The following is a 72,089-nucleotide window of genomic DNA, read 5'->3' as shown; positions in this document are numbered from 1 at the left end:
CGACATCTCAATTCATTCCATCTTCGCTGCCTCCGGAGAATACTTGTCATCAGATGGCAGGACTATATCTCCAACACAGAAGTCCTTGAAGCGGCCAACACCCCCAACTTATACACACTACTGAGTCAGCGGCGCTTGAGATGGCTTGGCCATGTGATCCGCATGGAAGATGGCAGGATCCCCAAAGACACATTGTACAGCGAGCTCGCCACTGGTATCAGACCTACCGGCCGTCCATGTCTCCGCTATCAAGACGTCTGCAAACGCGACATGAAATCGTGTGACATTGATCACAAGTCGTGGGAGTCAGTTGCCAGCATTCGCCAGAGCTGGCGGGCAGCCATAAAGACAGGGCTAAATTGTGGCGAGTCGAAGAGACTTAGTAGTTGGCAGGAAAAAAGACAGAGGCGCAAGGGGAGAGCCAACTGTGCAACAGCCCCGACAAACAAATTTCTCTGCAGCACCTGTGGAAGAGCCTGTCACTCCAGAATTGGCCTTTATAGCCACTCCAGGCGCTGCTTCACAAACCACTGACCACCTCCAGGCGCGTATCCATTGTCTCTCGAGATAAGGAGGCCCAAAAGAAAGAAAAGAAAGATAGTTTATCTCCCAGAGTGTTGACGGAAGTAGCAATGGAGATTGTTCATGCATTGGTGATCATCCTGAAAAATTCTATCAATTCTGGAACGCTTCCTGCATATTGGAAGGTAGCAGATGTCATCCCACTATTTACGAAGTGAGGGAAAGAGAAAATTGGGAACTACAGACCTGTTAGCCTTACCTCAGTACAAGGGAAAATGCTAGAATCTATTTTAAACTATGCGATAAATGGATCTGATTGGGTATAGGCTATATGGATTTATGAATGGGAAATCATGCTTGATGAACCTGTTGGAGTTTTTTTAGGATGTTACTATCAGTATAGGAAAGGGGAGCCGGTGGATTTTCCGATGGCTTTTGATAAAGTGCCCTACAGGAGGTTGGGAAGCAAAATTAAAGAACATGGGATAGAAGGTAATGTACTGACATGCAATAAGGATTGGTTAACAGGCAGGAGACAAAGAATAGGAATAAACGGGATATTCTTGCATTGGCAGGCTGTGAAAACTGGAGTACCGCAGGGAGGAGTGCTTGGGCCCCAGCTCTTCACAATATATATCAATGATTTGGGTATGGGGACCAACGTAATATTGTCAACTTTGCAGATGATACAAAACTAGGTGGGAATGTGTGTTGTGAGGAATATGCAAAGCGGCTTCAAGGGATTTGGACAGACTTAGTGGGCAAGAATGTGGCAGATGGAATATAATGTGGAAACATGTGAGGTTAGCCACTTTGATAGAATGAATAGATGTGCAGAGTATTTTTTTTAAATGGTCAGAGATTAGAAAGTGTAGATGCACAAAGGGACCTGGGTGTCCTCATCAATAGGTTGCTGAAAGCGAACATGAAGGTGCAGCACGCATTTAGGAAGGCTAATGGTATGTTAGCATTTATCACAAGACCATTTGTGTACAGGAGTAGTGAAGTCTTGCTGCAATTGTATAACATTGGTTAGACTGCACTTGGAGTACTGTGTGCAGTCAGGTCCCCTTACCTGAGGAAGGATATTATGACCACAGTGGGAGTGCAAAGAAGGGTCACCAGACTTGTTCCCGGGATGGTGGGACTGTCCTATGAAGAGAGATTGTGGAAACTAGGCATGTATTCTCTCGGGTTTCGAAGAATGAGAGGTGATCTCATTGAATCCGACAAAATACTTAAAGGGATAGACAGGGTAGATGCAGCTAACATGTATCCCCTGGTTGGAGAGTACAGAACAAGCAGACACAATTTTAAAATAAGAGATGCCCTCTGAAATGGCCTAGCAAGCCATTCCGTTGTCCCTAACCGCTACAAAGTCTATGCAAAGGAATGAAACCAGACAGAACACCCGGCATCAACCTAGGCACCGGAAACGACACCGGAAAAGCCCTGTCGATCCTGCAAAGTCCTCCTTACTAACATCTGGGGGCTTGTGCCAAAGTTGGGGGAGCTGTCTTATAGACTAGTCAAGCAACAGCCTGACAGAGTCATTCTCATGGAATCATACCTTACAGACAATGTCCCAGACACTGCCATCACCATCCCCGGGTACGTCCTGTCCCACCTGCAGGACAGACCCAGCAGAGGTGGTAGCACAGTGGTATACAGTAGGGACGGAGTTGCCCTGGAAGTCCGAAAATTCGACTCCAGACTCCATGAAGTTTCATGGCATCAGGTCAAACATGGGCAAGGTAACCTCCTACTGATCATCACCTACCGCCCTCCCTCAGCTGATGAGTCAGTATTTCTGCCTGTTGAACACCACTTGGAGGAAACTCTGAGGGTGGCAAGGGCACAAAATTTACTCTGGGTGGGGGACTTCAATGTCCATCACCAAGAGTGGCTCGGCAGCACCACTATGTACCGAGCTCTCCGAGTCCTAAAGGTCATAGCTTCTCGACTGGGTCTGCGGCAGGTGGTGGGGGAACCAACATAAGGGAAGAAGATAGTTGACCTCGTCCTCACCAATCTGCCTGCGGCAGATGCATCTGTCCATGACAGTATTGGTAGGAGTGACCACCGCACAGTCCTTGTGGAGACAAAGTCCCGCCTTCACATTGAGGATACCGTCAATCGTGTTGTGTGGCACTATCACCATGCTGAATGGGATAGATTTCCAACAGATCTAGCAATGCAAAACTGGGCATACATGAGGCACTGTGGGCCATCAGCAGCAGCAGAATTGTACTCAACCACAATCTGTAACCTCATGGCCCGGCATATCCCCCACTCTACCATTACCGTCAAGCCAGGAGACCAACCTTGGTTCAGTGAAGAGGGCAGGAGGGCATGCCAGGAGCAGCACCAGACATACATCAAAATGAGGTGTCAACCTGGTGAAGCTACAACACAGGACTACTTGCATGCCAAAATGCATAAGCAGCATGAGATAGACAGAGCAAAGCGATCTCATAATCAATGAATCTGATCTAAGCTCTGCAGTCCTGCCACCTCCAGTCCAGAATGGTGGTGGACAATTAAACACCTAACTGGAGGAGGTGGCTCCACAAATATCCCCATCCTCAATGATGGGGGAGCCCAGCACGTCAGTGTGAGAAGAAGAGACTGAAGGCACTGGATACTGCAAAGTACTGAAGACCTGTGCTCCAGAACTTGCTGCGCCCCTTGCCAAGCTGTTCCAGTACAGCTACAACACTGGATCTACCCTGCAATGTGGAAAATTGCCCAGGTATGTCCTGTACACAAAAGGCATGACAAATCCAACCCGGCCAATTACCGCCCCATCAGCCTCCTCTCAATCATCAGTAAAGTGATGGAAGGTGTCATCAACAGTGCCATCAAGCAGCACTTGCTTAGCAACAACTTACTCAGTGACGCTCAGTTTGGGTTGCACCAGGGCCACTCAGCTCCTGACCTCATTACAGCTTTGGTTCAAACATGGACAAAAGAGTAGAACTCAAGAGGTGAGGTGAGAGTGACTGCCCTTGACACCAGGGCAGCATTTGCCCGAGTATGGCATCAAGGATTCCTCACAAAACTGAGGTCAATGGGAATCAGGGGAAAACCCTCCGCTGGCTGGAGTCATACCTAGCGCAAAGGAAGATGGTTGTGGTTGTTGGAGGTCAATCATCTGAGCACCAGGACATCACTGCAGGAGTTCTTCAGTGTAGTGTCCTCGGCCCAACCATCTTCAGCTGCTTCATCAATGACCTTCCTTCAATCATACGGTCAGAAGTGGGGATGTTCGCTGATGATTGTATAATGTACAGCACCAATCGTGACTCCTCAGATACTGAAGCAGTCTGTGTAGATATGCAGCAAGACCTGGACAATATCCAGGCTTGGGCTGATAAGGGCAAGTCACATTCGCGCCACACAAGTGCCAGGCAATGACTATCTCCAACAAAAGAGAATCTAACCATCTCCCCTTGACATTCAACGGCATTACCATCGCTGAATCCACCACTATCATCATCCTAGGGACTACCATTGACCAGAAATTGAACTGGAGTAGCCATATAAATACCGTGGCTACAAGAGCAGGTCAAAGGCTCGAAATCCCGAGGCGAGTAACTCACCTCCTGACTCCCCAATGCCAGTCCACCAGCTACAAGGCACAGGTCAGGAGTGTGATGGAATACTCTCCACTTGCCTGGATGGGTGCAACTCCAACAATACGCAAGAAGCTCGACACCATCCAGAACAAAGTAGCCCGCTTGTCTGGCACGTCATCCACAAACATTCACTCCATTTACCACCAACGCAAAGTGGCAGCAGTGTGTACCATCTACAAGATGCAATGCAGCAATGCACCAAGGCTCCTTAGACAGCACCTTCCAAACCCGCGACCTCTACCAACTAGAAGGACAAGGGCAGCAAATACATGGGAACACCACCACCTGCAAGTTCCTCTCCAAGTCACACACCATCCTGACTTGGAACTATATTGCCGTTCCTTCACTGTCGCTGGGTCAAAATCCTGGAAGATCCTTCCTAACAGCACTCTGGGTGTACCTACGCCGCATGGGCTGGCGTGGTTCAAGAAGGCAGCTCACCACCACCTTCCCAAGAGCAATTAGGGATGGGCAATAAATGTTGGCCTGGTCAGCGACCCAACATCCCATGAATGAATTTAAAAAAATCACTACGGAAGAAGTACTGAACAAACTATTGGGATTGAAGGCAGACAAATCCCCAGAGCCTGATGGCCTACATCCTAGGATCTTAAAGGATATGGCAGCGGAGATAGTGGATCCTTTGGTTACAATATTCCAAAATTCCCTGGATGCAGGAAAGGTTCCAGTAGATTGGAAAAAAAAAACAGTATAACACCCTTATTCAAAAAGGGAGTGAGGCAGAAAGTAGGAAATACTAGTCCAATTCGTTTAACATCTATTGTTGGGACATTGTTCGAATCCACTGTTAAGGAAGTAATAACAGGACTTTAAGAAAGTCAAAACGCAACCCATCAGAGTCAGCATGGTTTTATGAAGGGTAAATCCTGTTTGACGAATTTGCTAGAGTGCTTCGAAGCTGTGACAAGAAATGTGAAAAATGGCGATACTCTGGATGTAGTATATCTGGACTTCCAGAAGGCATTTGATAAGGTGCCACACGGAAGGTTAATACACAAGGTAAGGTCACATGGGTTTAGGGGCAATGTATTAGCTTGGATAGAGGATTGGCTAAGCAACAGAAAACCGAGAGTCGGGATGAATGGATCTTTTTCTGGTTGGCAAGATGTATTACTGGGGTGCCAGAAGGTTCGTCCTTATGCCCCAACTATTTACAATCTATATTAATGACTTGGATGAAGGGATAGAAGGTACTATAACCACATTTGAAGATGACACTAAAATAGATTGGATAGTAAGTTGCAATAAATACATAAGAAATTTACAAATTGAAATGGATAGATTAGATGAATGGGCCAAAATTCGGCAGATGGAGTTTAACTTGGTTAAGTGTTAGGTTATCAATTTTGGTCAGAAAAATAGAAAGGTAAATTATTATCTAAATGGAGAGAAACTTCAGAGTACTTCGGTGCAGAGGGATCTGGGTGTCCTCATGCATGAATCACAGAAAGCTTGTTTGCAGGTACAGCAGGTGAAAAGGAAGGCAAATGGAATTTTGGCATTTATTGCTAAAAGAATAGAATATAAAAGGAGGGAAGTGTTGCTGCAACTGTACAAGGCATTAATGAGACCGCACCTGGAGTACTGCGTATAGTTTTAGTCTCCTTACTTGAGGATAGATGTAGTTGTATTGGAGGCAGTTCATAGGAGGGTCACGAGATTGATTCCAGGGATGAGGGGTTTTTCTTACGGAGAGAGATTGAGCAGTTTATGCATTTACTCTCCAGAGTTTGGAACAATAAGAGGAAATCTAATAGAGGTATATACGATGATTAAGGGATTGATAAAGTAGACGTAGAGAAGATGTTTCCTCTTGTGGAGCAATCTAGAACGAGAGGTCATAGTTTTAAGATAAGGCGTACCAGATTTAAAACAGATATGAAGAGAAGTTTCTTCTCTCAATCAGTCGTAAGTCTGTGGAATTCACTACTCCAGAGTGTGGTGGATGCCGGGACATTAAGTAACCTTAAGGAGGAGATAGACAGATTTTTTAATTAGAAATGGGTTGAAGGGTGATGGAGAATTGGCAGAAAAGTGGTGTTGAGGCCGAGATGAGATCAGCAATGATCGTATTGAATGGTGGGGCAGGCTGGAGGGGTGGAATTGCCTACTCCTGCTCCTAGTTTCTATGTTCTTATGTGGATCTGTCCAGGAAAGAGCGGGTGACATATCTATTATCTCTCTCTATGTTGTCTGTTGATAAATCTGCTGTGTGACGGAGGCCATCTATGTCGGGTGAGTTGAATTATACTGTCTGCTACCTCAGCAGGGAGATGCAGGATGAGAGGTTCCGTGGCTTTGTCAGGATAGCGGGATTCCTGATGGTGTAGCTGTCTCTGCGGGGTCCCCATGTCAACGGGGAGAGGGACAAGAACTGAAATAACTCTCACTCTATTAATGTACAGTTGGTGTGTGAGCATGCCCAGTACATCATGTTGGTGAATGTCCACTATCCTGGCAGCAGCCACCATACCTTCATTCTGAAGCAGTCAGCCGGTCCCAACACTTCGGGCCTCCATGCAGAACCAGAATGTGGCTCATGACCTCCAAACTCTGGACACTCCCCTCCACCAAACAAAACCACCAGATGAAGCCATGCTTCTGATGTCTGAACCGCTCGGGGGGAGCCCTCCAGTACACACTGGAGCAGGTGTCCAAGTTCATGGTGTTCTGCTGCACCCTTCATATCATCACCATCATGAGGGCACAGGCATTGGCACCAGGAATATGGAGGCCAACTCAGGAGGAGGAAGAGGCAGGGAGGATATTTCCTGGATGCCTTCGACCCGGACAGGCTGTCAGGGAGTGTTTGCTATGATTCCAGCTCCCATAGGACAACTTCCCTTTCCCTCCATGGATCCCCTATTCTCCACCATTACACCCATCTGAGACGCCCCATCACAGTGACCCCTCGGTCACAATCCTGCAATAAAAAACACCAACAAGAACCTTTTCATTAACATCGTCATCCAACAACACATCCAATTATACATACAAAACTGAATGATTCACCCTTGTGTATTCCCTTAGTGCCTGTCTGATGGATTACCTCAACTTGCCTAGTTCTCCTACATAGTGTTTCCCCAGTGGCTGCAGCATGGCTGGTGGAAGGCTGTTGACTTTCACTGAGGGAGTCTGTAGATGGCCTTGCAGGACCTCCTCAAGCAGCTCTGGGTTTGAGGACTCGGATTCACACTGCACCACATCGACATGGGCAGCAGCTCCAGAATTGTTCACATCTGAGACCTGTGTCTTATAACTCGTTCGTGATCTCGCCCTCCGGTGCGCTGACACATAAACTATCCTTTACCCGTGGCCTGGCTGCAGCTCACTCGTGCTCGGTGACTCACCCCGTGCTGATTCCGACTCTATACCAGCCTCTAAGGTACACACAGTGGAAGTATTTGATCTGGTGACTCTGAGTATCAGACGGAGTGATGGGGAATCAGCATCAGTGCTGTGCTGCTGCTCTCTTTCTATCTCCTGGAGCTGCTGTGACTGGGAAGCTGGCAGTTTTGGGGTGTCATTGGAAAGTATAAAATCCGAAGGGGAGGATTGGGTGAGGCATTGGGGGTGGTGGAAGGAAGGACGTCCATGGTCTCACCATCTCAAGCTTATACATCATCATTTATGACGTTTACCAGTTCTGATGAAGGGTCACAGATCTGAAACATTAACAGTGTTTTTCTCTACACCGATGCTGCCAGACCAGCTGAGTATTTCCAGCACTTTCTGTTCTCTTCCCTTAGCTCTGGAATTCTCTTCCAAAACCCTAAATACAGTAAGTTGCACAGAGTCCAGTTTTAGGGACTACTACTTGTACAGAGTACTAAACACAATAAAGTTAATGAGTGACTGAATGTTAAGAGATCGAAGAGTTGATCTCTTTCCAAAAGTTAGTTAACTATTGCATTTAGCATTACACTTGAGTTTAAGCTGAACTTGTAGTTTCTTTCACAGTCTGTTTGTGACAGCTGGACAGTTCATTGATTCTCATGGAATAGGAGGGTCAGTGTCAGTTTGGATAAAAAACCAAACTGGCTTAATGAGAGAAAACAATGAGTTGTGGTAAACAGTTGCTTTTTCAGACTGGAGGAAGGGAGACAGTGGTGTTTCCCCAAGGGGCAGTGATTGGACCACTGATATTTTTCTGATTATATATAAATAATTTGGATACTGGAACAAAGAACACTCAGATCGAGGGAGCTTCTGCTCATATCCACCATTCCCAGTTCCTGCTTTGGAGCCCTGGCCTCAACAGCGGTAAGGAGCCTCTGTGTGGTTGTGGTGGCGACATCTCTCTCACTGTCAGTGACTGTGGTTAGTTGCTCACTGACCCCATCTATATCACTCTTGTTCTTAGACTGGCCTACAGTTTAGGCCCAGGTTACCACACACCCTGGTAATTTCCAGTTATCTTGTCATCCTTTTATGGAGGAGGTTGAGCAGAGACTGTGAGGCTCACAAATGTGTTGTCCTAAGAAGAACCGGGATATCTGGATTTGTGTTTGGAGACAGCAGCCACTATTGCCCACTGATGTCTGACTTTGTCTGAAGCTGTCAGATTTTATCTCAACACAGGGTATGGTCAGCTTCAGGGGAGGCAGAGCTTTAACACGGGTCTAATTCCCTCATAGCCCCTCTTCACATTTTCTAACTCCTCACCTAGTCTGGGAGTGTCTGCCTGTAACTCAGTGTTTTGGTCCAGTATTTGTTCTAATTTTCTCTGAGGATAATATACTCCATCATGTGGCTCCTGATCCCAGAGTAACTGATTGTACAGGATGCCAATGTTCTCCTACCAACCTGAATTTTCCTTCTGTAAATTGTCCATCGCTTCCTTCAATTTTTTGTGTCTTTTATTTAACCGTCAGGTGCAGAGATGTGCCCCATTGACCAACTTGTCTCCACCCTTTTTTATCTTAAATTTGTATTTCTGGACATCCTCAGATATTCTATTGAGAATTAAATCGTAATCCCCATCATTCTCTTTGGCCTCCTGATCTCGAGAGACAATGGATACGCGCCTGGAGGTGGTCAGTGGTTTGTGAAGCAGCGCATGGAGAGGCTATCAAGGCCAATTCTTGAGTGACAGGCTCTCCCACAGGTGCTGCAGAGAAATGTGTTTGTCGGGGCTGTTACACAGTTGGCTCTCCCCTTGCGCCTCTGTATTTTTTCCTGCCAACTACTAAGTCTCTTCGACTCGCCCCATTTTAGCCCCGTCTTTATGGCTGCCCGCCAGCTCTGTCGAGCGCTGGCAACTGACTCCCACGACTTGTGATCAATGTCACAGGATTTCATGTCACGTTTGCAGACGTCTTTAAAGCGGAGACATGGACGGCCGGTGGGTCTGATACCAGTGGCGAGCTCGCTGCACAATGTGTCTTTGGGGATCCTGCCATCTTCCATGCGGCTCACATAGCCAAGCCATCTCAGGCGCCGCTGACTCAGTAGTGTGTCTAAGCTGGGGATGTTGGCCGCATCGAGGACTTCTGTGTTTGGAGATACGGTCCTGCCACCTGATGCCAAGTATTCTCCGGAGGCAGCAAAGATGGAATGAATTGAAACGTTACTCTTGGCTGACATACGTTGTCCAGGCCTCGCTGCCATAGAGCAAGGTACTGAGGACACAGGCCTGATACACTCGGACTTTTGTGTTCTGTGTCAGTGTGCCATTTTCCCACAATCTCTTAGCCAGTTTGGACATAGCAGTGGAAGCCTTTCCCATGCACTTGTTGATTTCTGCATCTAGAGACAGGTTACTGGTGATAGTTGAGCCTAAGTAGGTGAACTCTTGAATCACTTCCAGAGCGTGGTCGCCAATATTGATGGATGGAACATTTCTGTCGTCCTGTCCCATGATGTACGTTTTCTTGTGGCTGATGGTTAGGCCAAATTCATTGCAGGCAGCCGCAAACCTGTCGATGAGACTCTGCAGGCACTCTTCAGTGTGAGATGTTAAAGCAGCATCGTCAGCAAAGAGCAGTTCCCTGATGAGGACTTTCCGGACTTTGGACTTCGCTCTTAGACGGGCATGGTTGAACAACCTGCCCCCTGATCTTGTGTGGAGGAAAGTTCCTTCTTCAGAGGACTTGAACGCATGTGAAAGCAGCAGGGAGAAGAAAATCCCCAAAAGAGTGGGTGCGAGAACACAGCCCTGTTTCACACCACTCAGGATAGGAAAGGGCTCTGATGAATTGTGCCTTTCATATTGTCATGGCACGAGGTGATGATACTTAGTAGCTTTGGTGGGCATCCATTCTTTTCTAGTAGTCTAAGTGCTGCGGATGTTAAATCGCTGGGGGCTTTCTTGTAGTTCAAAAGTGCAATGCGCTTAGCGGCTATGACAGGTTCCAGCTCTTCATTATGAGATTGAAACCAGTCTGCATTTCTCTTCGCACTTTTGCCGTAGGTGGTCAAAGCTGACTCATAGATGGCGTCTCTGATGTGGGCCCACTTGGTCTTAGCATCCCCTGTGGGAGTGTTTTGAAGGGCTGTTACAAGTGAATTTAGAAATTTTTGTAACAGCTGTGGGTGAGAAATTCTGCTCGTGTTGATGCGCGGGTGGCCCTTCTGCTTGGAATGATGCAACTTCTTTGGTCTGAGTCTAACCTTGCTGCACACCAGGGAATGGTCGGTGTCGCAGTCCGCACTGTGGAAGCTGCGTGTGATTTGAACACTGTTTAAGGCGGCTCGCCTTGTGACAATGAGGTCTAGCTGGTGCCAACGACGTGATCTTGGGTGCCTCCATGCAACCTGGTGACAGGGTTTAGTGTGAAAGAACGAGTTGGTGATGCAGAGGTTATGATAGGTACACAACTCAAGCAGTCTCTGCCCGTTCTCATTCATCCTTCCAACGCCATAGCGCCCAAGGCAGGAGGGCCATGAGTCATGGTCGGCCCCAACCCTGGCATTAAAGTCCCCCAGCAGGAATAGGTGTTCGGTGTTGGGGATGCTGCTAATGATGTTATGGAGTTGTTCATCGAACTGGTCTTTAGCTTCAGGTGCGGAGCAGAGTGTTGGAGCATAGATGCTGAGTAGGTGTACTGGACCAGAGGTGGTGAGCAGTCGGATGGACAGTATGCGTTCCGAGCCATTTGAGGGAGGCTCTATCATGCTGAGCAAGGAGTTTCTGATGGCGAAGCCCACTCCATGCTGTCTTGGCTCTTCAGGATCCCTGCCCTGCCAGAAGAAGGTGTAGTCTTGCTCTGCTAGAGAGCCACTCGCGGGGAGGCGAGTCTCCTGAAGTGCTGCAATGTCCACATTGAATCTACTGAGCTCGTTGTTAATGATGGCGGTCTTCCGAGAATCGTTGATTTGTGTAAGGTCTTCCGACAGGCCAGGACACATAGTTCTGACGTTCCAGCTTGCAAAGCGAAGGGCTGGTACCTTCTTTCCTTTTTTCATGTTGTTTGGTGCGGTGTATCAGTCCACCTTTCGGGCAATGACCCGAAGGTTCTGTCCCGCCACAGTCTATTAATTCTATAAACCGTTTTTAACTGCATTACTGCTCCTGTCATTTACTCTACCCTGCTTGCTGCTGTTATTATTCTTGGTGAATATCTCCAACTATTAGCTCTATAAACCATTGCAAATAGTCTTACAGTTTTTGTCATTTACTGTCTCATCTTTGCTTCTGCTGCTGTTTCTATTTCCAGCCAGGAGATCTCTGAAATACGGTTCTGTAATGTACCTTCGGGAAGCCGGAAGCCGGTGTCATTGGTTTCCATACAAACTCCATCCCCTATCTGTCAAACTCATCCCCCACCCTGGCTAATGTCTGAGGCTGAACCAGACTGTATACAACCTCTGTGTTCTATATAAACCTGAGATGAGTTCATCTCCATATTCTCTCCATCATTAACCGTCCCGACTCCCACCTCTGTAATATCACATGTCTCCAGCTCTGCCTCAGACCACCTGCTGCATAAACCCTCATCTGTACCTTTGTTAAATCCACATTTGACTATTCCATTTCTATCCTGGTCACCTCCCAGTTATAAAACTCCATAAACCACAGATCATCCAGAACTCTGCTGCCTGTATCCTAACCCACACCAAATCCCGATCACCCACCATCTCTGTGCTCACTGATCTACATTGACTCCCGGTCTGACAGCACCTTATTTGTAATATTCTCATTTTTGTGTTTGAATCTCTCCATGGCTCGCCCCTTCCAAATAATCCCATTCCCCTGTCCATATTCCATATTCTTGAAAATCTTTATGTCCAATTTCCTTCATAAAGTGAGTTGTTTTAAATCCCTATCTTCCCCTGCTGCGATTTTCAATCTATGGCCCCGCTGGTGCCAACGCTATGGTAACCTGGTTTCATAAAATGACGTGAATTGCACAGCCGGCTACTTCTAGCGTGGTCAGCACAGTGCCCCATGCTGGACAGGGCTCTCGTGTGGTCAGCACAGTGTCCCATGCTGGACAGGGCTCTAGTGAGGGCAGCGCAGTGCCCCATGCTGGACAGGGCGCTAGTGTGGTCAGTACAGTGCCCCATTCTGGCCACGCTCTAGTGTGGTCAGCACAGTGCCCCATGCTGGGCAAGGGTCTAGTCCTGTTGTAACATGCATGTGATGCTCATATGAGGAGGGTTTGAATGTGACGTCAGTGAGCGATTCTGACAGCTTTGATGTACGTCTTTGAAACTTGGTCTGTGCATGACCACTGACCACCTGTGTTAGTCACTCTCCGCTGAACATACATTCAGCAGCACGAGGAACCCCCTCTTGTGTTATTTAAAAGGACCAGGCATCCAGCTTACAGGTGAGGGGCTTTTGACTTACTTCTGCTATTGTTACGTTAGTGGAGGTGCTGTGGATGGTTATCTGGAGGTTGTGTTGTGAGCTGCTGCAGACATTCAGGGAGGACAAAGGATTTGGTGACTCAACTCTGGACGAGATATGTGGACTGTAGTTAAAGTGTCTCTTGGTCTGTAGCACGAACAACAAATGTGGCAGAGGCTGCAGATAGGGGAAGCTCTGTAAAGAGTAAGGAGGAAGGGGAATCTGCCCTACCCACTCCGGGTTTTCGAAGAGCACTTTTCCTACCTACTCCTAACCCAGGGGCAGTGTGTGAGGTGACTCTGATTCAGTAATGATGTGGTCACAGAGCTGTGTCACGTCCTGTAAGACGACCTGGAGCCTTAGACCAGGGTGAGGACGTAGCTGTCAGTGGCTGTTAAGATCACAGTTTCATTGAACTTCTATGCATCTGGATCTTTCCAGGCAGGAGCAGGAGACATATCTAACATAGAGTCACAGAGAGTGATAGAGACATCTACGACACAGGAGGAGGCCATTCGGCCCCTCCGTGCCATCTCTGTGTGGAACCATTCAGTCAGTCCCACTCTCCCACTCAACCCCCTATCCCTGCAAGTTCATTTCCTTCAGGTGCCCATCCAGTTTCCTTTTGAAATCATTGATTGTCTCGGCTTCCACCACCCTCATGGGCAGTGAGTTCCAGCTCATTAACATCCACTGTGCAAAAAAGCTCTTCCTCATATTCCCACTGCATCTCTTATCCAAAACCATCCATCTCTGTCCCGGAGTCCGTGTTTCATCAGTTAATGGGAACAGCTTTTCCTTGTCTATTTTATCTTCTTCTTCTTTGGCCTCCTTGTCTCGGCACACAATGGGTAAGCGCCTGGAGGTGGTCAGTGGCTTGTGAAGCAGTGCCTGGAGTGGCTTGTGAAGGCCAATTCGAGAGTGACAGACTCTTTCACAGGTGCTGCAGATAACATTGGTTGTTGGGTCTGTCCCACAGTTGGCTTATCTAATCTTACCTAAGCCTATCATAATCTTGTACACCTTTATCATACCTCTCTCATCCTCCTTTACTCCAGGAGAACAACTCCATCTTCTCCAAACTAACCTTGGAACTAACCATCCCGCTCCCCCGCCCCACCCCCCACCAACCCCCTCCCCCCAATCCCTGGAACCATTCTGGTAAATCTCCTCTGCACCCTCTCACGGACCTTCATACCCTTCCTAAAATGTGCTGACCAGAACTGGACACAGTTCTCTAGTTGGGGCTTAACCAATGCTTTATAAAATTTCAGCACAACTTCCCTGCTTTTGTATCTTTGCCTCTGATCATCAAGCCCAAGATCTTATAAGCTTTGCTTAACACTCTCCTGATATGTCATTCCACCTTTAATGATCAATGCATATAGAGCCCCAGGTCCCTCTGCTCCTGCACAATCTTTAGAACTGTCCCATTAAGTCTATATTGCTTTCCTATTCCATCTGATAAAATGCATCATCTCACACTCCTCTGTATTAAATTCCACCTGCCACTTCTCCGTCCATTCTGCTAGCCTATCTATATCCTGTTGTAGGCAGTTTGCATCATCCTCACTGTTTAGCACATCTCCAAGTATGGTATCATGGGAAAATTTTGAAATTCTAATCTGAATTCCAAGATCCATCTTGTATATATATAGCAAAAAAAAAGCAGTTGGTCCTCGCACTGACCCTTGGAAAACATCACTGTCTACCATCCTCCAGTGTGAAAAACGACCGTTCACCAGCACTCTGCCCGAACTATCTCTTCTTTGAAGGTAGCCCATTGTTCAGCTCCTGTTTTCCTGCCAAACGTTGACTCTAATTTATTCGCCACAGCTCCATTTTTACACCGGTTGACTTGTTGAAGTTGACTTTCTCATAGTTAATTATTCTTACTCTGGATTGCTCTTTGTCCTTTCCCATAGTCAACAAAAACCTTATGATACAATGATCACTGTCCCCTAAATGTTCTCCTACTGATACTTAATCCACTTGGGTCCAGCTCATTCGCGAGAACCAGGTCTAGCAGTGCCTCCTTTCTCGTTGGACTAGGAACATATTGTCGTTTAAAAGTTTCCTGCACACACTGTAGTAACTCCTGCCTCCCTCCGCCCTTTACATTACTACTATCCCAGTCCATATTAGGATAATGAATGTTCCCCCATTGTAACTACTCTATAATTCTTGCATCTTTCAGTAATTTTCTTGCAGATTTGTTCCTCCACATCCTTCCCATTAGCTGATGGCCTATAGACAACACCGAGCAATGTAAATGCACCTTTTTTTGTTCTTTTGCTCTATCCAAATAGATTCTGCCCTTCACCCACCTACGCACCCACCCAGCCCCACTCCTACCTCCCCATACACGTCCCCGGGACTTTCACTCTCTCCAGCACTATAATGTTCTCCTTAACCAATACCACCACTCTTACTCCTTTTCTCCCTTTCTTATTTTTCCTGAACACCTTGTATCCAGGAATATTTAACACCCAGTTCTGCCCTTCTTTGAGCCAGATCTCTGTTATAGCCACAACATCATATTTCCATATGGCAATCTGCACCTGTACCTCACCAGTCTTATTAACCACACTCCGTATTCACATACATGCACATCAACCCTGATGTAAACTTTATTACTTCCTCCCCTACTCAGACCCCAACTAATAACTTTCTAAACCCTACTATAGTGTTATCCATCTCTCCCAGTATTCTGTGCACTTTAGAATTCCTTTCTGATGTTTACTCCTGGTTTCCACACCCATGCCATTTAGTGTTAACCCTCTCCAATAGCACTAACATATCACCCTGCAAGGAAATTAGTCCAGCTCTGTTCAGGTGCAACCGTCCGGCCGGTACAGATCCCCATTCTCCAGAACTGGTCTCAGAGTCCAGAAATCTAAACCTCACCACTTCTGCAGCAACCTCCCAGCCACACATCCATCTGTACTATCCTTCTATTTCTATACTCATTCGCACGGTGTACTGGGAGTAATCCGGAGATTACTACTTTGAGAGGCTAACTTCTTTCCCAGCGCACGGAATTCTGACTGCAGGACCACCTCCCTCTTTCTGCCCAGTTCATTCGTACCGATGTGGACGATCACAGCTGGCTGTTCACCAACACCCCCTCCCCACTCCCCCCACCCCCGCCCCCTCCCCCACGCCACGTTCAGGATGCTCTGCAGCTGCTCAGTGATATCCTTGACCCTGACACCAGGGAGGAAACACATCATCCTGGATACATGTCTGCGGTCTCAGAAACGCTGGTCTGATCCCGTGACTATCGAATCTCCTGTCACTGTCAACATTGTACATTCTACTCTTCCCTGTACCTCCCCCCCCCCCCCCCCCCCCCCACCCCCCTTACAGCTGAGACAGCCCTGGTACCATGGCCTTGTCTCTGGCTGAAGTCCGCTGATAAAACATCACTTTCCTCAGTATTGAATACTGGTTGGAGTGTGAGATGCACTCTGGGGTCTCCTGTGCTCCCTCTCTGATTCGTCTTGACTGTCTGGTGATCACCCATTCCCTCTCTCCCTGCATGCCCTTATGCTGTGGAGTGACCACATCTAGAAACGTGCTCTCCACAAATCACTCAAACTCATGTATACACCACAGTGACATCCATGGTCCCACCATCTGCAGCTTGTACATCCCCACAGACAGCAGGATGAGGGAGAGGTGTGAGCTCAGCAGAGACATAAGGCAGGAACATAGCACCTTCCTGAATTCTCTCGGTGATGCCGGATGCTACGAGCTCTGTCACAATTGTTCCCATGAGGGGGAGAACCATCTCCTCCCTCAGGCTCAGGGGATGAAGGTAAGCCGGGTCCCCGCTGGTTCAATGCTGCTCCCTGTGATTATCGGCCATCTTGTCCTGTAAGAGAGAGGGCAGAAAGTCAGTGATTGTTTTGCAATGTGTTTGGGTGATGTGTCTGTCATAACTGGATAGCTGGTGGTATGCGAAGGCAGTGAGAGGTGGATGTGAGGCTGGTATCAGTGGAAGGTGTGTGAGGGTGAGGTGGAGTATGTGAATGTTAGGTGTGAGTCCTGAGTGTTCGGGACTGTTGATGGGTGAGTGATGGGGTTGTGATACATTGAGCAGTGTGAGAGGTTGGTGGTTTTGGGGGTAGGAGACGCCATGTGGAGATGAATTCACTGACGTTGACCACCCGTGTGAGCTCATTAAACTTCTCTGGCACCGCTGCCAGGTCCTCAGGGCCAGACATCTTGCATTGACCTCCCTGGCCACCTGCTCCCATTCCCTGCGGAGTGCGTTTCTTGAGGGTCTCCACCCCACCCCACAGAAACATGGCCTCTCTTCTCCTGTCACCCACCATGACTAAGGCCTCCAGCACCACATCCGTGAACCACAGAGCCCTTTCTCTGTCTTAGTATTCCATCTACCTTTTCTCCAATTGCAGCATTCACAGTCAGCAGCAGCAGCCCACTGTGATTTAGTGCAGCTACCCTTTAAGGGGGACAGACTGCCTTTAAGGGCTCAATCCTGTCTGAAACATGTGCTAGACTCAGACCCAGTTAGGTCTCCTGTTCAGTGTGCAGACAGACAGCAGTGCGGGTCACACTGGGCGGCCCGTAGAATTAATGGAAATGAGGAGGCCGCAGGAATTTTGCGTCACTTGCCTCAACAGGAATGGGCATGGGCAGCTCATGACCCTTCTGCCCAAAAACCGATGCAAACCCGGTTTTCTCTCTCTTTCTATTTTCCTTTCCCCCTTTCTCACTCTCTCTCCCTTTACTCTGTCTCCTGCTCACAGAATTAGAGACAGATGCAGCACAGAAGGAGGCTGTTCGGCCCTTTGTGTTAGTGCTGTCTCTTTGAAAGAGCTGTCTAATTATTACTACTCTCCTCCTTTTTCCCCAGACTAAATTCTCTTTTGAAAGATATTATTGAATCTGCTTCCATCATGTTTTCAGGCAGTGAATTCCAGATCCCAACAACTCGCTGTGAAGGAAAATTCTCCTCATTTCACCTCTGGTTCTTTGTCAATTACCTTCAACCTGTGTCTTCTTAATACTGAACTTTCTGACACAGGAAACAGATTCACATTAATTACCCTATCAAAACCCTTCATGATTTTGAATTCTAGATTATATCTCCCCTTACCCTTCACTGCTCTAAAGAGTACAATCCCAGCTTTTCCAATCTCTCCACGTAACTGAATTCCCAGATCCCTGGTACAATATGTTTCAAATTCTGCTATTCCATGTGTCATGTACTGGGATATGCTGTAGTGTTTTATATATATTTAACATAACTTCCCAGTTTTGTTTTCTATGCCTCTATTTATAACGCCCAGGATCTCATATGCTTTATTAACTGCTTTGTTAACCGCTCCTGTGACCTTCAAGGATTTACACATAAACTCCCCAGGTCTCTCTGTTCTTGCACTCCCTTTACAGTTGTAACATGTAACTTGTGTTGTCTCTCCACATACATCCTTCTAAAATGTATTACCTCACATCTCTGCTGTGACAATTCAAATTTGAGAAGATTGAAGACATTGTTTTCAGTCCTTGCTCCAAACATCATTCCCTAGCTACCGACTTCATCCCTCTCCCTGGCAATTGTGTGACACTAAACCAGACTGTTCACACCTTGGTGTCATATTTGACCCCGAGATGACCTTCTGACCACATCTACACACCTTCACTAAAACAGCCTATCTGCACCTAGAAAATCATGGAAAAGTCATTTAAAAAATCATAGAATGCTGACAACACAGAAAGAGGCCACTTAGCCCATTGTGTCTCTGCTGCCCAAAAAACGACCTCCCCAGCCGAATCCCACCTTGCAGCATTTGGTCCCTAGCTCTGCAGATTAAATCACTTGAGGTGTAGCAGGTACATTTAAAATCTACCCTTTCAGAAAGTGAGTTCCAGACCCCACCCCACCACACTCTGGGTGATTTTTTTCCTCATCTCCCCTCTACTTTTTCTACCAATCATTTAAATCAATGCCCTCTTGTCACTGATCTCTTTGCTAAGGTGAACAGACGCTTCAACCCCACTCTATCCAGAGCCCCTCAAAATTATGTACATTTCAATCAGATCTGCCCTCAGCCTTCTCTGTTGCAAGGAGAACAACCCCAGCCTATCCAATCTTTCCTCAAAGCTGCATTTTCCCAGTCCCAGCAACATGTTTGTAAATCTCCTCTGTACCCTCTCTCGTGCAGTTACATCCGTTCTGTATTGATGTGACCAGAACCAGTACTCAAGTTGTGGCCTAACCATTGATTTATGTAGTTCCAGCAGAACCTCCCTGCTCGTATATTCAATACCTCGGCTAATAAGGGAAAGGATTCCATATGACCTCTTAACCACCTTATCGAGCTGTCCTGCTACATTCAGCTATCTGTGGGCATTCACTCTAAGGTCTGTCACTTCCTCTACACTTCTCAGTATTCTCCCATTAATCGTGCATTCCTTTGTCTTATTTGACTTCCCCAAATGCATCATATCGCACTTATCGAACCTGAATTCAATTTGCCACTTCTCTGCCCATCTGACCAGTCCATCAATAACTTCCTGCAGTGTACAGCTATTCTCCTTGCGATCTACCACACGGTCAATCTTTGTATCGTCTGCAAACTTCTTGATTATGCCCCTACCTTTACTTCCAAATCGTTAATATATGCGACATAAAGCAGGGGTCCCAGTACTGAGCCGTGTGGAATTTGCTTTTTTTTATTCATTCGTGGGATTTGGGCGTCATTGCCTGGGCCTGTATTTACTGCCCATCCCTTATTGCCCTTGAACTGAGTGGCTTGTGAGGCCATTTAATAGTCCATCACATTGTTGTGGGTCTGGAGTCACATGTGGCCAGATCAGGTAAGGACAGCGGATCTCCTTCCCTGAAGGGCATTAGTGAAGCAGATGGGCTTTTCAAACAATCGACAATGGTTTCATGGTCACCATTAGAGTCACTGTTTAATTCCAGAACTATTAATTGATTTCAAATTTCATTATGTGTCATGGTGAAATTCGAATCCACGTCCCCGGAGTGTTAACCTGGGGTTGCTGGATTTACAAGTGCAGTGACATTGCCACTACACCACTGCCTCCACTAAATGCTGCTGGAAACATCCCTCCAGTCGCGAAAACGCCTGTCAACAATTACTCTTTCTTTCCTGTCACTGAGCTAATTTTGCATCCGCCTTGCTGCATTTCCCTGGATCCCCTAGAATTTTATTTTTAACAAGTCTGCTATGTGCGCCCTTGCCTAAAAGTCATGCTAAAATCCAAGTAGACCGCATCAACTACATTAACCTCATCTATCGTCCTTGTTACTTCATCAAAATAATCATGCAAGTTAGTCAGACACGATCTTCCCTTAACACATCTATGGTGATTATCCTTGATAAACCTGTGCCTTTCTAAGTGACAGTTTATGCTGTCTCTCAGAATAGATTACAATAATTGTCCCACTCTGAGGTTAGACTGGCTGTCCTGTATTTATTCGGTCTATCCTTCGCTCCCTTTTTTAACAGTGGTACAATGTTAGCAGTTCTCCAATCCTCCATCACCACACCTGTATCCAGTGAGTACTGGAAAATCATGGATATACCTTTGGCTATTTCTTCTGTTGCTTCTTTTAACAACCTGGGGTACATTTCATCACGCCATGGTGATGTATCAACTTTCAATGATGCTCTTTCCATTAATACTTCCTCTCTGCCGATGTTTATCACATCCAATAATTCACACACCTCCTCCTTAACTGCAATATCTGCACCGTTCCCCTCTTTTGTGAAGACAGGTACAAAGTATTCATTAAGAACCATATCAGTAACTACTGTCCCTACACATAGGTTACCTTTTCGGTCATTAATGGGCTCTACTCTCTCCTCAGTTGTCTCTTAGCCTTAATGTATTGAAAGAAAAAACATACATGGGTTCACCTTGATTTTGCTTGCCAATATTTTTTTAATGATCTGTCCTTTATGTCGTAAATTCCTTTTTGATATTAGCCTTCCACTTTCTCTCCTCCTCTTGTTTTTCTGTTCTATTGAGTTCTCGGTGTGGGACATAAGCTTGCCATTCTTGCTGTATCTTACCCTGTAGGCTCCTTGACATCCATGGAGCTGGGGAATGAGACTGACTTGATTCATCTGCAAAGCGCTGGCACGGACTCGATGAGTTGAAATGTCCCATTCTGTGCCAGAATTGATTATGCCTCTATGACTCTATGACATGGGTATTCTATTACAACAACTTTCCTATACTGGGAAAGTTTATAAAGGACTGGGCAGTATCACCCTATTAAACCCCGTGATGTAAGTGAAATGTTTGATGCCCCAGAAGATGGTTAACAAATGTCCTTCACAAACAGAGTAAATCAGTTCAGCCCCACTCACAATTCTGGAGTCATTCACAATGGGGAGTAGTTTCTCCTGGTTTTTACTACATAGGACAGCATCCAGGCTTTTCACTGTGTCCCCCACCTCCATGTGGAAAGTCTTGTCAGGGTTAGGTGAGATAAGACACGTTGCCTGGGCGACAGATTTCTTCAATTGTGTTACTGCTTCTGTGCTCACTTCAGTCCAACCGGGTTAAACCTGGTCATCACCATCATTAGTTAGTTGATAAAGAGGAGTCACAGTCTCTGCAAATCGAGGTATGAGGTTCCACTGATACCCCATCAGTCTGAGGATAGGACACAGGGCAGTCTTTGAGGTGGACAGGGGTAGACACTACATGAGGGTCCACTGATACTCCACAAGCCTGGGGATAGGACACAGGTCGTTCTTTGAGGTGGACAGGGGTAGACACTGGATGAGGGTCCGCTGATACCCCACCAGCCTGAGGATAGGACACAGGGCAGTCTTTGAGGTGGACAGGGGTAGACACTGGATGAGGGTCCACTGAAACCCCACCAGCCTGAGTTTAGGACACAGGGCAATCTTTGAGGTGGACAGGGCTAGACACTGGATGAGGGTCCACTGAAACACCACCAGCCTGAGGTTAGGACACAGAGCAGTCTTTGAGGTGGACAGGGCAGGACACTGGATGAGGGTCCACTGAAACCCCACCAGCCTGAGGATAGGACACAGAGCAGTCTTTGAGGTGGACAGGGGTAGACACTGGATGAGGGTCCACTGAAACACCACCAGCCTGAGGATAGGAAACAGAGCAGTCTTTGAGATGGACAGGGGTAGACACTGGATGAGGGTCCACTGATACCCCACCGGTCTGAAGATAGGACACAGAGCAGTCTTTGAGGTGGACAGGGGTAGACACTGGATGAGGGTCCACTGAAACCCCACCAGCCTGAGGAAAGGACACAGAGCAGTCTTTGAGGTGGACAGGGGTAGACACTGGATGAGGGTCCACTGATACCCACCAGCCTGAGGATAGGACACAGAGCTGTCTTTGAGGTGGACAGGGCTAGACACTGAATGAGGGTCCACTGAAACCCCACCAGCCTGAGGATAGGACACAGGGCAGTCGTTGTGGTGGACAGGGGTAGACACTGGATGAGGGTCCACTGATACCCCACCAGCCTGAGGATAGGACACAGAGCAGTCTTTGAGGTGGACAGGGGTAGAACCTGGATGAGGGTCCGCTGATACCCCACCAGCCTGAGGATAGGACACAGGGCTGTCTTTGAGGTGGACAGGGGTAGACACTGGATGAGGGTCCACTGAAACCCCACCAGCCCGAGGATAGGACACAGGGCAATCATTGAGGTGGACAGGGGTAGACACTGGATGAGGGTCCACTGAAACCCCACCAGCCTGAGGATAGGACACAGAGCAGTCTTTGAGGTGGACAGGGCTGGACACTGAATGAGGGTCCACTGAAACCCCACCAGCCTGAGGATAGGACACAGAGCAGTCTTTGAGGTGGACAGGGGTAGACACTGGATGAGGTTCCACTGAAACCCCACCAGCCTGAGGATAGGACACAGGGCAGTCTTTGTGGTGGACAGGGGTAGACACTGGATGAGGGTCCGCTGATACCCCACCAGCCTGAGGATAGGACACAGGGCTGTCTTTGAGGTGGACAGGGGTAGACACTGGATGAGGGTCCACTGAAACCCCACCAGCCTGAGGATAGGACACAGGGCAGTCTTTGTGGTGGACAGGGGTAGACACTGGATGAGGGTCCACTGATACCCCACCAGTCTGAAGATAGGACACAGGGAAGTCTTTGTGGTGTACTGGGGTAGACACTGGAATAGGGTCCACTGATACCCCACCCGCTTGAGGATAGGACACAGAGCAGTCTTTGAGGTGGACACGGGTAGACACTGGATGGACTCGACCTGGTGTTGGTCTGGGCTCATGCTGGATGATGCAATCCGGACAGCTGGAACGGTAACACGATGTTAAAATGTGTCTACTTCAACGCAAGGAGTATCCAGAATAAGGTGGGTGAGCTTGCAGCATGGGTTGGTGCCTGGGATCTCGATGTTGTGGCCATTTCGGAGACATGGGTAGAGCAGGGACAGGAATGGATGTTGCGGGTTCCGGGATTTAGATGTTTCACTAAGAACAGAGAAGATGGTAAAAGTGGGGGGGGGGGGGGGGCGTGTGACATTGTTAATCAAGGAAAGAATTACAGCGGCAGAAAGGACGTTTGAGGACTGAGGTAGTCTGGGCCGAGGTTGGAAACAGGAGAGGAGAGGTGACCCTGTTGGGAGTTTTCTATAGACCTCCAAATAGTTCCAGAGATGCAGAGGAAAGGATAGCAAAGATGATTCTTGACAGGAGCGAGAGCAACAGGGTAGTGGTTATGGGGGACTTGAACTTTCCAAATATTGACTGGAAATACTATAGTTCGAGTACTTTGGATGGGTCTGTTTTTGTCCAGTGTGTGCAGGAGGGTTTTATGACACAGTGTGTAGACAGGCCAACCAGGGGCGATGCCACATTGGATTTGGAACTGGGTAATGAACCCGGCCAGGTGTTAGATTTAGAAGTTGGTGAGCACTTCGGTGATCGTGATCACAATTCGGTTAGGTTTACCTTAGCGATGGGCAGGGACAGGGATATACCGCAGGGCAAGAATTATAGCTGGGGGAAAGGAAATTATGATGCGATTAGGCAAGATTTAGGATGCGGAGGATGGGGAAGGAAACTGCAGAGGATGGGTACATTCGAAATGTGGAGCTTATTCAAGGAGCAGCTACTGCGTGTCCTTGATAAGTATGTACCTGTGAGGCAGGGAGGAAGTTGTCGAGCGAGGGAGCCGTGGTTTACTAAAGAAGTTGAAGAGCTTGTCAAGAGGAAGAAGAAGGCTTATGTTTGGATGAGACGTGAAGGCTCAGTTAGGGCGCTTGAGAGTTACAAGCTAGCCAGGAAGGATCTAAAGGGAGAGATAAGAAGAGCAAGGAGAGGACACGAGAAGTCATTGGTGGATAGGATCAAAGAAAACCCTAAGGCTTTCTATAGGTATATCAGGAATAAAAGGATGACTCGAGATAGGTTAGGGCCAATCAAGGATAGTAGTGGGAAGTTGTGTGTGGAATCGGAGGAGATAGGGAAAGTGTTAAATGAATATTTTTCGTCAGTATTTACAGTGGAGAAAGAAAATGTTGTCGAGGAGAATACTGAGATAAGACTACTAGGCTAGATGGGATTGAGGTTCACAAGGAGGAGGTGTTAGCAATTTTGGAAAGTGTGAGAATAGATAAGTCCCCTGGGCCAGATGGGATTTATCCTAGGATTCTCTGGGAATCCAGGGAGGAGATTGTAGAACCTTTGTCCTTGATTTTTATGTCGTCATTGTCGACAGGAATAGTGCCGGAAGACTGGAGGATAGCAAATGTTGTCCCCTTGTTCAAGAAGGGGAGTAGAGACAGCCCTGGTAATTATAGACCTGTGAGCCTTACTTCGGTTGTGGGTAAAATGTTGGAAAAGGTTATAAGAGACAGGATTTATAATCATCTTGAAAAGATTAAGTTCATTAGAGATAGTCAGCACGGTTTTGTGAAGGGTAGGTTGTGCCTCACAAACCTTATTGAGTTTTTTGACAAGGTGACCAAACAGGTGGATGAGGGTAAAGCCGTGGATGTGGTCTATATGGATTTCAGTAAGGCGTTTGATAAAGTTCCCCACGGTAGGCTATTGCAGAAAATACAGAAGTATGGGATTGAAGGTGAATTAGTGCTTTGGATCAGAAATTGGCAAGCTGAAAGAAGACAGAGGGTGCTGGTTGATGGCAAATGTTCATCCTGGAGTATAGTTTCTAGTGGTGGACCGCAAGGTTCTGTTTTGGGGCCACTGCTGTTTGTCATTTTTATAAATGACCTGGATGAGGGTGTAGAAGGGTGGGTTAGTAAATTTGCGGATGACACGAAGGTCGGTGGAGTTGTGGATAGTGCCGAAGGATGTTGTCGGTTACAGAGGGACATAGATAGGCTGCAGAGCTGGGCTGAGATGTGGCAAATGGAGTTTAATGCGGAAAAGTGTGAGGTGATCCACTTCGGAAGGAGTAACAGGATTGCAGAATACTGGGCTCATGGGAAGATACTTGGTAGTGTAGATGAGCAGAGAGATCTTGGTGTCCAGGTACATAAATCCCTGAAAGTTGCCACCCAGGTTAATAGAGCTGTTAAGAAGGCATATGGTGTGTTAGCTTTTATTAGTTGGGGGATCCAGTTTAGGAGCCACGAGGTCATGCTGCAGCTGTGCAGAACTCTGGTGCGGCCGCACCTGGAGTATTGCGTGCAGTTCTGGTCACCGCATTATAGGAAGGATGTGGAAGCTTTGGAAAAGGTGCAGAGGATATTTCCTAGGATGTTGCCTGGTATGGAGGGAAGGTCTTCTGAGGAAAGGCTGAGGGACTTGAGGTTGTTTTCGTTAGAGAGAAGGAGGAGAAGAGGTGACTTAATGGAGACATATAAGATAATCAGAGGGTTGGACAGGGTGGATAGTGAGAGCCTTTTTCCTCGGATGGTGATGGCAAACACGAGGGGACATAGCTTTAAGTTGAGGGGTGATAGATATCGGACAGATGTCAGAGGTAGTTTCTTTACTCAGAGAGTAGTAGGGGCGTGGAACGCCCTGCCTGCAACAGTAGTAGACTCGCCAACTTTAAGAGCATTTAAGTGGTCATTGGATAGACATATGGATGAAAATGGAATAGTGTAGGTCAGATCGTTTCACAGGTCGGCGCAACATCGAGGGCCGAAGGGCCTGTACTGCGCTGTCATGTTCTATGTTCTATGTACACCAGCTGGGCCTTCGTGGATGGTCTTTTAGTCCAGCTAACAAAGTAACTGGAGTAGTTCCTTTAAAAGGGTTAAATGTATAGACATGGTCTGTGGTGATGAGGAGGAGATCAGCGACATATTGCAGCAAGCAGAAAGACTGTGAAAGGCTCATAAGGGCCCCGGCCATACGTTTGGGGAAAATAGTGGGGTTATTGTGGAACCCCTTGTGACAGACATGTCCAGGGGTATCTCTGGTCCTCAGAAGTGAATGTGAATTTAAATTGTTTCTCGAGTTTTACTGGGATACTCCAATAACCATGAGAGACATCCAGGGTGGAGAAGACAGCCCTGCCGCTGGGAATCTGGGAGAGTAGGGTTGGTGTCTCTCAGACAACCAGGTTCACACAGGGATGACTGAGTTGAGTTTGTGGTGGTCAATAGTCAGTCACCAGCTGCCATCCGGTTTTCTAACCGGCCAAATCGGGCAGTTAGTAGTATATATCTCTTTGTGAACTACACCCTGGTATAACAGTGACCTGATGGTGGCTGGAATATAAGATATAATCTTAACTCGGTAAGAATACTTTTTCATGGAGCATGCAATGGTCAGTTAATTTCTTCAACTCTGCTCATGTTTCCACAGTCATCTTTATGGGTTGTGGATACACTCGACACCGACTCGAGAATCGCCTGTACCACGGGGTGATCAGAGGTTTCTGGTTCCCAGTCCTCTGATATTTTATTTATGAATATTGAGGGTGCACCGAAAACCAGAGTAGGGTATGTTTTAAGGTTCTACAATATACAAATATAGCGATAATCAATTACTGCTGATAATCTTTGAGCACATTACTGCCCAGTAGTCCCTGTCCATTGTGCAGGATCATATAAAAGGGAGGCAGGGCTTTGATCTGAACTCTGTTCCCTCTCCTATACCACTGTAAGATCTGATCTCGGGTCACAGTTTAACCAAAAGTTGGTCGAACAGTCGCAAGCAGTTTATTGCAAGGAAACTATTGGAAAAACAAATCGGAGGGGCAGAATTAATGCCCACTTGGAGAGGCACGGATTAATTAGAGATCGTCAGCAGGGCTTTGTCAGGGGGTGATGCTGTCCAACTAACTTGATTAATTCTTTTCGAAGCAGTGACTTGATGTGTAGATGAGGGTAAAGCAGTTGATGTAGTCTACATTGACTTTTGTAAGGCTTTGATCTGGTCCTGCATGGGAGATTGGTTAAGAAGAATTGCCCATGAGATCCAGGGCAATTTGGCAAATTGCATCCAAAATTGGTTTAATGTTTTTGTGAGTGGAAGCCTGTGATCACTGGTGTACCACCGGGATCGGTGCTGGGACCCTTACTGTTTGTAGAGTGCATTAATGATTTAGACGTGAATATAGCAGGTATGATCAGTAAGTTCGCAGATGACACTAAAATTGGTTGGGTTGTAAATCGTGAGGAGTAAAGCCTTAGATTACAGAATGATATAGCTGGTCTAGTAAGATGGGCGGCGCAGTGGCAAATGGAGTTTAATCCTGAGAAGTCTGAGGTGATCTCCTTTGGGAGGACTAACAAGGCAAGGAAATATACAATGGCTGGTAGGACCCGAGGAAGTACAGAGGGACAGAGGGACCTTGGTGTACTTGTCCCGAGATCACTGAAGGCAGCAGCACAGGCAGATAAGGTGGTTAGGAAGGCATGTGGGATACTTTCCTGTACCAGCTGAGGCATAGACTTTAAGAGCAGGGAGGTTATGATGAAGCTAAGAAGCTGTATAAAACGCTATTTAGGCCACAGCTGGAGTACTGTGTACAGTTCTGTTTTCCGCACTATAGGAAGGATGCGATTGCACTGAGAGGGTGCAGAATAGATTCACCAGGATGTTGCCTGGGCTGGAGCATTTCAGCTATGAAGAGAGACTGAAAAGGCGAGGGTTATTTTCCTTAGAGCAGAGAAGGCTGAGGGGGACTTAATTGAGATATACAAAATTCTGAGGGGCTTCGATAGGTTATTTAGGAAGAAACCTTTTATTTCTTCTTAGCTGAGAGGTCAATAACCAGGGGACATTGATTTAAGGTTAGGGGCAGGAGGTTTAGAGTGGATTTGAGGAAACGAATTTTCACCCAGAGGGTGGTTCGCTTCTGGAACCCACTGCCTGAAGAGGTGGTGGAGGCAGGAAACCTTACTACATTTAAGAAGTATCTAGATGAGCACTTGGAACGCCACAGCATACAAGGCTACAGGCCCAGTGCTGGAACTGGGATTAGAATAGTTAGGTGTTTGATGGCCAGAACAGACATAGTAGGCCAAAGGGCCTGTTTCTCTGCTGCATTTCTCTACATCTGTATGACTCTATTGAGGAGTAACAGTTCAAATACAGCACAACATCAGAATAAACATAGTAGACATACGACCTGTGGCAGATGAGAAAGGCTTTCTGGCAATGGATCAGATGTTAGAAGCTATTATTAAAGACTCTATAGCAGGGCACGTAGAAAAATTCAAGGTAATCAGGCAGAGTCAACATGGTTTTGTGAAAGGGAAATGATGTTTAACCAATGTATTGGAGTTCTTTGAAGAAGTAACATGCAGTGTGGATAAAGTGGAACTGATGGATGCACTGGACATAGATTACCAGAAGGCATTTGATAAGGTACCACATCAAACGTCATTGTGGAAAATAAAAACCAATGGTGTAGGGGGTTAACATATTGACATCGATAGAAGATTGGCTAGCTAACAGGGAACAGAGAGCAGGCATACATGGGTCATTTTCTGATTGGCAAGATACAACGAGTGGTGTGTCACAGGGATTATTGCTGGGGCCTGAACTTTTTACAATTTATATAAATGATTTTGATGACTGGAACGAAGGTATGGTTGTAAAATTTGCAAATGACTCAAAGATAGGTATGATGGTAAGTTCTGAAGAGGACATAAGGCGGCGACAAAGGGATATAGATAGGTTAAGTGTGTGAGCAAAGATATAACAAATGGAGTAGAATGTGAGAAGAGGTGAAATTGTCCATTTTGGCTGGAAGACTTGTCTGTTAACTCGAGACTTGACTATTCTAATACACTCCTGGCTGCTCTCCCACATTCTACTCTCTGTAACCTTGTGGTCATCCAAAACTCTGGTGCCATCTTCTAATTTACACCAAATTCAATTCACCCAACATCCCTGTGCTCAGTAACCTACATTGGCTCTTGGTCCAGTAACACCTCAATTTTAATATTCTCACTCATGTGATCAAATCCCTCCATGTCCGCACCCCTCTGATTATCCCAATCCCTGACCATTTCCAATATTCGTGAATCTTGTTCATCTTAAAGTCTTTTTCGAATTCCCTTTTTAAAGTGAGTTTCTTTCTATCTGTCTCTCTGCCTGACCGCACATTTCATCTCTCCAGCTCCACTGGTGCTGTGGAGGTTTGGATCCATAAAAAGGTGTGAGCTGCACGGCCGGTCACATCCAACACATTGTACAGGACACCCAGGCTGACCGGGGTGCTGGAGTGGGTGTAACATGTGTGTGTCTGTCGCGTGAGGAGGGAATTGAATGTGAAGTCAATCAGCCATTCTGGCAGCTTTGATGTACGCCTTTGAAACTTGGTCCACTGACCACCTGTGTTAGTCATTCTCAGCTGAACACACATTCAGCAGCAGGAGGAACCCCTCTAGTGTTATTGAAAAGGACCAGGAATCCGACTTACAGGTGAGGGGCTTTTGACTTACTTCTGCTATTGTAAAGTTAGTGGAGGTGCTGTGGATGGTTTTCTGGAGGTTGTGTTGTGAGCTGCTGCAGGCATTCAGGGAGGACAGAGGATTTGGTGACCCAACACTGGACGAGGAATGTGGACTGTAGTTACAGTGTCTCTGGGTCTGTAACATGAATAACAAATGGAGCAGAGGCTGCAGAGAGGGGAAGCTCGGTAAAGAGGGAGGATGAGGGGGCTCTGCCCTACCCTCCCCGGGTTTTCCAAGAGGCACTTTTCCGACCTACACCTAACCCAGGAGCAGTGTGTCGGTGACTCTGATTCAATAAGGAGATGGTCACAGTGCTGTTTCACCTCCTGCAACACGACCTGGAGCCTCACACCAGGTGTGAGGACGAAGTTGTCAGTGGCTGTTCAGGTCACAGTTTTATTGAACTTCTATGTATCTGGATCTTTCCAGGCAGGATCAGGAGACATATCAAACATAGATTCATAGAGAGTGATGGAGTCATTCACAACACAGAAGGAGGCCATTCGCCCCCTCCATGCCAGATCTCTGTGGAACAATCCAGTCATTCCCACTCTTCCGCTCAATCCCCATATCCCTGCAAGTTCATTTCCTTCAGGTGTCCATCCAGTTTCCGTTTGAAATCATTGATTGTCTCGGCTTCCACCAGCCTCATGGGCAGTAAGTTCCAGCTCATTACCATCCACTGTGTAAAAAAGTTCTTCCTCATATTCCCCCTGTATCTCCTACCCAAAACCTTCCATCTGTGTCCCCTAGTCTGTGCTTCATCAGTTAATGGGAACAGTTTTTCTTTGTCTATCTTATCTAAACCTGTCAAAATCATGAGGGGTCTGGACAGAGTAGGTGGGGAGAAACTGTTCCCACTTGTCAAAGGATCAAAAATGGATGGGCACAGATTTAATGTACTTGTTTAAAGAAAAGAATGCGAACATGAGGAAAACGTTTTTGTACAGTGAGTCGTTAGGTTCTGGATTGCACTGTCTGAGAGTGCGATGGAGGCAGGTTCACTTCAGGCATTGGAAAGGGAATTATATAGTGACCTGAAAAGGAATAATGTACAGGGTTATGGGAAATAGGCACTAAGTGAATTGCTCACTCAGTGAGCCGGTGCAGATATGATGGGCCGAATGGCCTCCTTTTGTGCTGCAATAAATCTGTGCTTTTCTGTGATTCTGTCACAATCTTGCACACTTCTAGTAAATATTCCCGCAATCTCCTTTGCTCCAGGGAGAACAATCCCAGTTTTTCCAGATTAACCTTGTTGCTAAAATCCCCCATCCCTGGAGCCATTCAGGTAAATCTCCAGTGCACCCTCTCAATGGCCCTCACATCCTTCCGAAAGTGTGGTGAACAGAACTGGTCACAGTACCCCACTTGGGGCCTAACCAGAGCTGTATACATTTTAAGCATAACTTCCCTGCTTTTGTACCCTATGCCTCTATTTATGAATCCCGTGGTCTCATATGCTTTGTCATCACTCTGTCAATATGTCCTGCCACCTTCAAAGATTTATACACATCCACACACATGTCCGTCTGTTCCTGCACATACTGAAGAACTGTACCATTCTGTCTGCATCGCCTGACACTATCCCTTCTGCCAAAATTCATCACCTCACACTCCTGTGTATTAAATTCGATCTGCCACTTCTCTGCCCATTCTGCCTTTCTATCCGTGTCCTGTTGCAGGCAGTTTGTATCATCCTCACTGTTTGCCTGTCCTCCAAATTTGGTATAATCGGCAAATTGTGAGACTCCACTCTGAATTCCAAGATCGAAGTCATTTATGTATAGCAAAAAAAAAGCAGAGGTCCTAGCACTGATCCTCGGGGAACACCCATTATCTACCATTCTCCAGTCTGAAAAACAAACATTTCAAACAATTCTCTGTTTTCTGTCCTGAAGCCAATTTTTGATTCAATTGGACACCGACCCTTCAATTTCATGAAGCTCAGTTTTGTTCACCAGCCTTTTATGTGGCACCTTATCAAACGCTTTTAAAAAAACCTTTATAAACAGCATCCACCACATTCCCTTCATCATTGTTATCTGATAAATCATCAAACAATTCTATTAGATTCGTAAAGCATGATCTTCCTATTAAAAAAATCCATGCTGACAATCCTTAATTAACTCAAACCTCTATAAGTGTGTGTTGATAGTGTCTTCCCTTGATTATTGTTTCTAAAACCTTACTCACCACTGATGTTAAACTAACTGATCAGTAGTTACGAGGCCTGTGTGTTGTCCATTGATAATTCAGTGAGGTGAGGGTGACCGTCTATCTCATCATTTTCTCCCTCATCAGGGAGAAGCTGGATGAGAGATCCAGTGGCTTTGTCAGGATAGCGGGATTCCTGATGGTGTAGGTGGCTCTGCCGGGCCCCCATATCAACAGGGAGAGGTACAGGGACTGAAAGAACTCTCACTCCATTCATGTACAGTTGGTGTGTAAGCATGTCCACTAACCTCGCAGCAGCCACCATAACTCCATTCTGAAGCAGTCAGCCGGTCCCAACACTTCGGGGCTCCATGCAGAACCAGAATGTGGTTCACCGGAGATAAATAAACCCCCCTCTAGACACGGCTCATGTTTCTACATCCTCAAACCACCCCCACCGCCAACCAACCTCACACAATTAACATGTGTATAATGTGAGCAATGGAGTCACCAGGAACATGGTGGAACAGACCATCGGTGTGATGAAGCAATGTTTCTGATATCTGAACCGCTCGGGGCGAGCCCTCCAGTACACACTGGAGCAGGTGTCAAAGTTCATGGTGTTCTGCTGCACCATTCACATCATCATCATCAGGAGGACACAGGCATTGGCATCAGGAATCCGGAGGCTACCTCAGGAGGAGGAGGCAGGAAGGATATTTCCTGGATGCCTTCCAGCGGGACAGGCTGTCGGAGAGACCCTGCTAAGATTCGAGCTCCCATAGTACAACTTCCCTTTCCCTCCATGGATCCCCCATTCTCCACCATTACACCCATCTGACACGCCTCATCACAGCGTCCCCTTGGTCACCATCCTGCTATGAAACAATCAGAATTAATACATTACAGAAGGACCAATTCAGCTTTTCGTGTCTGCACTGGCTCTCTGAATGAACAATTCACCGAATGCCGTTCCCTGAATTCTCCATGTAACCTGCACACTCTTCCTTCTCAGATTAAAGTCTATTCAGCCTCAGTTGAACCTGCCTCCACCACACTCTCAGGCAGTGCATTCCAGACCCTGTTTCACTGTGTGAAAAAAGCTTTTCCTCATGTCGTCTTTGAACCTTTTACCCATTACTTTAAATCTGTGCCCTTTCGTTCTTGATCCTTTCACGAGTGGGAACAGTTTCTCTCTGTCTACTCTGTCCAGACACATCATGATTTTTGAAACCTCTAACAAATCAACTCTCAGCGTTCTCCAAGGAAAACAGTCCTAACTTCTCCAATCGATCTTCATAACTGAAATTCCTCATCCTGGGTATCATTCTCGTGAATCTTTTCTGCACTCTCTCCAATGCCCTCACGTCTTTCCTCAAGTGTGGTGCCCAGAACTGGATGCAATACTCCAGCTGAGGTCGAAGTAGCGTCTTATGCAAGTTCAATATAGCATCCTTGCTCTTGTACTCTATGTCCCTATTAATAAAGCCTAGGGGATTATATGATTTATTAAATGCTCACTCAACCTGTCCTGCCACCTTCAATGACTTATGCACATATACACCCAGGTCGATCTGCTCCTTCACCCCCTTTATTTTACATTGTCTCTCCATGTTCTTCCTACCAAAATGAATCACTTCACGTTTCTCTGCATTGAACTTCATCTGCCACCTGTCTGCCCATTCCAGCAACATTTCAATGTCCTTTTGAAGTTCTTCACTATCCTCCTCACAGTTCACAATGCTTCCAGTTTCATATCATCTGTAAAGTTTGAAATTGTTGCCTGTACACCAAGGTCTAGGTCATTAATATGTATCAGGAAAACAAAGGATCCGAACACTGATCCCTGGGGAACTCCACCACAAACCTTCCTCCAGCCTGAAACACATCTATTAACCACGACTCTTTGTTTCCTGTCACTCAGCTAATTTCGCATCCATGTTGCAACCCCCGTCCCTTTTATTCCATGAGCTGCAGGTTTTCTCACAGGTCTGTTGTGTGGCACTGTGTTAAAATGTTTTTGCACGCAGTGAGTGGTTAAATGTCTGGAATGCACTGCCTGAGTGTGGTGGAGGCAGGTTCCATTGAAACTGAATAGACTGTTATATGAAAATCCATGTTTACCACATCAACAGCATTACCCTTATCAACTCTCTCTGTTACCACTTCAAAAAACTCCATCAAGTTAGTTAAACATGATTTTCCCTTAAGAAATCCATGCTGGCTTGCTTAATTAACTCGCATATGTCCATGTGATTATTGATTTTGCCCAAAATTATTTTTTCTAGAAGTTTTCCCACCACTGTAGTTAAACTGACTGGCCTGCTGTTGCTGGGTTGATCATTGCACCCTTTTTTGATCAAGGGTGTTACGTTTACAATTCTCCAGTCCTCTGGCATCACCCCGAGTCCAAGGAAGACTGAAAAATTATGTCCAGTGCCTCTGTGATTTCCACCCTCACTTCCCTCAGTATCCTTGGATACATCCCATCTGGTCCTGGTGCCTTGTCCACTTTAAGTCCAGACAGCCTATCTAATACTTCCTCTTTATCAATTTTAAACCCCACTCGTGTCTGACTTACCTCCTCTTTCAATATTGCCTGGGTTGCATCTTAGAACCATAGAAAGTTTATGGCACAGAGAGAGACCACTTGGCCCATCGTGTCTATGCTGTCTGAAAAACGATCCATCCATTCCGATCCTAACTTCCAGCATATGATTGATTACAGCACTTGAGGTGCCTATCCAGACACCTTTTGAATGAGTTGTGCGTTTCTGCCTCAACTACCCTTTCGGACAGTGAGTTCCAGACTCCCACCACCCGCTGGGTGAAAAATAAAATCCGCAGCTCACTTATAATCTTCCTACCAATCACTTTAAATCTATTCCCCCTTGTCACTGACCTCTTTGCTAAGGGGAATAGACCCTTCACCTCCACTCTAACCAGGCCCCTCAACATTTTGTACATTTCAATCAGATTTCCCCTCAGCCTTCTCTGTTCCAAGGAGAACAAGCTCAGCTTACCCAATCTTTCCTCATAGCTGCACTTTTCCAGTCCTGGCAACATCCTCATAAATCTCCTCAGTACCCTCTCCAGTGCAATTACATCCTTTCTGTAATGAGGTTACCAGAACTGCGCACAGTACTCAAGTTGTGGCCTAAGCAATGAGTATTACTGTTCCAGCATAACCTCCCTACTCTTATATTCTATACCTCGACCAATAAAGGAAAGGATTCCATATCATCTTCCTTGTTAAAGACAGATGCAAAGTATTTATTTAGTACCTCAGCTATGCCCTCTGCCTCCATGTGTAAATCCCATTTCTGGTGCTGAGTCAGCCTCATTCCTCCTTTTACTACCCTTTTTACTATTTATATGTTTGCATAAAACATTGGAATTTTCTTTTATGCTAGCTGCCAGTCTCTTTTCATGCTCTCTCTTTGCTTCTGTTATTTGCTTTTTCACTTCTCCTCTGGACCCTCTATATTCAGCCTGGTTCTCAATAGAATTTTCTACCTGGCCTCTGTCATAAGTTTGAACATCGGTGAATAATATTCTCAACTTTTCGTGCGACCTTCAAAGATCTGTGTGAATACACTCCAAGTTGTTCTGTTCCTGTCTCCTCATTTAAACAATACCCATTTGTTTATATTGCCTTCCATACACTTCCTGCAAAAACATATCACTTAAATTACATCTGCCATGTTCCTTCCCATTTCACCAGTCAGTCTCCATCATCCTGAAGTCTGTTACTATCCTTCTCACTGTGTATTAACATTTCCAACTTTTCTATCATCTGGAAACTTTGACATTATCCCCTCTGTACACAAGCCCATTGCATTAACAGACAGCAACAGTAATCCCAACAGTGACCGTGTGGAACCCCACTGTGTACTTTCCTCCAGACTGAACAATAACCATTCTCCACTACTGCCTGCTTTCTGTCACTCAGCTAATTTCCTGCATGCTGCCATTGAAAATAAAATACTTTCATTGATATAGCGCCTTGAATGACGACTGCATGTCCCAAAGTGATTTACAACAAATGAGGACTTTCTAAAGTGTAGTCACACTTGTAATGTAGGAAACAGGGCAGACAATTTCTGCTCAGCAAGATCCCACAAGCAGCAATGTGATAATGATCAGATCAGTTTATGTGATGTTGATTGAAGGAGAAATATTGACCAGGACACCGGGAATTATTCCCTTGCTCTGCTTCTACATAGTGCGGTGGGATCTTGACTATCCACCTGAGAGGACAGACTGCAACTTGGTTTAAAGTTTCAATCGATAGACTGCACCTCTGACAGTGCAACACACCCTCAGTACTGCACTGCAATGTCAGCATTGATTCTTGTGATCAAGTCCTGCAGTGACACTTGATCCTAGAAGCTTGTGACTCAAAGGGGAGAGAGATACAAACTGAGTCACGGCTGATATTGGTCCTTTAATCTCATGTGTTTCTAATTTGGAAACATGGCTGTTATTAGAAATAGAATTAGAACATGACAGCGACGTACAGGCCCTTCAGCCCTCCATGTTACGCCGACCTGTGAAACCATCTGACCTACACTATTCCATTTTCATCCATATGTCTATCCAATGACCACTTAAATGCCCTTAAAGTTGGCGAGTCTACTACTGTTGCAGGCAGGGCGTTCCACGCCCCTACTACTCTCTGAGTAAAGAAACTACCTCTAACATCTGTCCTCTATCTATCACCCATCAACTTAAAGCTATGTCCCCTCCTGTTTGCCATCACCATCCGAGGAAAAAGACTCTCACTATCCACCCTATCTAACCCTCGGATTATGTTGTATGTCTCTATTAAGTCATCTCTCCTCCTCCTTCTCTCTAACGAAAACAACCTCAAGTACCTCAGCCTTTCCTCGTAAGACCTTCCCTCCAAACCAGGCAACATCCTAGTAAATCTCCTCTGCACCCTTGCCAAAGCTTCCACATCCTTCCTATAATGTGGTGACCAGAACTGCACGCAATACTCCAGGTGCGGCCTCACCAGAGTTTTGTAAAGCTGCAGCATGACCTCGTGGCTCCGAAACTCGATCCCCCTATTAATAAAAGCTAACACACCATATGCCTTCTTAACAGCCCTATTAACCTGGGTAGCAACTTTCAGGGATCTATGTCCCTGGACACCAAGATCTCTCTGTTCATCTGCATTACCAAGAATCTTCCCATTAGCCCAGTACTCTGCATTCCTGTTACTCCTTCCAAAGTGAATCACCTCACACGTTTCCGCATTAAACTCCATTTGCCATCTCTCAGCCCAGCTCTGCAGCCTATCTATGTCCCTCTGTACCCTACAACATCCTTCGGCACCATCCACAACTCCACCGACCTACGTGTCATCCGCAAATTTACTAACCCACCCTTCTACACCCTCATCCAGGTCATTTATAAAAGTGACAAACAGCAGTGCCCCGAAAACAGATCCTTGCGGTACACCACTAGGAACTAAACTCCAGAATGAACATTTGCCATCAACCACCACCCTCTGTCTTCTCTCAGCTAGCCAATTTCTGATCCAAAGCTCTAAATCACCTTCAACCCCATACTTCTGTATTTTCTGCAATAGCCTACCGTGGGGAACCTTATCAAACGCCTTACTGAAATCCATATACGCCACATCCACTGCTTTACCCTCATCTACCTGTTTGGTCACCTTTTCGAAAAACTCAATAAGGTTTGTGAGGCACGACCTACCCTTCACAAAACCATGCTGACTATCGCTAATGAACTTATTCTGTTCAAGATGATTATAAATTCTGTCTCTTATAACCTTTTCCAACATTTTATCCACAACCGAAGTAAGGCTCACAGGTCTATGATTACCAGGGCTGTCTCTACTCCCCGTCTTGAACAAGGGGACAACATTTGCTATCCTCCAGTCTTCCGGCACTAATCCTGTCGACAATGACGACATAAAGATCAAGGACAAAGGCTCTGCAATCTCCTCCCTGGCTTCCCAGAGAATTCTAGGATAAATCCCATCTGGCCCAGGGGACTTATCTAGTTTCACTCTTTCCAAAATTGCTAACACCTCCTCCTTGTGAACCTCAAACCCATCTAGCCTAGTAGTCTGAATCTCCGTATTCTCCTCGACAACATTTTCTTTCTCTACTGTAAATACTGCCGAAAGATATTCATTTAACGCTTCCCCTATCTCCTCTGATTCCACACACATCTATCCTTGATTGGCCCTAATCTAACTCTAGTCATTCTTTTACTCCTGATATACCTATAGAAAGCCTTAGGGTTTTCCTTGATCCTATCCGCCAATGACTTCTCGGGTCCTCTCCTTGCTCTTCTTAGCTCTCCCTTTAGATCCTTCCTGGCTCGCTTGTAACTCTCAAGCGCCCTAACTGAGCCTTCACGCCTCTTCCTAACATAAGCCTTCTTCTTCCTCTTGACAAGCGCTTCAACTGCTTTATTAAACCACGGCTCCCTCGCTCGACAACTTCCTCCCTGCCTGACAGGTACATACTTATCAAGGACACGCAGTACCTGCTCCTTGAATAAGCTCCACATTTTTATTGTGCCCATCCCCTGCAGTTTCCTTCCCCATCCTACACATGCTAAATCTTGCCTAATCGCATCATAATTTCCTTTCCCCCAGCTATAATTCTTGCCCTGCGGTATATACCTGTCCCTGCCCATCGCTAAGGTAAACCTAACCGAATTGTGATCACTATCACCAAAGTGCTCACCTACATCTAAATCGAACACCTGGCCGGGTTCATTACCCAGTACCAAATCCAATGTGGCATCGCCCCTGGTTGCCCTGACTACATGCTGTGTCAGAAATCCCTCCTGCACACACTGGACACTATTTGGAAAGTTAAAGTCCTGCATAACCACTACCCTGTTACTCTCGCCCCTGTCGAGAATCATCTTCGCTATCCTTTCCTCTACATCTCTTGAACTATTCGGAGGTCTCTAGAAGACTCCCAACAGGGTAACCTCTCCTCTCCTGTTTCTAACCTCGGCCCATACGACCTCAGTAGACGAGTCCTCAAACGTCCTTTCTGCCGCTGTAATACTCTCCTTGATTAGCAATGCCACCCCCCCCCCCTCTTTTACCATCTTCTCTGTTCTTCCTGAAACATCAAAATCCCGGAACCTGCAACATCCATTCCTGCCCCTGCTCTACCCATGTCTCCGAAATGGCCACTACATCGAGATCCCAGGTACCAACCCATGCTGCAAGCTCACCCACCTTATTCCGGATGCTCCTGGCATTGAAGTAGACACACTTTAAACCAGGTTCTTACTTGCCAGTGCCCTCTTGCGTCCTGGTCACCTTATCCCTGACCTCACTACTCTCAACATCCTGTACACTGGAACTACAATTTAGGTTCCCATTCCCCTACTGAATTAGTTTAAACACCCCACCCCCCCCCCCCCCGAAGAGCACTAGCAAATCTCCCCCCCAGGATATTGGTACCCCTCTGGTTCAGGTGAAGACCATCCTGTTTGTAGAGGTCCCACCTACTCCAGAAAAACCCCAATTATCCAGGAAACCAAAACCCTCCCTCCTACACCATCCCTGCAGCCACGTGTTCAACTCCTCTCTCTCCCTATTCCTCGCTTCGCTATCACGTGGCACGGGTAACAACCCAGAGATAACAACTCTGTTTGTTCTCGCTCTCAGCTTCCACCCTCGCTCCCTGAATTTCTTTCTTTAATCCCCATCTCTCTTCCTCCCTGTGTCATTGTTATGCGGTACTTTCTCAAATGCATGTTGAAAGGATCGGAATATTGTGAAAGTACAGGCAGGAGCAATCATAGAATCATAGAATAGATTAGACTGAATGAGGCCATTCGGCCCATCAAGTCTGTGCTGACCCTTTCAAAGAGCAATCCAGTTAGTCCCACTCCCTGGCTCATTCACTATATTCTTGAATTTCTTTCTGCTTCGGATATTTATCCAATTCCCTTTTGGGATCTATTATTGAATCTGTATCCATCAGCCTATCAGACAGTGCCTCCCAAATCCAAACCACTCAGAAACAAAAATCCTCATATCTGCTTCTTTTTTCAATCGCCTTAAATCTGTGTCTCTGGTTAACGGCCCCTTGGAAAGTGGAAACAGTTTCTCTTTATTTAATTTATCTGAACCCTTCCTAATGTTGAACACCTCAGTCAAATATCTTCTGAAAGTTCCCTGCTCTAAGCAGAACAACCCCAGCTGCACAACTGTAATCCCTCATGCCTGGACAAATTCTAGTAAAACAGTTCTGTGCCCTCTCTGAAGGCTTCATGTCCTTCCTAAAGTGTGGTTCCCAGTATTCGACACAAGACTCCAGGTGCAGCTGAACTAGTATTTTATATATGTTTCACATAATGTCCTTGCTTTTGTTCTTTTTGCCTCTATTTATAAACCCGAGGATCCCATATATTTATTAAATGTCTAGTTAAACTTTCCTGCCACCTTCAGAGATTTGTGTGTAAACACCCCGTGTGTCTCTGTTATTTCACCACCTTTATAGTAACACCATTTAACTTGTATTGTCTCTCTTCATTCATCCTTTCAAGATGTATTACCTCACACATCTGCAATTCCAATTAAATATTGAGAAGATTGAAGTCATTGTTTTCTGTCTCTGCTCCAAACATTTCCTAGTTACACATTCCATCCCTCTCCTTTGTAAATGTTTGAGACGAACTTAAACTGTTCACATACTTGGTTACATAGTTCACCTTGAGATGCCTTGAGATGACCTTCCTACCAAATGTTCACACCATCAGTAAAACGGCCTATCTCCACCCTTGGTGGAGTTGCATGCTGGTTAAAGAGGAAATGAAAGCAATAGTGAGGCAGGATATTAGATCTGACGATGTCGAATATGTATGGGTAGAGTTGACAAACACTAAGGGGCAAAAAACCATGGTGGGGGTTGCATATAGACCCCCAGAGTGCAGTGCTGAATTTGGGAATGGCATTGACCAGGAAATCAGAGACGCATGCGATAAAGGAACATCTGTAATTATTGGTTTCTTGAATCTGCATATAGATTGGGTAAATCAAATTGGTCACAATACATTGTGGAGGAATTCCTGGAGAATATACGGAATGGTTTTCAGGACCAATTCTTTGAGGCACCGACTGGAGAACAGGCCATCCTAGACTAGTTATTGTGTAATGAGAGAGGAATAATTGACAATCTAGTTGTGCCAGATCCCTTGGGGATGAGCGACCATAATATGATAGAATTCTTCATCATGATGGAGAGTGACCTAGTTGATTCTGAGATTAGGGTCGTGAATCTTAATAATGTAAGCTACGAAGGTATGAGGCATGAGCTGTCGATGATACATTGGGAAACGTCACTTAAAGGGATGACCCTGGATAGGCAATGGCAAACATTCAAAGAGCGCATGGATAAACTGCAACAATTGTTCACTCCTGTCTGGCGCAAAAGTAAAACGAAAAAGGGAGCCAAATCATGGCTTACAAGGAGAATTAGAGATAGCATTAGATCCAAGGAAGTGGCATATAAATTTTCCAGGAAAAAACAACAGACCTGAGGATTGGGAGCAGTTTAAAATTCAGCAAAGGAGCACCAAGGGATTGATTGAGAAGGGGAAAATGGAGTATGAGAGTAAGCTTACGGGGAACATAAAAACTGACTGTAAAGGTATGTGAAGCGGAAAATATTGGCGAAGACAAATGTTGGTCCGTTACAGTCAGAAACAGGGGAATGTATTCTGAGAAACAAAGAAATGGCTGACCAACTAAATGCAAACTTTAGTTCTGTCTTCACAAAGGAGGACACAAATATCATACCAGAAATGTTGGTGAATACAGGGTTTAGTGAGAGAGAGGAATTGAAAGAAATCAGTATTAGTGGAGAAATGGTGTTGGGAATGGAGATGGTATTGAAGGCCGATAAATCCCCAGGGCCTGGTAATCTACATCCCAGAGTACTTAAGGTTGTGGCCCGAGAAATAGCGGATGCATTGGTGGTCATCCTCCAAGATTCTATAGACTCTGGAACAGTTCCTACAGATTGGAAGGTAGCTAATGTTACCCCACTATTAAAAATGGGAGGTCGAGAGAAAGCAGGGAATTATAGACCATTCAGCCTGACATCGGTCGTGGGGAAAATCCTGGAGTCCATTATTAAATATTTTGCAGCAGAGCACTTAGAGAACAGGAGAATCGGGAAGAGTCAGCATGGATTTATGAAAGGGAAATCATGCTTGATAGATCTGCTCGAATTCTTCGAGGATGTAACCAGTAGAGTTGATGTGGGGGAGCCAGTGGGTGTGGTTTATTTGCACCTTCAGAAGGCGCTCGACAAAGTTCCACGTAAGGGATTAGCATGTAAAATTAAAGTGGACGAGACTGGGGGTAGTATATTGCGATGGATAGAAAATTGGTTGGCAGACAGGAAACAAAGCATTGGAACATACGGATATTTTTCTCAATGGCAGGCAGTGACTAGTGGGGTACCGCAGGGATCGGAGCTAGGACCCCAGCTATTCACAATATATATTAATGATTTAGATGAGGAAACTAAATGTAATATCTCCAAATTTGCAGATGATACAAAATTGAGTGCGAGGGTGAGTTGTGAGGAGGATGCAGAGAGGCTTCAGGGTGATTTGGGCAAGTTGTGTGAGTGGGCAAATGCACGGCAGATGCAGTATAATGTGGATAAATGTGAAGTTATCCACTTTACTAGCAAAAACAGGAAGGCAGATTATTATCTGAACGGCTATAAACTGAGAGAGGGGAATACGCAGCGAGACCTGGGTGTTCTTGTACACCAGTCACTGAAGGTGAGCATGCAGGTGCAACAGGCGGTAGAAAAAGGAGAATGCATGTTGGCCTTCATAGAGACAGGATTCGAGTACAGGAGTAGGGATGTTTTGCTGCAATTATACAGAGCCTTTGTGAGGCCACACTTGGAATATTGTGTGCAGTTTTGGTCTCCTTATCTGAGGAAGGATGTTCTTGCTATAGAGGGAGTGCAGTAGAGTTTTACCAGACTGATTCCTGGGGTGGTAGGACTGTTGTAGGAGGAGAGATTGAGTCGGTTAGGACTATATTCACTGGAATTCAGAAGAGTGAGGAGGGATCTCATCGAAACCTATAACATTCCAACATGACTTGACAGGGTAGATGCAGGAAGGATGTTCCCGATGGTGGGGGACTCCCGAACCACGGTTATAGTCTAAGGATATGGGGTAAAACCTTCAGGACTGAGATGAGGAGACGTTCCTTCACCCAAAGAGTGGTGAGCCTGTGGAAACCTCTCATCACGCCCATATCCAAGGGGGATTGGAAGATTCTGGCCAGTGCCTCGGCTATTTCAACCATTGCTTCCCTCAGCAACCCCCATACATCCCATCCAGACTGGATAAATATTCAACTTTATGGTGGTACTAAAGTGTTGGATTGAAAAGGGTTAACTGAATCTGTTTGTTCCGTGACTGTAATTAATGTCAGTCTCCATGGACCCTAATTGTGTCACTGGACGTTTTCCATCTCCTATTAATAAGGGGATTCTTTCAATGTGTTATTCCATAGTGTCAGTGGGAACATCAGCCCCGGCACTTACAGAGATCAGCTGCTCCAGAGAGATAGAGAGAGGATAGGTTAGAATCTGAGACCAAAAGACTGGAATGTTCCAACAATGGGTCAGAATCTGAGAACAATAGATGGGAATGTTACAACAATGGACAGGAGTTTATCCTCGCATCTTTACTATCTTTCTACATATTATGATCGGTACTCAATTAACACTCGCATCTATCTCGCACTGAAGATTATTCAATACATTTACTATCCCATCATGGCTATTATTGGTGTCCCTGGTAAGTCTCTCTATCTAGCTATTAATTCTTTAAACCATGTTTGACTGCATTACTGCTCCTGTAATTTACTCTGCCCTTCTTGTTGCCGTTGTATGCCTGGTGAATATCTCCAGCTATTAGCTCAACAAACCATTGTGAACTGTATTACAGTTCTTGTCATTTACTCTCTCATCTTTGCTGCTGTTGCAGTCTCTATTTCAGGCCAGGAGATCTGTAAACACTGTTTCACTGAAATACTGTTCTGTAATGTAAATTTTGGGAAGACTGAAGCCAGTGTCATTGGTCTCCATCACAAACTCCATCCCCTATCTGGGAAGCACATACTCCACCCTGCCCAATATCTGAGGCTCAACCAGACAGTTTACAACTTCTGTGTTATATTTAAACCTGAGCTGAGTTCATCTCCATATTCTTTCCATCACCAACCCTGCTGAAAACCATCTCTGTGATATCACCCATCTCCACCTCTGCCTCAGCCTCTCTACTGCGTAAACCCTCATCCACATCACAGTTAAATACACAGTTGACTATTCCAATTCCATCTTGGTCACCTTTCCCAGTTATAAACCTCCAGAAACCACAGCCCATCCAGAACTCTGCTGCCTGCATCCGATCTCACACCAAATCCCGATCACCCATCACCCCTGTGCTCACTGATCTCCATTGGCTCCCGGTCTGGCAGCACCTTAATTTTAATATTCTCATTCGTGTGTTTGAATCTCTCCATGGCCTCACCCCTCCATTTATTCACTTTCCCCTGTCCATTTCACATAACCTGCAAATCTTTCGACTTCACTCTTTTTTCTGTTCTCCTTTAAAGTGAATTTATTTCCCTCTGTATGTGTCCCGAGCCAGGATTATAGACTCTGCAGCAAAACTGGTGCTGTCGGTACAGAAGCTGGGATTCATAAAGAGATGTGAATCGCACAGCCGGCCACTTCCAGTGCGGTCTGCACAATATCCCATGCTGGGCGGGGCTCCAGCCCAGTCGTATCATCTGTGTGCTGTTAGCGTGGTCTTCACAGCTGGCCACTTCTATTGTGGCCTGCACACTGTCCCAAGCTGGGCAGGGCTCTAGCTCAATTGTACCTTGTATGTGTTGTTCCTTTGAGGGTGGATTTGAAAGTGATGTCAATGTACCATAGCAGCAGCTTTGATGTACTTCTTTGAAACTTGGTCAGTGCATGTCCAATGACCGCCTGTGTTAGTCACTCTCAGTTGAACATACATTCAAAGGATGAATTTGAAAGGACCAGGCATCCAACTGACAGGTGAGGGGCTTTTGACTTACTTCTGCTATTGTAAAGTTAGTGGAGGTGCTGTGGATGGTTTTCTGGAGGTTGTGTTGTGAGCTGCTGCAGACATGCAGGGAGGACAGTAGATTTGGTGACCCAACTCTGGACGAGGTATGGGGACTGTAGTTGCAGTGAAACTGGGTCTGTCACATGACCAACAAATGGAGCAGAGGCTGCAGAGAGGGGAAGCTCTGTAAAGAGGGAGGAGGAGGGGGCTGTGCACTACCCACCCCGGGTTTTCCAAGAGCACTTTTCCTACCTGCACCTATCCCAGGAGCAGTGTGTGAGATGACTCTGATTCAATAAGGAGGTGGTCACAGAGCTGTGTCTCTTCCTGTAACACAACCTGGAGCCTCACACCAGGGTTAGGACGGAGTTGTCAGTGGCCGTTAAGGTCGCAGTTTCATTGAACGTCTATGTATCTGGATCGTTCCAGGCAGGAGCAGGAGACATATCCAACAGAGAGTGGTAGAAATCGATAGTCATTTACAACACAGAAGGAGGCCATTCAGCCCCTGCATGCCGGCTCTTTTTGGAACAATCCAGTCAGTTCCACTTCCCCGCTCAATTCCCGTATCCCTGCAAGTTCATTCCTTTCAGATGTCCATCCAGTTTCCTTTTGAAATCATTGATTGTCTCATCTTCCACCACCCTCATGGGCAGTGAGTTCCAGCTCATTACCATCCACTGTGTAAAAAGGTTCTTCCTCATATTCCCCCTGTATCTCTTACCCGAAACCTTCCATCTGTGTCCCCTAGTCTGTGTTTCATCAGTTAATGGGAACAGTTTTTCCTTGTCTATCTTATCTGAGTCCATCATAATCATGTACACCTCTATCAAATCTCTCTCAATCTCCTTTACACCAGGAGAACAACTCCATCTTCTCCAAACTCACTTTGTAACTAAACTCCCATCCCTGGAATCATTCTGGTAAATCTCCTCTGCACCCTCTCAGGGACTTTCACATCCTTCCTGCAGTGTGGTGACCAGAACGGTACACAGTTCTCGAGTTGGTCTCTAACCAAAGCTTTATGAAGGGACCGCATAACTTCCCTTATTTTGTATCTTTGCCTCTAATGATGAATCCCAATATCTGATATGATTTGCTAAACACCCTCCTAATATGTCCTGGCACCTTCAAAGATCAATACATATGGAGTCCCAGGTCCCTCTGTTCCTGCACAATCTTTAGAACTGTGTCATTAAGTCTATATTGCCTTCCTTTTCCAACTGACAAAATAAATCACATAACACTCCTCTTTATTAAGTTCTGCCTGCCACTTCTCTGTCCATTCTGCTAGCCGATCTATATCATGTTGCAGGTGGTTTGTGACATCCTCCAAGATTGCAATCATCAGAAAAAATGCAAATTCTTCTCTGTATTCCAAGATCCATGTCATTTATATGTAGCAAAAAAAAAAGCACAGTGTTCCTCGCACTGACCATTGGGAAACATCACTGTCTACCATCCTCCAGTCTGAAAAACAACCATTTAACACATTTCTCTTTTTTCTGTCATTTGGACAATTTTTGATCCAAATGGATGCTATTCCTGAGCTTCAATTTTGTTAACCAAGCTTTTGTGTGGTTGTTCATCAAATAATTTCATAAAATCCATGCATACAACATCCACCACATTCCCTTCATCAACCTTCTCAGATCATCGAAATAAATTCAATTAGTTCAGTCAAGCATGATCTGCCTTTTTAGAAATCCGTGCTGACAATCCTTTAATAACTCAAACCTCTCCAAGTGTGTGTTGATTTTTCCCTGATTATTGCTTCTAAAACCTGACTCACCAATGATGTTAAACTAACTGAACAGTAGTTGCGAGGCCTGTGTGTTGTCCATTGATAATTCTGGGAGGTGAGGGTAACCATCTATGTCATCATTTTCTTCCTCAGCAGGGAGAAGCAGGATGAGTGATCCCGTGGCTTTGTCAGGATAGCGGGATTCCTAATGGTGTAGGTAGCTCTGCGGGGCCCCCATGTCAACGGGGAGAGGTACAGGAACTGGAAGCACTCACACTCCATTAATGTACAGTTGGTGTGTGAGCATGCCCAGTACATCATGTTGGTGAATGTCCACTATCCTGGCAGCAGCAAGGATACCTTCATTCTAAAGCAGTCAGCCGGTCCCAATACTCCGGGGCTCCTTGCAGAACCAGAATGCGGCTTCTCAGAGGCAAAGGAAACTCCTCTAGACACAGCTCATGTTTCTACACCCCCAAACCACATCCCACACCAACCAACCTCACAAAATTAACATGGGTGCAATGTGAGCAATGGAATCACCAGGAACATGGTGGAACAGACCATCGGTGTGATGAAGCAATGCTTCCGATGTCTGAACCGCTCGGGTGGAGTCCTCCAGTACACACTGAAGCAGGTGTCCAAGTTCATGGTGTTCTGCTGCATCCTTCATATCATTACCATCATGAGGACACAGGCATTGGCACCAGGAATCCGGAGGACACCTCAGGAGGAGGCAGGGAGGATATTTCCTGTATGCCTTCCAGCCGGACAGGTTGTCGGAGAGTCCCTGCTAAGATTCCGGTTCCCACAGGACAACTTCTCTTTCCCGCCATGGATCCCCCATTCTCCACCATTACACCCATCTGAGATGCCCCATTGCAGTGTTATTACAGCACAGAAGGAACTATTCAGCCAGTCGTGTCTGCACCGGCTCTCCGAATGCACAATTCACCTAATCCCATTCCCTGCCTTCTTCCCGGAACCCTGCACGTTCTTCCTTCTCATATACCAGTTTATTCAGCTTTAGCATGTTCATAGATGTGGTCACCACACTGCTGAAGAGCATGCAGGGAGAGAGGGAATGGGTGATCAGCAGGCAGTCAAAAATTATCAGGCAGGTAGTGGGGGAGACCCCTGAGTGCATCTCACTCTCCAACAGGTATTCAGTTCTGTATACTGAGGGAAGTGATGATTCTCCTGGGGAGTGCAGCCACAGCAAGTCCATGGCACCACGGGTGGCTCAGCCGCAGAGCGGCATACAGGGATGACTGGAAGAGCCATAGTGATAGGTGAGTCAATAGTCAGGGGAACAGACTGGCGTTTCTGTTGCCACAGACGTGAATCCAGGATGGTGTGTTGTCTCCCAGGTGCCAGGGTCAAGGATGTCACTCAGCGACTGCAGAGCATCTTGAATGAGGAGGGGAACAGCCAGAAGTCGTGGTCCACATGGGAACCAACGACATAGGTAGAAAGAGGGATGTGGTCTTGCAGTCACAATTTAGGGAGCGAGGGAAGAAATTAGCAAGCAGGACCTCAACCATAGTCAAAAAGTAGAATTCTCCAGATTACTCCCAGTGCCAGGTGCAACTTAGTATAGAAATAGAAAGATAAGGCAGACGGATGTGTGGCTGGAAAGATGATGCAGGAGGGAGGGATTCATATTCCTGGGATACTGGGACCGGCTCTGGGGGAGATGGGACCTTTACAGGCCGGGCGGGTTGCACGTGAACAGAGCCAGGACTGGGCTCCTTGCGGAACGTTTTGCTAGTGCTGTTGGGGAGGGTTTAAACTAGTTTAGCAGGGAGGTGGGGGACCTGAGGGTAGACTCAGCTGGGAAAAAATCAGAAATGAAAATGGAAGGTGGCAAATTAATGGATGAGTCTGGAAGACAGAGGAAATGAGGGTGAGAAAATGAAAAAAAGGTTTGGCATTGCTCAACGGTATCTATTTCAATGTATGGAGTTCTGCAAATAAAGCAGTTGAGCGGAGGGCAAAGATAGACATGTGGCAGTATGATATCATAGTTATTACAGAAACATGGCTTAAGGTGGGACAGGAATGGCAACTCAACGTTCCTGGTTACCGGGTTTTCAGACGCAATAGGGAGGGGGTTAAGAAAGGAGGGGATTGGCAATTCTGATCAAGGAATCTTTTGCAGCTGTGAGGAGGGATGATATGTTGGAAGGTTCATCAAGTGAGGCCATATGGATTCAGCTAAGGAACCACTGCTGGGAGTGTGATCTCGACAGCCAAATAGTCAGAGGTTAATCGAGGAGCAGATAAGTGGGCAAGTCTCTGAGCTGTGCAAGAACAATAGGGCAGTAATAGTAGGGTATATGAATCACCCCGATGTTAACGAGGATAGTTTTAGTATGAAAAGAATTGAGGGAGCAGAATTCTTGAGGTGCATTCAGGACAACATTTTTGTCCAGCATGCAGAAAGTCCAACAGGAAAGGGTGCAGTTTTAGACTTTGTTGCAGGAAATGACGATGGGCAGGTGGATGGAATGTCAGGGGAGAGCATTTTGGTGGGAGTGATCATAATTCAGTCAGTTATAACATAACTATGGGAACGTACAGACATAGAATAGGAGTTAGAGTTCTAATTGGGGCAAGGCCAATTTTACTAAACCGCGGAGCGAAAGTGGACTGGAAACAGCGACTTGAAGGTAAATCAGTCTCAGAGCACTGGGAGGCATTCAAAGTGGAGATTCAAGAGGTTCAGGGTAAACATGTTCCCACAAAGGAAAAGAGTGAGGCGGCCAAATCCAGAATCCCATGGATGTCAGGGATCCTATATGGTAAGATAAGACAGAAAAGGGAAGCATATATCCGACACTGATAACTCAATACTACAGAAAGTTGAGAGGAGTTTAGAAAGTTGAAACACGAAAGAGGTGAGTTTATTATACTTAACAATAAAAAACATCCACACGAGAATCACACAGAAATAGATTACAGTGTGAGAAGTAAATTTTTGGGTGGATTGGAGTCCAGAATAATTATAAAAATAAAATACCCGTTCTGTGAGGTTGGACGATTCGGAGGTCTTCTGGCTGAAGTTGTATTCTTGAAGTCTTTGGCTATTTGAAGTGTCCTTTGTGGCTGGCCCACATGGCTCAGGGATTTCTTGGAGGCAGACTTGTAGGTGTCTTCCTTTCCCTGATGTCTCTGTCTGTAGTAATATATAGACTTCGAGGGACCACAGTCGGATGTGGTTTTCAAACTTGTGATGTTATCTGAAGAGAGAGAAGGGACACGACCCTTCTGCTTCTGCACAATTTGAACCACTGGCTTGTCTGTCTTTGTCCAGCAGAAACTAACAGCTTTCACAGAGATGTGCAGAAGGTCTCATGACTGCCTCACTGTATTCTCTAGACCCTTATAATGAGATTCAAGGTTGGAAAATTCTATCTCCCCAGGGTTCAGGATACCAGTATTTACACTTGGAGGAGTTTGCTCTTTCAAAGTCAGTGTGTCAGGGTGGCCTTGTATGCCATGTCAATGATTGTAAGCTTAGGTCATTGAATCTACAGAACAAGCCAGTGATTTGGGTCCAGGCCCATCAGACGTGTCTCCTGTTGTAGGCCTTGGAATGTGAAAAAGTATTTCAGATGCCAATTGCGGTGGCCATCTTGGCTGCCAGTTTTTTCAAGTTTAACTGTCGGATTTTTCCATTAAATATTTAGTGTAAGTTTCCAATCTATGAATTAAAATTCATAATTTGGCATATTGTGTTATCTTGACACTGCAAACGTGATAATAGGAGCATTTCATTGCAGAATTGTGGGAAGAAATAGACGGAAACACACATTTATTCCCAATAATCACTTCTCAAATTCACACATTAATCTTAGAATTACTGCAGCTGACATTTTCTGTTGCAGTTGTGCTGATTTAATTGTGTTGGAGTTTTTTTCTGGGATGGTTATGAGTCGGGTTCAACCCTGGACAAAGCATCAACAGCTACTATATATTTTTTTCTCTCTCCTGCAATGAAGCTTTAACCATTCAGGTTCCTGCACCTTGATAATCTTTCTCCCTAAACCGACAGTAAGTAATAACTTGTTTCTTTAACCCCAGTGAGGTGGCTGAGATTTCCTCTGGGCCTTTGTTCTTACTGAGTTCTGCTTTGAAATTGTTGAGTTTGATTAGATTTGGGTTTGGGATCTGATCATTGGGTTCTTGAGTGGGTAGATCCACACTGAGCTCACTTTTAGCTTTCTGGTGAGGTACACAAGTGCTGGTTACTTGAGGGTATTTTTCCTTCACTTTTCCCTTTACTATGGGGAGGATCTTTTTTTCTAATCTGCCCGATATTCTCTGGGATATTAGTGTTTGCAGATGTCTGTCCAGCTTTCACTGCACTCTCCTGCGGCACTTCGACTAAGTAAGGCATCACCCTCACCATTGGCTTGCATGTTTGGGACCTTTCCTTGCCATTGCATGTTTATATAAATGCTGTTTGCCTATTTAGGGTGCCTCTTGGACCTGAATTTAAGGAGGAGAGTGTGGGGATTAATTTATCTAACATTTCAGGGTTGACTAATCGGAGAATCGGAAATTCCAGTTGGTATTCCTCCTGGCCCTCCTCTAATCTGTCCTCAGGATTCTTTTCAATCCTTCCCTCCTGACTGTCTGACAGATCTGTAGTTGTCTGTCCCCTCCACAGCCTTTACTTTTTTTCCCTTTGGTCTGGGGTGTCAATTAAATAATTTACCTGGCTATTCCTTTTGCCACTCGATATGGACCACTGAACCGGGATTTCAGGGATTCCCCCTGCATTGGGAGTAGTAACAATACATGGTCTCTGGGCTGAAATGTTCTAACCTTGACATTTCTTTATGTTCACATTTTCACAGCTGCCTGGGAGATCTTTAGGTGTTCCTGAGCCATTGCACAGGCTCCCCTGAGCCGCTCCCAGAGCATGGAAATGTAGTCTAACACGGAAGACTCGTTCCTCTGTCCCAAAAACTTCTCCTTGATTAGTTTAAGAGAATCTCTCACCTCGTTTCCAAAAACTAATTCAAAGAGACGAGAGCCAGTGGAATCATTGGTTAAGTCCCTGATAGGCAACAGGAGAAATCCCAGCCCTCTGTCCCAGTCATGGGGTTTCTCATAGCAGTATGGCCTGATCATTGTTTTTAGGGTCTGGTGGTACTGCTCCAAAGCCCCTTGTGACTGTGGTTGGTAAGCCTTGGACTTTATTTGGGTTATGTCCAGATTACCCATGACCGTTTCAAAAAGATTAGACATAAAATGTTTACCCTGGTCCATCTGGATCTCGGCAGGCAGCCCACTTCGGGTAAAGAATTGGGTTAGCCCCTCCACAACTACCTTGGCAGAGATAGTTGTTCCGGAGAATGGTCTCTGGGAATTGGGTCACCACATCCAAAATGGTGAGAAGATACTGGTAATCCCTCTATTGTTTTCAGCGGTTGTCCCGCACAATCCACCAACACTCTGCTGAAGGGTTCTCCAAAAGATGGTATGGGAATTAGGGGTGAAGGTTTAACTGCAGATTAAGGCTTCCCCACAACCTGGCACGTGTGACCAGTTTTACAGAACTCTACCACATCTTTGTGGAGTTGTGGCCAGTCAAAATGCTGTCTTATGTGGGCTTCGATTTTTCATACACCGACATGTCCACCCATTGGAAGTTCGTGGGCCATTCTTAATATTTCTTTAAGTGGACCTCAGCGGCACCACTATCTCGTGAACCACTGTCCTCTCTTCATATGCAGGTCTGTGAGGAGGTCTCCACTTCCTCATCAGTACCTCATTCTTTAAATAGTAGCACTCTGCAACTCCCTCTGCTTCAGTTTTTGTTTGGACAGTCTGTGATATATTTTTAACACTGGGTCCTGTTGCTGAGCCTCAACTAAGGAAGATCTGTTTAACACATCCTTTGGTTCCATTACCTTCCGAATGAAGGTTTCAGACAACCAGCCAGTAGGATAATCCATCTGCAGTGTCAGTTCAAAGGATTGTTTGGCCATGGACCGAGTCACCACACAATCAGGGAGAATGGCAGGGACCTTCCCCTGTAACTGCTCTTTCTCCCTGACCTCTTTTGATTTCTCGAGAACTACTGGGGAAGCTGCCACCTTTTCCCCTGTCAGATTATTACCTGGGAGTAGGTCGATCCATCCACCGGTAAACTAGGTACAATCCCCATGGTTAGCGGTCCTGAAACTAAGTCACATTCCAACTGCACCCGATATAAAAGTATGGACATATACCATCTTCCGATACCATTCACTAACACTCTAGCATTCACTGCACGCTCGGAGGAAGGTCATGACTTTTCCCAGCAGAAGGGATTGGGTGGCCCCTCTATCCCTCAGTCTGACTACGGGCTTGCTTGCCTCATTGGAGGAGTATGGGAACACTTTTTTCGTGGGATACAAATTCCAGGTAACTCTCGGTGATTTTGTTAAGTTTTCCCGCACTCTCTGTGGTAGGTTTACTGGGTCTGACTGCCGCAGTTAGAGGCACAGTCTGATCTGCCGTGCTTTCCATCGGGGCCCGTTTTCCTGCACTGATCTAGTGGACTCTGATTAATCCTACAGGTTTTCCCCGTCATTTCCATCATTCAGCTCGATGGTGATCTGCCTTATTACAGTGGAAACGTACAGATCGTCGGACATTACTCCTGCTCTCAATATCGTCCTATTTGGCTTGAGGATGGGCCCCCGTGTGTCCAGCTTTTCCTTCTAGCCCATGGCTAGCCGGGATCCAATCATCCTCCTTTAATTCTCTGGTCTTTGGGGAGACAAGGGAAGTGCTTCCCTTTGGCGTTAAGGCCTTGTGTACAAGAGGAAATTCATCAGCCTGCAAAGCAACCAGCCTGGCTCTTTGAACCTCTTGCCTCTCTTTGTGGGTTTTAATGGGAGGGAGAGCGAGTTTTTGAACTCCTCGAGAACGATCTGAGGTTTACATATGTGGGCTCTATCTTGAGTGTCAATATCTACTGGTCAAAAGAAAACATAAAAACAGACTGTAAAATCTTCTAGAGATACATAAAAAGGAAACGTTTGGTTAAGACAAATGTGGGTCCATTGCGGCAAAGTCAGGAGAATTTATAATGGGGAACAGAGAAATGGCAGAGAAGCTAAATGATTATCTTGTGTCTGTCCTAACTGAGGGAGATACAAGAAATCTCCCAGAATTAGAGATCCAAGGGACTCGGGAGAATGAGGACGTGAAGGAAATTAGTATTAGGAAGAACGTTGCATTGGAGAAAATAATGGGGCTGAAGGTTGACAAGGCCCCAGGATATGATATCCTGCATCTCAGAGTGTTGAAAGAGGTAACTATGGAGATAGTGGGTTCATTGATGATCATCTTTCAAAATTCTAGAGTCCAGAGCGGTTCCTGCAGATTGGAAGGTAGCAAATGTCACTCCACTATTTACGAAGGGAGGGAGAAAGAAAACCGGAAATTAAGGATCTGTTAGCCTTACATCAGTCGTTGGCAAAAAGCTGGAATCTATTCCAAAGGATGTGATAAATTGACACTTGGATAATAATGATCTGATTGGGCATAGTCAACATGGATTTATGAATGGGAAATCATTCTTGACGAACCTGTTGGAGTTTTTATTGAGGATGTTACTAACCGAATTGGTAAAGGGGAGTCCGTGGACGTGGTATGCTTGGATTTTCTGAAGGCTTTCGATAAAGTATCCCACAAGAGATCGGTTAACAAAATTAAAGCACATGGAATAGGAGATAATATATGTGTATGCATTAAGGATTGGTTAACAGGCAGAAAGCAGAGAGTAGGAATAAATGGTGCATTCTTGCGTTAGCCAGCTGCGACTAGTGGGGTGCTGCATGGATCAATGTTTGGGCCCAAGCTGTTCACAACATATATCAATGATTTGGATATGAGGACAAACGTCATATTTCCAAGTTCGCAGGTGATACCAAAATAAGTGCGATTGCATGCTTTGAGGAATATGCAAAGCGGTTTCAAGGGAATTTGGACAGACTTAGTGAGTGGGCAAGAACATGGCAGAGGCAATATAAAGTGGACAAATGTGAGGTTATCCACTTTGGTAGGAGGAACAGATGCGCAGAGCATTTCTTAAATGGTAAGAGATTAGAAAGTGTAGATGTACAAAGGGACCAGGGTGTCCTTGTCAATAAGTCACTGAAAGCTAACATGCAGGTGCAGCAAGCAATTAGGAAGGCTAATGGTCTGTTAGCCTTTATCACAAGAGGACTTGTGTACAAGAGTAGTGAAGCCTTGCTTCAATTGTATAGAACCTTGGTTTGACCACACCTGGAGTGCTGTGTGCAGTTTTGATCCCCTTACCTCAGGAAGGATATTATTGCCATAGAGGGAGTGCAATGAAGATTCACCAGACTTGTTCCTGGGATGGCGGGACTGTCCTGTGAAGAGAGAGTGGGGAAACTGGGCCTGTATTCTCTCATGTTTCAAAGACTGAGAGGTCATAGAACATAGAACAGTACAGCACAGTACAGGCCCTTCGACCCACGGTGTTGTGCCGAACCATTAACCTACTCAAGATCTAAGTAACTACCTATGCTTCATTCTACTATCGTCCATGTACCTAGCCAAGAGTCGCTTAAATGCCCCTAATGTATCTGCTTCTACTACCACTGCTAGCAGCGCATTCCACACACCCACCATGATCTCATTGAAACATACATTATACTGAAATGGCTAGACCGGGTAGATGCTGGTAAAATGTTTCCTCTGGTTGGGGAGTCTAGAACCAGCAGATACAATTTTAAAATAATAGAGAAGCCACTTAGGACAGTGATGAGGGGAAATTTCTTTACTCAGAAGGTTGTGATCTTTGGAATTCTCTACCCCAGAGGTCTGGGGAATCTCAGTCATTGTGTATGTTTAAAGTGGAGATTGACAGTTTTCTAAATACCAGTGACATAATAGGATATGGGGATATTGTGGGAAAAAGGCATTGAAGTGGATGATCAGCCATTATGATATTGATTGGCGGGCCAGGCTCGATGGGCTGAATGTCCTACTCCAGCTCTTATGTTCCGAAGCTGCTTACCTCTTTCAAACTCGAGGTAGGTTTAGTCAAGCCGATTTCGAAGGGTTCAGAATTTTTGCTGGTACACCTCTGGTACTATCTCGTATGTACCCAGGATAGCATTTTTAGTCATCACAAAATCTGATGAACTTTCATCTGGCAACAGTGAATAAACCTCATGGGCTTTTCCTGTTATTTTATTTTGCAAAAACAGTGTCCATCTCTCTGCGGGCTATTTCAGCTGCTTTGCAAGTTTTTCAAAAGTGACAAAATATTCCGCCATCCTCCTCATTGAAATTTCTCATGAACTGGGAGAACTTTAAGAGCTCGGCGCATGGTCCTGATCTCGGGGTAGCTCCCTCACTAGCTGTGCCTTCACTGGGCGTATTGGGTCTTCCTCTAGTTGTTTGAGCCACCTCAACTCCCTTTCTTCCTTCTCCTTCTGGAATACTCTTACTTTTTCCCTTTCACTTTGCTCTTTTCGCTCTCTCTGGAATTCTAATTCTCGTCTCTTCTGTTCTAGTTTTACCTTAGCTAACATTACTCTATCTGTTAGTAATTCTAACCCTGTGTGAGTCTTCAGCTTCAAGTGAAAAATGGTTCCACACGGGTCTCAGGATTTCGGGTTTCCGAGCTTTTGGACGGAGAGTAATCCCTAACTGTCCAGCTACATTACTCAACTTTTCAATTGATAGGATGTTAACCTGTACTGAGTTACTTTACTCTGTATGTAACTCCTTTATTGCAAATGGAACTCCTTTATTCAAAAAGACAGGGAGACAGAAAGCAGGAAGCTCCAGGCTAGTTAGCTTTATATCTGTCTTGCAGAAAATGTGAGACGTTATTATTAAAGACGTAATAGCAGACACTTAGAAAAATCAGATAATCAGGCAGAGTCAACATGGTTTTCTGAAAAGGAAATCATGTTTCACAAAAGTTATTCGATTTCTATGAAGAAGTAGCATGTGCTGTGGAGAAAGGGAACCAGGTGGATGTACTGTACTTAGAGTTCAAGAATGCATTTGATAAGGTGTCACATCAAACGTTATAGCTCATGGTATAGGGGGTAACATATTGGCATGAATAGAAGATTTGCTAGCTCACAGGAAACAGAAGGTAGGCATAAATGGGTCATTTTCTGGTTGGCAAGGTGTAATGAGTGGTGTGACACAGGAATCAATGCTGGGGCCTCAACATTTTACAATTTATAGAAATGACTTGGATGAATGGACCAAAGGTATGGTTACTAAAATTGCTGATGACACATAGTTAAGCAGTAAAGTAAGTTGTGAAGAGGACATCAGGAGGTTAAAAATGGAATATAGATAGGTGAAGTCAGTGGGCAAAGATCTGGCAAATGGAGTACAATGTGGAAAAATGTGAAATTGTCTATTTTGGCAGGAAGAATAAAAAAGAATCATATTATCTAAATGGTGAGAGATTGCAGAGCTCTGAGATGTAGAGGGATCTGGGTGTTCTACTGCATGAATCGCAAGAGGTTAGTATGCAGGTACAGCACGTTATTAGGAAAGCTAATAGAATGTTATTGATTATCATGAGGGGAATTGAATACAAATTAGGGAGATTATGCTTTAGCTGTACAGGGCATTGGTGAGACCACATCTGGAGTACTGTGTACAGTACTGGTCTCCTTATTTAAGGAATGATGTAACTGCATTGTAAGCAGTTCAGAAAAGGTTGACGAGACTAATACTTGGATTGGGTGGATTGTCTTAGGAGGAAGGATTGGAGAGGCTAGGATTGTATCCGCTGCAGTTTAGAAGAATAAGAGGCGACTTGACTGGAACATATACGATCATGAGTGGTCTTGACAGGGTGCATGTGGAAAAGGATGTTACCCATTGTGAGAGAATCTAGAGCTAGAGGTCACTATTTAAAAATAAGGGGTCGCCCATTTAAAACAGGAAACAGGAGAATTTCTTTCTGTCAGAGGGTTGTGAGTTTTTGGAACTCTCTTCCTCAAAAGGCAGTAGAAGCAGAGTCTTTAAATATTTTAAAGCAGAGGTAGATAGATTCTTGATAAACAAGGGGGTAACAGGTTATCGGAGGTAGGTGAGAAGTTAAAGTTCAGGTTAAAATCAGATTAGCGATGATCTTATTAAATGGCAAGGCAGGCTTGAGGGGCCGAGTGGCCTACTCCTGCTCTTAATTCGTATGTTCACGTGTTCGTTTGCGCTGGCTTCGGAGGGTACTGGCTTCGAATGTGGATATTTTAGTGCTCTAGCAGTGGAAAACACAATAAAACTGCTTTGAAATTTGTAATTGTTTTCTCAGGATCAGTTGTTTTTGCCACTTCTCTGGCCAAAGGAGGGGTACCAGAGGACTGGTGGACAGCGAATGTGGTACCATATTCAAGAAGGGTAGCAGGGATATACCAGGTAATTACTGGCCAGTGAGTCTAACATCAGTGGTTGGGAAACTATTGGAAAAAAATCTGAAGGACAGGATTAATCTCCACTTGGAGAGGCAGAGATTAATCAGGGATAGTCAGCATGGCTTTGTCAGGGGGAGATCGTGTCTAAAAAACTTGATTGAATTTTCGAGGAGGTGACTAGATGTGTCAATGAGGGTAAAGCAGTTCATGTAGTCTACATGAACCTCAGTAAGGCTTTTGATAACGTCCCGCATGGGAGATTGGTTAAGAAGGTAAGAGACCATGGGATCCAGGGTAATTTGGAAAATTGGATCCAAAATTGGCTTAGTGGCGAGAGGCAGAGGGTGATGGTTGAGGGCTGTTTTTGCGAGTGGAAGCCTGTGATCAGTGGTGTACCACCGGGATCGGTGCTAGGACCCTTGCTGTTTGTAGTATGCATCAATGATTTAGACGTAAATATAGGAGGCATGATCAGTAAGTTCGCAGATGACACGAAAATTGACGGTGTTGAAAATAGTGAGGAGGGAAACCTTAGCTAACAGGGCGATATAGATGGGCTATTAAGATGGGCAAACAGTGGCACATGGAATTTAATCCTGAGAAATGTGAGATGATGTATTTTGGGAGGAATAACAGGGCAAGGGAATATACAATGGAAGGGAGGACCCCTGGAAGTACAGAGGGTCAGAAGGACCATGGTGTACTTGTCTATAGATTACTGAAAGCAGCAGTACAAGCAGATAAGGTGGTTAGGAAGGCATATGGGACACGTGCCTTGATTGGCCAAGTTATAGAATGTAAGAGCAGGGAGGCTATGATGGAGCTGGATAAATCGCTAGTGAGGGCACAGCTGGAGTACTGTGTACACATCTGGTCAGTACACTATAGGAAGGATGTGATTGCACTGGGGAGGCTGCAGAGGAGATTCACCAGGATGTTGCCTGGGCTGGAGAATTTCAGCTATGAAGAGAGACTGGATAGACTAGAGTTGTTTTCCTTAGAGCAGAGATGGCTGACTGGGGACCTGACTGAGGTGCACAAAATTATAAGGACTGAGATAGGAAGAAACCTTTTCCCTTATCAGAAGTATCAATAACTAGGGGGGCAAAGACTGAAGTTAAGGGGCAGGAGGTTTAAAGAAAATTTGAGGAAAAATTATTTTCACCCAGAGGGTGGTTGGAATCTGGAACACACTGCCTGAAGGGGTGAAGGTCAGGAAGCCTCACAACAACATTTAAGATGTATTTAGATGAGCATTTAAAACGCCATACCGTACAGGATTACGGGCCAAGTGCTGGAAAATGGGATTAGAATAGATAGGCCTGATGGCGGGCGTGGACACGGTGGGCCAATGGGACAGTTTCTATGATGTGTAACCCTGTGACTCCAATTTCTCGTTTGTTGTTGGGTTATGGTCACTGGAACTTCCAGATGTCTGTCGAAAGCAGATGAGGATGGGTCCCAGTCTCCCCATTTGTCCTCGTGTTTCTTTGATCACAACAAGGTTTATTCATTTTTAACAGTGGACGTGCTTACCACCTCAGTGAGTGTTTGTTGTGATCGTGAAAGAACCAATCAGACAGGTTTTCTTGAGTTTAAACTAGAAGTAAGTTTATTACATTTCAAAATTCTAATTGAGTCTAAATAAAATAATTAAAATATACTGCATTCACGCAGACACCGACACGAGAACCACACACAAATAAGTTAGAATGAGAAATAAATTGTGGTTGGATATGAATCCGGAATAATTCTTTAAAAAACAAGGTCTGTGAGGTTGGATGATTCTGTGGTCTGTGCGTTTGGCACCCTTAGTTATGAGTTTCATGTCATCTGAAAGACATGAAATTATATTTTTCTTTACATAAAGGTCTATGTCATTCATATATCTATTTGTATGTCAGGAACAGCGCTAGTTCCAATACGGACCCCTGAGACACAATACTGTATACTCCCCCTCCCCCAGTCTGAACAATGTCTGTTCACCACCTCTCTCTGCTTTCTGTCCATGAGTCAGTGTCATATCCACACTATCACTGTCACATTAATCCATGTGTTCCATCTTTCATAACAATTCAACGAAATGTCATTTGATCACAGGCCTTTTGAAAGTCCATATACATAAGACAAAACACATTATCCTCATCAACACTCACAGTTATGTCATCAACTAACTTGATTAAGATTATCAGACATGATTTTCCATTAACCTATCAGTGCTGAATGTCAAAGAACAAACAAATAACAGTACAGCACAGGAACAGGCCATTCAGCCCTCCAAGCCTGCTCCGATCACGATGCCTGCCTAAACTAAAACCTTCTGCACTTCCGGGGTCCGGATCCCTCTATACCCATCTTATTCACGTATTTGTCTAGATGCCTCTTAAACGTCTCTACGGTAACTGCTTCCAACACCTCCCCCGGCAACAGGTTCCAGGCACTCACCACCATCTGCGTAAAGAACTTGCCTCGCATCTCCCCTCTGAACTTTGCCCCTCTCACCTTAAACCTATGTCCCCGAGAAACTGACTCTTCCACCCTGGGAAAAAGCTTGTAACTATCCACTCTGTCCATGCCGCTCATAACTTTGTCAACCTCTATCATGTCGCCCCTCCACCTCCGTCGTTCCAGTGAAAACATTCCGAGTTTATCCAACCTTCTCTCATAGCTCATACCCTCCAGACCAGGCAACATCCTGGTAAACCTCCTCTGTACCCTCTCCAAAGCCTCCACGTGCTTCTGGTAGTGTGGCGACCAGAATTGCACGCAATATTGTAAGTGTGGCCTAACTATATTTCTGTACAGCTGCAACATGACTTGCCTATTTTTATACTATATGCCGCGAAAGATGAAGGCAAGCATGCCGTAGCCTTCTTGACTACCTTATCCACCCGCGTTGCCACTTTCAGTCACCTGTGGATCTGTACGCCCAGATCTCTCTGCCTGTCAATACTCCTAAGCGTTCTGCCATTTACTGTAAACTTCCCAACTGCATTAGACCTTCCAAAATGCATTACCTCACATTTTTCCGGATTAAACTCCATCTGCCATTTCGCCACCCAAGTCGCCAACCGATCTATATTCTGTTGTATCCTCTGACAATCCTCATCACTGTCCGCAACTCCACAAACCTTTGTGTCGTACTTATCAGACTAGCTACATTTTCCTCCAAATCATTTATATATACTCCAAAGAGCAAAGGTCCCAGCACTGATCCCTGTGGAATACCACTAGTCACATCCCTCCATTCAGAAAAGCACACTTCCACTGCTACACTCTGTCTTCTATGACTGAGCCAGATCTGTATCCATCTTGCCAGCTCCCCTCTGATCCCATATGACTTCACATTTTGTATCAGTCTGCCATCTTGTCAAAGGCTTTACTGAAGTCCATATAGATAACATCCAATGCCCTTCCTTCATCTAATATCTTCGTCACTTCCTCAAAAACTCAATCAAATTAGTGAGATACGACCTCCCCTTCACAGAACCATGCTTCCTCTCGCTAATACGTCCATTTGTTTCCAAATGGGAGTAAATCCTGTCCCGAAGAACCCTCTCTAATAATTTCCCAACCACTGACGTAAGGCTCACCGGCCGATAATTTCCTGGATTTTCCTTGCCACCCTTCTTAAACAAAGGAACAACATTGGCTATTCCCCCGTTCTCTGGGGCCTGACCTGCCGCCAATGAGGATGCAAAGATTACTGTCAAGGCCCCAGCAATTTCTTCCCTTGCCTCCCTCAGTATTCTGGGTTAGATCCCATCAGGCCCTGGGGACTTATCTACCTTAATGCTTTGCAAGATACCCAACACCTCCTCCTTTTTGATAATGAGATGACTGAGGCTATCTGCACTCCCTTCCCTAGGCTCATCATGCACCAAGTCCTTCTCCTTGGTGAATACTGATGCAAAGTACTCATTTAGCACCTCGCCCATTTCCTCTGGCTCCATACGTAGAATTCCCTTCTCTGTCATTGAGTGGGCCAACCCTTTCCCTGGTTACCCTCTTGCTCTTTATATACGTATAAAAAGCCTTGGGATTTTCCTTAATCCTGTTTGCCAATGACTTCATATAAACCCTTTTCGCCCTCCTGAATCCTTGCTTAAGTTCTTTCCTACTGTCTTTATATTCCTCAAATGATTCGTCTGTTCCAAGCCTTCCAGCCCTTACAAATGCTTCCTTTTTCTTTTTGACTAGACTCACAATATCCCGCGTTATCCAAGGTTCCAGAAACTTGCCAAACTTATCGCTCTTCTTCACAGGGTCATCCTGGTCCTGGATTCAAATCAACTGACGCTTGAAAGACTCCCATATCTCAGATGCTGATTTACCCTCAAACAGCCGCCCCCATTCTAAATTCTTCAGTTCCTGCCTAATATTGTTACAATTAGCCTTCCCCCAATGTAGCACCTTCACCCGAGGACTACTCTTATCCTGATCCACAAGTACCTTAAAACTTATGGAATTATGGTCACTGTTCCGGAAATGCTCCCCGACTGAAACTTCGACCACCTGGCCGGGCTCATTCCACAATACCAGGTCCAGTACGGCCCCATCCCTAGTTGGACTATCTACGTATTGTTTCAAGAAGCCCTCCTGGATGCTCCTCACAAATTCTGCCCCATCCAAGCCCCTAGCACTAAGTGAGTCCCAGTCAATATTGGGGAAGTTAAAATCACCCACCACTGCAACCCTGTTACCTTTACATCTTTCCAAAATCTGTCTACATATCTGCTCCTCTACCTTCAACTGGCTGTTGGGAGGCCTGTAGTAAACCTCCAACATCGTGACTGTACCCTTTTTATTCCTGAGCTCCACCCATATTGCCTCGCAGCATGCCCCCTCCGAGGTGTCCTCCCGCAGTACAGCTGTGATATTCTCCTTAACCAGTAATGCAACTCACCCACCCCTTTTACACCCCGTATATCCCGCCTGACGCTTCTAAAGCCTGGAACATTTAGCTGCCAATCCTGCCCTTCCCTCAACCAATTCTCTGTAATAGCAACAACATCAGATTTACAAGTAATAATCCAAGCTCTAAGTTCATCTGCCTGACCTGTTATACTTCTTGCATTGAAACAAATGTACTTCAGACCGCCAGTCCCGCTGTGCTCCGCAACATCTCCCTGCCTGCTCTTCCTTTTCGTCTTACTGGCCTTATTTACTTGTTCCCCCTCATTTATTTCACTTTCTGTCCTTCTGCTCTGCTTCCCACCCCCTGCCACACTAGTTCAAACCCTCCCGAGTGACGCTAGCAAAACTCGCAGCCAGGATATTTGTGCCCCTCCAGTTTAGATGCAACCCGTCCTTCTTGTAAAGGTCCCATCTGTCCCTGAAGAGATCCCAATCGTCTCGATATCAGAAACCCTCCCTTCTACACAAGCTGTTCAGCCACGTGTTTAACTGCACCATATTCCTATTTCTATCCTCACTGGCACGTGTTATTTATTATACCCTGTTTTCCCAAGCAAGATATCTATTTGCACTGGGCTACGGCCTCTAGAAATTACCAAACACCAACACCAACATAGTTACAGGGTTTATCGAATCTCTCCTTTTGGAAACAGGGTGTGACATTTATAGCCTTCCAGTCCTCTGACAACTCTTTCATATCTAAGGAGGATTGTAAGATTCTGGCCAGTGCCCCTGCTATGTCCACCATTCTTTCCCTCAACAAACCTCATATATCCTATCTAAACCAGGTCAATCTTTTACTTTATTGTGGTACAAAAAGTGTTGGATTGAAAGGGGTTGACTGAACCTGTTTGTTCAGTGACTGTAATTAATGTCAGTCACTATGGACACTAATTGCGTCACTGGAGGGTTTCCCTCTTCTATTAATAATGGGCTCCATTCAAAGTGCTATCCCATAGTTTCAGTTGGAGCATCAACCCTGACACGAACAGGGATCCGTGGCTGCAGTGAGATGGAGAGGATAGATCAGATTCTGATAACAATGAATTGGAATGTTACAACAATGGGTCAGAATCTGAGAACAATAGATTGGAATGTTACAACAATGGGTCAGAATCTGAGAACAATAGATTGGAATGTTCCAACAATGGGTCAGAATCTGAGAACAATAGATTGGAATGTTCCAACAATGGGTCAGAATCTGAGAACAATAGATTGGAATGTTACAACAATGGGCAGCAGGAGTTTCTCCTATTGGCTTGGCGAAATTATTGCAGATTATTTTTGGATAACATTAGAATGGCGGATCTATTTTGCACTGAAGATGAGTGAAACGATTTACGATCCCATCCTCGCTATTATTGGTGTACCTGGTAAGTTTCTGTATCCAACTATTGGATCTATAAAGACTGCCCGGTGTCCAATCCTCAGGCTTGTGGGGTATCAGTGGACCCTCATTCAGTGTCTACCCCTGTCCACCTCAAAGACTGCCCTGTGTCCAATCCTCAGCAGAGAGAAGCAGGATGAAAGGTCCTGTGGCTTTGTCAGGATATCGGGATTCGTGATGGTGTAGGTGGCTCTGCGGGGTTCCCTTGACAACGGGGAGAGATACAGGAACTGGAGGAACTCTCACTACATTAATGTGCAGTTGGTGTGTGAGCATGCCCAGTGCATCATGTTGGTGAATGTCCACTATCCTGGCACCAGCCAGGATACCTTCATTCTGAAACAGTCAGCTGGTCCCAATATTTCGGAGCTCCATGGAAAACCGGAATGCGGTTCCTCAGAGACAATGGACCCTCACCCCCCACCCCAGACATGGCTATACCTCCTACACCCCCAAACCCACTTTCCACTGCCAGTCAAACAAACGCTCCAGCAGGAACACAGTGGAACAGACCATCGGTGTGATGAAGCAATGCTTACAATGTCTGAACCGCTCGGGGGGAGCCCTCCAGTACACACTGGAGCAGGTGTCCAAGTTCATGGTGTTCTGCTGCACCCTTCATATCATCACCATCATGAGGACACAGTCATTGGCACCAGGAATCCGGAGGCTCCCTCAGGAGGAAGCGGAGGAGGCAGGGAGGATATTTCCTGGTTGCCTTCGACCCGGACAGGCTGTCGGAGAGTCCATGCCAAGTTTCCAGATACCACAGGACAACTTCCCTGTCCCACCATGTATCCCCCCTCCATTCTCCACCATTACACCCATCTGAACGCCCCGTGACAGCTTCCCCTTGGTCACCATCCTGCAATAAAAGCCACCAACAAAAACCTTTTCATTAACATCTCTATCCATCACCAATTAAACAAACAAAACTGAACTATTCACACTTGTGTATTCCCTTGGTGCCTGTCTTGTGGGTTCCCTCGACCTGCCTTGTGCTCCTACACAATGTTTCTCCAGAGACTGCAGCATGGCTGGTGAAAGGCTGCTGACTTTCACTGGGGGGTGACTGCAGATTGCCTTGGAGGGCGTCCTCGAGCGGCTCTGGGCACTGAGGGCTCGGATTCAGACTGCACCACCTCGATATGGGCAGCAGCAGCCTGGGCTGGCTGATGAGTAACAGCAAGGACATTGGTGGAGTGACAGTGAAGGGAGAACAAATACTGTCATCCTGAGAGAGGAAAGCAGGTTCATGCTCCACGGAGCCACTGTAAATCCCACTTGATGACACCTCAGCAATCCATGTAATCCACCGGATTACTGAGACACTGGGTGTCTGCCGTCTGTGCTGCTGTGGAAGCTGAGACAATGGGGCTCATTCTGGGGTAGGTGGGACCTCTACAAACAGGATGGTCGTCACCTGACCCAGGGGGGTACCAATATTCTGGTGGGGAGATTTGCTAGTGCTCTTCGGGGGTGTTTAAACTAATTCAGCAGGTGAATGGGAACCTAAATTGCAGTTCCAGTGTACAGGATGTTGAGAGTAGTGAGGTCAGGGATAAGGTTACAAGGACGCAAGAGGGCACTGGCAAGCAAGAACTTGGTTTAAGGTGTGTCTACCTCAACGCCAGGAGCATCCGGAATAAGGTGGGTGAGCTTGCAGAATGGGTTGGTACCTGGGATTTCGATGTTGTGGCCATTTCGGAGACATGGGTAGAGCAGGGGCAGGAATGGATGTTGCAGGTTCCGGGATTTAGATGTTTCAGTTAAAACAGAGAAGATTGGAAAAGAGGAGGGGGTGTGGCATTGTTAATCAAGGAGAGTATTACAGCGGCAGAAAGGACGTTTGAGGACTCGTCTACTGAGGTAGTATGGACCGAGGTTAGAAACAGGAGAGGAGAGGTCACCCTGCTGGGAGTCTTCTATAGACCTCCGAATAGTTCCAGAGATGTAGAGGAAAGGATAGGGAAGATGATTCTCGACAGGAGCGAGAATAACAGGGTAGTTGTTATGGGGGACTTTAACTTTCCAAATATTGACTGGAAATACTATAGTTCGAGTACTTTAGATGGGTCAGTTTTTGTCCAGTATGTACAGGAGGGTTTTCTGACACAGCATGTAGACAGGCCAACCAGGGGCGATGCCACATTGGATTTGGTACTGGGTAATGAACCCGGCCAGGTGTTAGATTTAGATGTAGGTGAGCACTTTGGTGATGGTGATCACAATTCGGTTAGGTTTACCTTAGCGATGGGCAGGGACAGGTGTATCTCGCAGGGCAAGAATTATAGCGGGGGGAAAGGAAATTATGATGCGATTAGGCAAGATTTAGGATGCGTAGGATGGGGAAGGAAACGGCAGGGGATGGGCACAATCGAAATGTGGAGTTTATTCAAGGAGCAGCTACTGCGTGTCCTTGATAAGTATGTGCCTGTGAGGCAGGGAGGAAGTTGTCGAGCGAGGGAGCCGTGGTTTACTAAAGAAGTTGAAGCGCTTGTCAAAAGGAAGAAGAAGGCTTATGTTAGGATGAGACGTGAAGGCTCAGTTAGGGCGCTTGAGAGTTACAAGCCAGCCAGGAAGGATCTAAAGGGAGAGCTAAGAAGAGCAAGGAGAGGACACGAGAAGTCATTGGCGGATAGGATCAAGGAAAACCCTAAGGCTTTCTATAGGTATATCAGGAATAAAAGAATGACTAGAGTTAGATTAGGGCCACTCAAGGATAGTAGTGGGAAGTTGTGTGTGGAATGAGAGGAGATAGGGGAAGCGTTAAATGAATATCTTTCGTCAGTATTTACAATAGAGAAAGAAAATGTTGTCGAGTAGAATACTGAGATTCAGACTACTAGGCTAGATGGGATTGAGGTTCACAAGGAGGAGGTGTTAGCAATTTTGGAAAGTGTGAAAATAGATAGGTCCCCTGGGCCAGATGGGATTTATCCTAGGATTCTCTGGGAAGCCAGGGAGGAGATTGCAGAGCCTTTGTCCTTGATCTTTATGTCGTCATTGTCGACAGGAATAGTGCTGGAAGACTGGAGGATCGCAAATGTTGTCCCCTTGTTCAAGAAGGGGAGTAGAGACAGCCCTGGTAATTATAGACCTGTGAGCCTTACTTCGGTTATGGGTAAAATGTTGGAAAAGGTTATAAGAGACATGATTTATAATCATCTTGAAAAGAATAAGTTCATTAGCGATAGTCAGCACGTTTTTGTGAAGGGTAGGTCGTGCCTCACAAACCTTATTGAGTTTTTCGAGAAGGTGACCAAACAGGTGGATGAGGGTAAAGCAGTGGATGTGGTGTATATGGATTTCAGTAAGGCGTTTGATAAGGTTCCCCACGGTAGGCTATTGCAGAAAATACGGAAGTATGGGGTTGAAGGTGATTTAGAGCTTTGGATCAGAAATTGGCTAGCTGAAAGAAGACAGAGGGTGGTGGTTGATGGCAAATGTTCATCCTGGAGTTCAGTCACTGGTGGTGTACCGCAAGGATCTGTTTTGGGGCCACTGCTGTTTGTCATTTTTATAAATGACCTGGAAGAGGGTGTAGAAGGGTGGGTTAGTAAATTTGTGGATGACACGAAGGTCGGTGGAGTTGTGGATAGTGTCGAAGGATGTTGTAGGGTACAGAGGGACATAGATAGGCTGCAGAGCTGCGCTGAGAGATGGCAAATGGAGTTTAATGCGGAAAAGTGCGAGGTGATTCACTTTGGAAGGAGTAACAGGAATGCAGAGTACTGGGCTAATGGGAAGATTCTTGGTCATGTAGATGAACAGGGAGATCTTGGTGTCCAGGTACATAAATCCCTGAAAGTTGCTACCCAGGTTAATAGGGCTGTTAAGAAGGCATATGGTGTGTTAGCTTTTATTCGTAGGGGGATCGAGTTTCGGAGTCACGAGGTCATGCTGCAGCCGTTCAAAATTCTGGTGAGACCGCACCTGGAGTATTGCGTGCAGTTCTGTTCTCTGCATTATAGGAAGGATGTGGAAGCTTTGGAAAGGGTGCAGAGGAGATTTAATAGGATGTTGCCTGGTATGGAGGGAAGGTCTTACGAGGAAAGGCTGAGGGACTTGAGGTTGTTTTCGTTGGAGAGAAGGAGGAGGAGAGGTGACTTAATAGAGACATATAAGATAATCAGAGGGTTAGATAGGGTGGATAGTGAGAGTCTTTTTCCTCGGATGGTGATGGCAAACACGAGGGGCATTGCTTTAAGTTGAGGGGTGATAGATATAGGACAGATGTTAGAGGTAGTTTCTTTACTCAGAGAGTAGTAGGGGCGTGGAACGCGCTGCCTGCAACAGTAGTAGACTCGCCAACTGTAAGGGCATTTAAATGGTCATTGGATAGACATATGGATGAAAATGGAAAAGTGTAGGTCAGATGGTTTCACAGGTCGGCGCAACATCGAGGGCCGAAGGGCCTGTACTGCGCTGTAATGTTCTAATCTAATCTAATGGTCTCCAAACACTGTATCGCAGCTGAGTCCCCTAATGCTGTCATGGAGTGTGACCACTTCCACAGGGGAAGGAATAGGCTTCTAGCTCTGTGCAATGTCCTGTGCCATGTTGGAGCCGGACTCCTCCATGTTCCTTGACAGTGATAACAGAGTGTCTGACAGGCCTGTCAATGGACAAAGTATCTCAGTGTACATGTCGATCAGCATTATCCTGCATGCTGTTCCAGCAATGTTTACATCCGAGTCCTGTGTATTATAACTCGTTTGTGACCTTGCCCTCCGGTGAGCTGGCACATGAACTATCCTTTCCCCGTGGCCTGGCTGCAGCTCACTCGTGCTCGGTGACTCACCACGTGCAGATTCTGACTCTATACCAGCCTCTACAGCACACACAGTGTAAGTATTTGAGCTGTTGGCTGTGAGTATCAGAGCAAGTGATGGGGCTTCACCATCAGTGCTGTGCTGCTGCTCTTTCTCTGTCTCCCGGAGCTGCTGTGACTGGGAAGCTGGCAGTTTTCAGTTATCGTTGGGAAGTACAAAATCAGAAGGGGAGGGTTGGGTTGAGGGATTGGGGGTGGGATGGAAAGCAGGAGGTCCATGGTCCCACCATCTGCAGCTTGTCCATCATCCCATCCAAGCAGGGTGAGGGGGGGGGGGGTGGGAGTTAAGAAGGGACATCAGGCAGGTGCATAGCATCATCCTGAATGCTCTCGGTCCTGCCGGATGCTACTGGCTCTGTCACAGCCGGTCCCATGATGTGGAGAACCATCTCCTCCCTTTGGCTCAGGGGATGAAGGTCTGCCTGGCCCCCGCCAGTTCACTTCTTCGCCTGTGATTATGGGCCACCTTGTCCTGTAAGAGATGGGATGGAATATCAGTAATTGTGTTTCACTGTATTTGGGTGATGTGCCTGCCATAGCTGAATAGCTGGAAGTATGTGGAGGCAGTGAGAGGTGGGTATGAGGCTGGTATCAGTGGAAGGTGTGTGAGGGTGAGGTGGAGTATGTGAATGTTAGGTGTGAGTCCTGAGTGTTAGGTGCTCCTGATGGGTGAGTGATGGGGGTGTGGTACATTGAGCAGTGTGCGAGGTTGATGGTGTTGGGGGTAGGAGATGCCATTTGGAGATGAAGTCACTGACATCGAACACCCGTGTGAGCTCATTAAACTTCTTCTGGCACTGCTGCCACGTCCTCGGGCCCACACCTCTTGCATTGACATCCCTGGCCACCTTCTCCCAGTCCCTTCAGAGAGCGTTACTTGAGGGCCTCGGCCGCACGCCATGGAAACATGGCCTCTTTCCTCCTGTCATCCTCGATGACTAAGGCCTCCAGCACCACATCCGTGAACTGCAGAGCCCTCTATAATTTTTTAGTTTTAGTGTTAGAGATACAGCACTGAAGCAGGCCTTCGGCCCACCGAGTCTGTGCCGATCATCAACCAGCCATTTATACTAATCTTACACTAATTCCATATTCCTACCACATATTCCTACCTGTCCCTATATTTCCCTACCACCTACCTATACTGGGGGCAATTTATAATGGGAAATTAACCTATCAACCTGCAAGTCTTTGGCATGTGAGAGGAAACCGCAGCACCCGAAGGAAACCCACGCAGACACAGGGAGAACTTGCAAACTCCACACAGGCAGTACCCAGAATTGAACCCGGGTCGCTGGAGCTGTTAGGCTGCAGTGCTAACCACTGCACCACTGTGCCGCCCTAATGTTCCATTTACCTTGTTTCCAATTGCAGAATTCACAGTCAGCACACGCAGCCTCCTGTGATTCAGTGCAGCTTCCCTTTAAGAGGGACAGACTGCCTTTAAAAGCTGAATGCTGGCTGAAACACGAGCCAGCCTCACACACAGTTCTGTCCCAGTTAACAGTGCAGACAGACAGCAGTGCGGATCACCCTGGGCAGTAAGTAGAATTCATGGAAATGAGGAGACAGCAGAAGCTTTGTGTGTCACCTGCCTCAACAAGAACGGGCACGGGCAGATCATGAATCACAAACCCGACGCACAGATGGAGGATATTCGGCCCATTGTGTTAGTGCAGTCTCTTTGAAAGGGATATCTAATTAGTTCCTCTCCCCTCCTCTTGCCCCACATTCCAGCTTTTTAAATTCCAATTCATGTATTTGCTGAATTCTCTTTTGAAAGATATTATTGAACCTGCTTCCACCATGTTTTCAGGCAGTGAATTCCAGATCCCAACAACTTACTGAGTAAGAAAATTCTCCTCATTTCACCTCTGGTTCTTTGTCAATTACCTTCAATCTGTGTCTTCTTAATACTGAACTTTCTGACACTGGAAACAGTTTCACATTAATTACTCTATCAAAACCATTCATGATTTTGAATTCTATATTAAATCTCCCCTTACCCTTCACTGCTCTAAAGAGAACAATCCCAGCTTTTCCAACCTCTCCACGTAACTGAATTCCCAGGTCCCTGGTACCGTTCTAGTAAATCATCTCTGTGTCTTCACTAAGTCCTTGACATCCTTACCAAAGTGTGGTGATCAGAATTGGACACAATTCTCCAGCTGGGACCTAACCAAGAATGTATAAAAATCAGCATTTCCTCCTGAGTTTTATTACTCTGTGCCTCTCTCTAACACCAAGGAAACTACATGTTACCTTCAAAGATCTGTGTGTGTACATCTCCAGTTCTCTCTAATCCTGCACCCACTTTATAATGGTACCATTGAGTTTATATTGTTTCTCCTCATATTTCCTACCCAAATGTCTCACTTCACACTTCACTGTTTTAAATTACATCTGCCATGTTCCTGTACATTTCACCAGTCAGTCTCTGTCCTGCTGAAGTCTGTTACTATCCTTCACACTGTTTATTAACATTTCTGAGTTTCCTGTCATCTGGAAACTTTGACATTATCCCGTCTGTACACAAGCCCATTGCATTAACATACAGCAACAGTGATCCCAACAGT

This window comes from Heterodontus francisci, unplaced genomic scaffold (genome assembly GCF_036365525.1).
Source record: "Heterodontus francisci isolate sHetFra1 unplaced genomic scaffold, sHetFra1.hap1 HAP1_SCAFFOLD_75, whole genome shotgun sequence".
In the NCBI taxonomy this organism is placed as follows: domain Eukaryota; kingdom Metazoa; phylum Chordata; class Chondrichthyes; order Heterodontiformes; family Heterodontidae; genus Heterodontus; species Heterodontus francisci.
Note: the sequence above shows the minus strand (reverse complement) of the source record.